This window comes from Haliotis cracherodii, unplaced genomic scaffold, assembly GCF_022045235.1.
Source record: "Haliotis cracherodii isolate W230 unplaced genomic scaffold, xgHalCrac1.p SCAF_2, whole genome shotgun sequence".
In the NCBI taxonomy this organism is placed as follows: domain Eukaryota; kingdom Metazoa; phylum Mollusca; class Gastropoda; order Lepetellida; family Haliotidae; genus Haliotis; species Haliotis cracherodii.
In genome coordinates, this window is record NW_027266275.1 from 9,645,644 (window position 1) to 9,709,006 (window position 63,363).

At 39.2% G+C, this 63,363-nt stretch overlaps 1 protein-coding gene across 4 annotated transcripts; it reads left to right on the forward strand.

Annotated features, from left to right (window-relative positions):
- The first annotated feature begins 2,991 nt into the window (after window positions 1-2,991).
- Window positions 2,992-42,910, forward strand: LOC139469748 (phosphoinositide 3-kinase adapter protein 1-like). 4 transcript variants are annotated; one of them, XM_071252018.1, is made up of 14 exons: window positions 2,992-3,259; window positions 19,695-20,236; window positions 22,489-22,621; window positions 23,463-23,723; window positions 24,087-24,302; window positions 31,140-31,280; window positions 31,741-31,791; window positions 32,652-32,717; window positions 33,206-33,828; window positions 35,624-35,746; window positions 36,280-36,385; window positions 39,771-39,868; window positions 40,095-40,151; window positions 41,328-42,910. In XM_071252018.1, exons 2-14 carry the CDS (start codon window positions 19,706-19,708, stop codon window positions 41,448-41,450), a joined length of 2,529 nt encoding a protein of 842 aa, XP_071108119.1. In that variant the 5' UTR covers window positions 2,992-3,259; window positions 19,695-19,705; the 3' UTR covers window positions 41,451-42,910. The 4 variants fall into 4 exon arrangements, with proteins under 4 accessions (XP_071108119.1, XP_071108122.1, XP_071108120.1 ...); XM_071252021.1 differs by having other exon boundaries at window positions 36,280-36,331; XM_071252019.1 differs by lacking the exon at window positions 31,741-31,791.
- Window positions 42,911-63,363: the final 20,453 nt, after the last annotated feature.

Below are 63,363 nucleotides of genomic sequence, written 5' to 3' on the forward strand. Positions count from 1 at the left end.
TTGACTCCCTTGCCTCGGGAAGATGGACTTGTCCAGGAATGTATTCATTTCAGTTTAAAGAGGATTTTGAGTATTCGGAGATTGATAATAATTATTTTGCTAATCCTCGAAACAGATTCGAATGTTGTTATAAATAATGTCGTGAATTTCGACCAGATTTTCGCAACATATTTCGATCAATTTATAACAAGAGTCAAGGCATCATACAGAATCTGATGCATTGTCTTATTGAACCCTCTTTTACTCGAACTTCGTCATCTCGATAAATCGGTCATGTCTCGAAACACGGATATCTCGACATGCAATGAATGGTTATCTTCGAGTAACGAGGTTTCATTGTTCTCCTGGCCGATAGACCTATTTCACACTACCGTAAATAGTTTAATAGACGCCTGACTTGAGTTCAAGCCGGTTCTGAGACTTGCTAAATGAATAAACCCCTGCTTCGAAAAGACGCCGGGTCAAAACATCTAGACAGATATTGCTTTAGGTACTAAGTAAAGTGATACTGAAACGAAAACCGTTATCATCAAAAAATGCAATCCACACAAGTTTTATTCAATCTAAAAAAATGAGATCTTAGTGTTTGCTTTGGCTACACAAGCTCTAGCGAGCACTAGCATCTCATTCTAAAGAGATTTTTTTTTTATTCAAACGACATGCCCCATCTTTATGAATCTTAAAAGTGTTTACCTGAATAGGATACTTGCCTTTGATAGACGCCGAATGTTAGACGTCTATGAATTAAATAGAAGCCACGACGTCTGTTCAGTGATTTACGGTAATTTGATTTATCTCAAGTCAGCATACATACGTATATCCACGTGCACACATATATTAAAATGTCTCTGCGTAATTGCCACGTGAATTCTACCCAAACAATTCATCACAGAGTCACATGGCATCAACCGAAACAATTCATCACAGGGTCGCACGACACCAACCCCAACAATTCATCACAGAATCCTCGTGACATCATCGCTAGGCATGCCATCAAGGTGATGAATTACCAATTTCAGGGTCAACCCCCCTTAACCCTCTGCTCTCTGCTGTCGCCGTAAAACGACTACATTGTACAACCTCCGTCCAGATACAAACAGAACTGCTGTACGTGACTTTGTATAAACAGACAGCAGCAGAACGCCGGACCTCGAGGACGCCGCTTGTACGTGACATCAGCGACAGTTGCGGCGTCATCAACATCATGGAACACGGCGGAGAGTGGCTCGAAGCTAATTAGTACGCAAGGAGAGTGTCTAGGAATTTCGGAACAAAAAGAGAAGAGTAGAATGTGTGAGATAGGATGAAGTAATGGATGCTTGCGATGGTTTCTGATGGATTATACCGCCCCGTGAATGATTGCGTCGATTGTACGCATAAGACCGTCATAACTTTACATGTTGCGTTTGTTTGTACGATCCCAGCCTGCAGCTAAACTGTGACTGCTGGTATCAGCGAATAAATCCGATTGCAGCGAGGCAACTATTTTTGTGGCTGCTAATTTAATACTGACTTGATGCAATTACCGATTGTAAACAGCTAATGGACTTAAGAGTGGAGTATAAGAAGGAAAACAATTTGTCGGTATGTATATTTGTAGATATGAACGTCAAGAATGAATTGTTGGTCGGCATTTCTTAGAAGTTGACGGATGACAAAGCAGACAAAAATTTATGGATAACAACTTCTTTATCATACTGTAATAGTGACCTTTCGGTATAGATCCTTCTACCGTTGTCAAGCAAGGACAACCGTACCAGAATGTATCACCGAAACGCCACTATTACTGTACAATAAAGAAGTTCTCCGTACTTTTTGTCTTTTTTTAACGTCAAGAATGTTGTATCGTGTGGTAGTTTCTAGAAATTGCTTTATGACATAGCGTCTAATATGGAAAGACAGTGACATTATTAATGATAAGCACCAGACGAATATACTAAATTTGAGAGAATAAGTTAATGGATGACGCTTATATTGTCGAGTCACGCATGTCGTTCGGTATTCCTCCATAATATAACAATTAAGATCACATCCTAAAAGGTACAGTCATATAATGGCTGCTACTGTGTCATTTTACGATCAATGTCATCTTCCCGAGGCAAGAGAGTTAACTGACTTTGAAAGTCCGACTTTTATAGTCAGTGAACTCACTTGCCTCGGGAAGATGGATCAATGTAGTCTTAATAACTATTGTATTTATATATCTAAATATTATGTTTTAAAAGCATACACGCTTGGACACTTATATTAGCTGCAGAAATATATACTGAGCTTGCTTGTGATGTATATAAACTGTATTATCATCCAAAACTGGCTCTCACAGGAGATATCGCTTGGGTGAGATCAAGCGATATCTACACTGTAGATATCGTTGCAATGAAATTGCATCACAATGCTTTGCAGACCATTGTGACGTCATTGTTACCATGACGTCACAATCAAATGACATCACTAATGGCTCTGCTGCTGAAGCTGTTAGCAGTACTTTTTACACATGAGACACTGCTTATTACTGCCTACAAACTGAAAAAGTTGGAAGAATGATGTTGGATGATAAATGAAATATCACCCTCGTTTCTTTTGATATCAAATATATCAACACTCGTTGATAAAAGTGGAAAAAATCCTCGGTAAGCCTCGGAAGTTTTCCCACTTTTATCAACTCGTGTCGATATATTTGATATCAAAAGACACGAGGGTGAGATTCTCAATATAGTCCCCATTTATCACCCTGTGACATGCGAGCTATTTATAGCCACCCTCTATCTGCGTCTAATATCTGCCAATATCAGTATTATATACAGATTAACAAAACTAGGGCTCAGTTTCACATTCATAATACTCCTTTATCCACTATCATCAGGGGATGGCTTATCAAGTCGGCTGATACCGACATCATACGATAATCGTGTCCGACAAACTTGCCCGTGTTACCGCGGCTGTGTAAACGATTGGCTCGTTGATTCCGGAAGTAAATCTGTCAAGGCGAGACACACGTGTGGAAATTTAGGGACTTCACCTTCTTGTGTTTGTTGTTGTAGTTGACAGTGGTCTCGTTCAGTCGAACAGGGTAGTGTTTTCAGTGGTGCTATTTGGCGAGGAACGTTATGACTGAGCGTCTGCTGCTGAGATGGCCATTGACAGAGTCTAACAAACTTCACTAACTGACTTCGTCAACACCTTCTAACACCCAACAAATGATAATTTGTCAGTGACAGTGCTTGTCGATCTTTGGAGTGAGGGATTACAGTTTTCTATGGTGAGTACTTTCCTGACCAACTGTTGATTACTCACAGACAGCTGTAGCGGGTTCTAGTATGATAACAATGATACCGCTTTTGTTGTTATCGTTTGTTGGGTGAGTTAGTTTTGTTTACTCTGCTTTTAAGAGTATTCCAGTTACATCACGCCGTGTCGGCATCAACACATTGTGATGTGGACCCTCACAGCTTCATCGCTGTGTGAAACCAGTTGTGGGGAGGGTGCTGACAAACCCAAAAATATAATCAGGGCCCCATTCTACAAAGTGATCTTAGGGCTAAGTCGATCGTAACTCCCATTCTTTAACATTGACTTACGACCGTCGTGGGGCTAAGATCGCGTTGTGGAACGGGTCTAGGGCGAGTCTCTGATTCGAACACAGGGTCGGACACCGCTCTGCACATCAAATTGTGGCACCTCAGACGACTGCCTGTTTTAAACATGGTTGAGTCCTACACTTTACAGAAGAAATACTTTTCCCAGTCCAAATGTTATAAGGTTTATCTTTTTTACAAAGATATGAAGATACGAAAATCGTAACAGGAAAAGTTAACATAAACTTGTGTTAACTGAAACTACGTCACATGAACGATGATGTACCCATTCAACAGTTGTGATGATGGGAATTTAATTCAGACCGTCTCAGGTGTCTAGTGGATGGAGTATATCTGCCCGGAGAGTGAAGTGTCGTACTTTGATCTCTAGCTGAATCACACGAACAGATCTTATAGGAGGGTACTTGTGGTTACGCTGTCTGGCGGTCGGCATTAAGTAGCTATAGATAAAACAAGGATTGATCAGCAAGGAGTCTCTCTCTCAGACCCACCCACACCCACACATGAAACCGGCGTTTGTCTGTACTAGTATAAACAGCCACTCACCCACTCACCCACGCGCCCACACACAGCAATGATAATCCCCATTTCACCTCACCACCAATAATAATAATCATTTTGATTATGTATACATTGTTCTTTTGAACAGTATTTTTTTATTCTGGGTGTTTAATGACAATAATACCATGTAAATGATATACATTGCAATTCAAGTCAGCCAGATATCTCCAATACCCTATTTCAGGATTTCAACAATTGCAAATTTCAAAAGCCAGGATGACTTTAGTTGCCATCCAACTCAGAAAATGTACACCATTTTGCCTGTTAAGTTTTGCAGTTGGGACTCGGGGGAACATAACGGCCTTCTTGAAGAGAATATACATTAATTGTACCAACCCAGCTCTACGTTTGAATTTCATCTTACAGCTAGTGACGTGTATTCATTTATGACACAATAAGTTTTATAGAGATTAATTTTACATTGTTAGATGAAAAGCAACAATGCCCTATATATTAATATCCTATTTTTCATGGATGAGAAAGGAAACAGGACGTGAACACAGGAAGTTGCTGTCAGCTGTACAAGGAATATGATCATGAAACATGCACTAGAGGGAATCAATGACTGTCAGTTAATACAAAACACTGACTTAAAAAATACATGTGAAACTTGTATATCACCATGCTTTGTAGGATTAGAAAAGTAGTTTTTTCTCCAGTGCGCCATGCCGAACTGAAAAATTAGTTTGATGTACTCTTTTGTTCTTGTTACAAGGAAGAAATGCCATTCAATTGAAATGAAATAGGTTATTTCTGTTTGTCCAGTTTATGTGTATGGAGTACATTTATCACTGGCTTCACATCATAAAAGTCACTTTTTTTTTTGAAAATGTGAATTCTGCGTGTGGCACAGGATGTTGTTTCAACAGTGCCATTTTCATTTTAGCCAAATCATTGGCACTTTAATACAACATGATACATGTACAGGGAATACCGAAACTTTGCTATTGCACCATGCTTTTGAGTCCTGAAGCTTGACATGTATATGAATAGCAACATGTATGCGAAACCAACTTTACTTATCACCATAGCAACACGTAATTGGGTCCAACTTTATGTATCACCATGGCAACATATATGGGTGAGCAACTTTAAGTATGTATCACTGTAGCAACACTTATGCGAAACCAACTTTACTTATCACCATAGCAACACGTAATTGGGACAACTTTATGTATCACCATGGCAACATATATGTGAGAGCAACTTTACGTATCTATCACTGTAGCAGCGTGTATGTGGCACCAACTTTACTTATCACCATAACAACACATATTTTGGTCCAACTTTACATGTCACCATGGCAGAATATATGTGAGATCAACTTTACGTATCTATCACTGCAGCAGTGTGTGTGGGGCCAACTTTACATGATTATAACCACAGCAAAATATCTGTGAGATCAACTGTACTGGGGCTGGGACGAGTCCAAATTTACTACCGGGTACCCACACCCCTATTACCCGACCCTACCCGGGTACCACTATAGCTCTCAAGAGATAGGTACAAAATGTCCGATTGGTAATAGTTTGACTGTAGCCCTGGCAAAATGTATTTAGATATACTTATGATACGATCTGATCATGCATTCACTGAAGTTGACTAAAGTTTAATCTTTATTCAAACATAAAGTCAGAGGAATGGGTACATAGTCAGAAATGTTAACATTAGTGACTTGTAGTGTAACCATAGAGTTCAAGATAATTTTTGCTATTAAACAATATATCACGTAACTAACCACAGGCCCGGGTTGTCAAGGGGGTACCCGGGTCCTCCTCAGTACCTACCCAACCTGAGTACCCGAGTTACCCGTCCCAGCCTTACACTGTACCTATTACCATAGCAACACATTATGATGTGGCTAATCATTTCAACATTGCAACATCGATGGGAGTAAATGATGTATTACCCTTTTTCATAGTTTTAAGCAGATGTTGGGGAGGAAATGAATTTAGAGGTCACAAAAAATATTATACAGGAAATAGTTCAGAATAGAATAGTTAGGTTCTGCACGACTTTGTTTGTGTAAGCCCCTTAGTGATCATAAACCATCCATCCTTCCCAAGAATGAACAGAGTTAGATAACCTTCAGATTAGGACATTTCTAAGTTGCACCTCAGTCCGAGAACAGCTATGAATGGAGAGAGAGGTGGTGGAGTTTGTTTCTTTGTTTGTTGTTTAATGCTGCACTCAGCAGTATTCCAGCTATATGACAGGGGTCTGTAAATAATCGTGTCTGGACCAGACAATCCCGTGATTGACATCATGAGCATCAATCTACGCAATTGGGATACAATGACATGCATCAACCAGGTCAGTGAGCTTGACCACCCGATTACATTAATTGCCTCTTACGACAAACATAATAAAGATTATCATTGGACTCCATATGCTTGCTGTAAAAGGCGACTATGCTTGTCGTAAGAGGCGACTAACGGGATCGGATGGTCAGGCTCGCTGACTTGGTTGATGCATGTCATCGTATCCCAATCGTCTAGGTTGATGCTCATGATGTCAACCACTGGATTTTCTAGTCCAGATCCTTTACGGACTGGAATATTGCCGAGTGTGGCTCAATCCTATTCTTATGGGTTGCTGAAGACCAATTGTAAGCCGGTTCGTAATGGTTGACTATACCTTGGCTGCAGTGGGATAGCCCTGCTGGCGATAAGGGTACTTCATACTTTCTTTGCATGTACACATTATCTCTGGGGGCGTTGGAGTAGCCTTGTGGTTAAAGTGGTCGCTCGTCACACCAAGAACTGGGTTTGCTTCCCCACATGGGTAACCTGTGTGAACCCCATTTCTGGTGTCCTCCGACATAATAATGTAGCTGGAATATTGCTAAAGCGGCGTAAAACCATACTCACTCACTCATAATATCTTGTCTAACTACAGGAAGAAAATTATTCTTAGACTGGTTTAGATTGTATGAATCAAATGTTCTGAGGCAAGTCTTATTATGGATTCAACTGACCAGAGCTTTAAGCCAGAATCAGAAAATATATGTTGATGTTTATATTTATTTTAATTCGCCCGACGTTGGATGAATTGGAACAATATGAAAATACTAAAATAATTGACAGTGTTGTTCCGTGACTGCGGCCTTGCGGGATTCCCTCAACATTTCTGTGCATGACGCAATTAAAATACAACAACGCGTCCGGCTGGGTGCATAAAGCTTTTCACCTTCACTTACCTCTATGTAATTTTAATCCGAAAGATCGTGTATTATAAGTAAACATTACAATCAAACATCAGCATGTTTTTTAAACCAAATGTGTCCGCCATGTTTGAGATTACTATAGTGATATATTTTACCAAACGTAGGCAAGCTTACAATTATCGACAGCAGGACTGCACTGAATATTATTTTCCGATCAGTCAGATTTATTGTTTCTAAATAGATACTGTCATAGCCAGCAGTGACAAACATGGTGCCTGCTAAACTGAAGAAGTGACAAATGCACATGAAAACATTTCTTTTGAATTAAAAGTTTATATTGCAGTTTATACCATGTTTTATTGAATTAAGACCATAAAATGAAAGGACAGTACATACGCATTTAAAAATCATCAATTTTGCTTTATTTGGGATGAGGCCCTCCAAAATTTTGGAAGACCCCCTTAATTGACACCAAGGGGCCCTAAGGACCCTTGGTTGATGGAGGCTAGAAACAACACTGATTGATTAAATGCATTGTAAATCTCCCTGGCTGTACACTAACGCCAGTCCTTATGAAGAGTGACAACTCTCTTCGACTGAAGTTAATACCTTCAGCCTTGAAAAGTCCTGCTTGTCAGCTGGCCGGAGACTACTAAATTGTGCTGAGGACAAGTGAAAACCAAATCATGGTAGTCCTCATAGACTGGTAGCATATGAAGGCTATTAACCTGAACCAGTTTTCAATTTTTCTTAAAATTGGAACTGAATAAAACTGACAGAAAATATAGGCAAAGTAAACATTTTTGGCAGGGTCAAGCACGACTAGCTACAAACTGTAGGGACTAGTGAAATATGTTTGCAAATAATATGTAAACTTTAAAATAGAAGGAAGTCTGTCTTTACCTCACCCTTTAAGGGAACTATCAGATTTTTAGGGAAAACAATATGTGATGTATCTATTTTTACCACTTCAACAGAAATTCTGCCAATAAGTGTTTATTTCTGTTGCCGTTCAGGATGGAAGGAAACTGCTCCAAGGCACAGAAAGTGATACTAGGAAAGTATAATTACTGGGAATTATCAGCTGACTATCACTTATAAATCTTATTGTCTTCTGGAAGTGGAATATCCTGTCACTTGTAAAGTTGAAAGAGAGACGTATGATACTATTTCAGCTATTTTTCTTATATAGTTTTTGTCAAAATTTCTTTCATTTGATTGGCTGTCACTAGTGTTATGACATTTGATTGGATGTACCTTTTGTGTTATGGTGTTTGATTGGCTGTCATTAGTGTTATGACATTTGATTGGATGTATGTTGTATTGTTGTATGTTGGATTTCATTGGTTCAACCAGTCCACCCGTAACTGTATCAAACGACAAACACATGGACAATAAGTAATATCATACTTTGGTAGCAACAACGGCTTCCACAAGGTGGAAAGAGCCAGTTGAGATGGTTTTTCTTTATTTTTCACTTAATAATTGATTTAAATATTTTTTTGCATTATAAACAGACAAAAAAGGTATGTGCTATCTGTGGATAAATGAAAATACTTGTTGATGTCAATTAAATGAATATATAAGAAACAATAAGTTTACAGACTGTCTGTAACCATTACCACAAGAACTGTAGAAAATGCTATGATATCAGTGATAATTGTTCAGTGCAATAATGCAATGTATCTTTGCAGTTGCTTTGAGATTTCTTTATTCATCTAAGCTTGTAAGTTATGACATTATTGAAAAATTGTTGAAATGCATCTTGCCAAAGTTTAGTCTTAGCTTGGAAAATAAAGATAAAAATGTAAAAATGTCTCGATTAGCCGCTGTGACAGATGCCATTGGACATTAAGGCAAAATAGATGTGAAAATTATATGAATGGATCACTGAATATCGGTGATGACACAAGGTATTTGTGAAAAGGGTAAATATGTCCTGCCCAACCTGCAGCACCCGTCACTCACACAATTTGAATAAAAAAGTAAGTGTATGTTTGTTGCCTGACACCACACAGCAGTACTCTTGTCATGCTCTTGCCATGCTCTTGGCCACTGACACGATGCATGCTGTCGTGAAATATCTGACTTTGTATTCAGTGACTCACGCTGACACCAGGACGACACATGTTTGAGACTCGGTGGTCATGACTAAAGAAGTAAATGTTCAAGTTAAAGCAAACAAACCTAGCTCCCTATTCATATCATCTATTGGAAGGTTTCAAATTCTGTGTTTTCTCTTGTCTGTTTAAACCAAAGTGTGAAATATTTATACCATTGAGCTTAACGATGCTTAAAGTCAAACCCACCCAACATTTAAGAAACTGCTGAGTAAGAAAGATAATGATATCATATCCCATTGTTAAAATGATGTCTATTCTACTACTAAGTGTTAGCGTCACAGAAACTGCAAATCAATGTTTCATGACATCTTTTTCATGTTTTGACTGACCACTGTTTTTAACTGCTCGGGTACGGAATTAAATAAAAGTGAATTTTTTTTGTGTGTTGACCTCATCGAATACAAGTGTTGTATCTCCGCCTGTCATTATGCTCACTTGTTGAGAATTTCGATTGACTCAAACTCAACAAACACTTCGCATCAATCAAAACGGTCTTTACTGCACCATCGCCATAGTACAACTGTCGCCTCAAAGGCTATCGCACTCCTAAGTCATATACTTACCAAGTTTCGAATTCTATACGTCATCAACTTACCAAGTTTTGAATACTATACGTCATCAACTTACCAAGTTTTGAATACTATACGTCATCAACTTACCAAGTTTTGAATACTTACTCTAGAATGAATGGTATCTTGCAACGAATCCATGGAAGTAGCCATGTTTACTAAAGTCTCTCTGCATGGCATGCAACTTACCACATATAACACAATTTAAGTTTAATAAGACAAGCAGTTTTCAGTGGATTTATGTTGAAATATGTGTTTCTTTCTACTGTTTTAGTATCAGGGTCATTTTGTTGTTATTGCCAACTCACATTGAGGCTGGTTTGTAACTCGCATTCTGATTGGTTTGTTAGACTGAGTAGCGTAGACAATCAAATTGGCTAATGAAAATTAAGGGCAGGTAATTTTAGATTGCGATCGAAGAAGACTCGGTATAAAAACTGATGTTGCTTATTTGCATTTGATTTATTGAATAATTTGTCAGGGATGGGCAGCCTGTGGTGTATGTGGCTGAGCATAGAGTGAGTGCGTGAGTGAGTTGGGTTTAACGCCACTTTTAACAGTATTCCAGTTCTATCACGGCGTGTCAGCTTAATGTGGGAGGAAAGCCCGAAGTGATGCAGGTCTCAGACGTTTACCACTTCGGTGAAACCCACGAGCAGAGGTATGGTGCTGACAAACATAGAAACATAATCGTGGCGAACCGGCTGAGCATAGAGGCTTCCCGATCTGACAGCGCAGTCCACGGGGGTCACATTGTTTTCTGTGCTAGATGTTTGAACACCCAGTTGCTGGGTTGAGAAGTAACCCCGGAGTGTCAGAACATGACTCCACAATTACAAGGAGGAAGATCAAACTTTCAGATTTACATAAAAAACTTGACAGCGGGTTAAGTATGTGGATTGTGCATGATCTCAGTTCGGTCACTTCATATCAGTTGTCTCAACTGTGTTCTAGTTTTTGGGTGCTCCTGTTCTAGGAAGTCACCCAGTTAAAGTGTTCATTGTCAATTGAGAAATCGTGTTAACGAAACTATATGCAAATACGAATAACAATCATGGCTCACAAATGTATCAAATAACGCAAGCATGAATTCGTTATAAGAGAATTCATACGAAATTAACATGCCATGTACTTTGGCAATGAGCTTTTCTGTACCCGGAATATCAACCTGCTTTACAACTCTGTGTGAAAGTCTTATCACGCAGTAAACTTTTGAAAGAGTGCATGCTCTGTAATAGGCATGCTTTCTACTATGACAGCCAAATTATTTTACATGGTGAAGCGCTGATATCAGAAAGAAATGCGTTTTTTTCTTCTCTCATTGACGTACTTGACGTTCAAAAATATGTTGATTTTGAAATGCAAGACGAACCAGATATGTTATCATTCTTATTTGGGTCTGAAGCAAAATTTACTCACAATCTGGATCAACACACCTGGGAAACTATTATACTACAATTCGCCTCGTATCTGTACAAACTAATCTATTGATATATATCTTCTAGTGAATATCTGTCTTCATTTAGGAATCTGAATTTGATAAACTGTGTGTAATTGTAAATATGTTATGCCTTTTTGTATTGTGTTTACTGCGTGTAATTGAATAATGTGGCTGCTCAGGTCTTACCTTTGGCATAGCAGGAGTTGTGCTAGGTGGCCTGTGGCTGCTCAGGTCTTACCTTTGGCATGGCAGGAGTTGTGCTAGGTGCTCGGGGCTGCTCAGGTCTTACCTTTGGCATGGCAGGAGTTGAGCTAGGTGCCCTGTGGCTGCTCAGGTCTTACCTTTGGCATAGCAGGAGTTGTGCTAGGTGGCCTGTGGCTGCTCAGGTCTTACCTTTGGCATGGCAGGAGTTGAGCTAGGTGCTCGGGGCTGCTCAGGTCTTACCTTTGGCATGGCAGGAGTTGTGCTAGGTGCTCGGGGCTGCTCAGGTCTTACCTTTGGCATGGCAGGAGTTGAGCTAGGTGCCCTGTGGCTGCTCAGGTCTTACCTTTGGCATAGCAGGAGTTGTGCTAGGTGGCCTGTGGCTGCTCAGGTCTTACCTTTGGCATGGCAGGAGTTGTGCTAGGTGCTCGGGGCTGCTCAGGTCTTACCTTTGGCATGGCAGGAGTTGTGCTAGGTGCTCGGGGCTGCTCAGGTCTTACCTTTGGCATGGCAGGAGTTGAGCTAGGTGCCCTGTGGCTGCTCAGGTCTTACCTTTGGCATAGCAGGAGTTGTGCTAGGTGGCCTGTGGCTGCTCAGGTCTTACCTTTGGCATGGCAGGAGTTGTGCTAGGTGCTCGGGGCTGCTCAGGTCTTACCTTTGGCATGGCAGGAGTTGAGCTAGGTGCCCTGTGGCTGCTCAGGTCTTACCTTTGGCATGGCAGGAGTTGTGCTAGGTGCCCCGGGGCTGCTCAGGTCTTACCTTTGGCATGGCAGGAGTTGTGCTAGGTGCCCTGTGGCTGCTCAGGTCTTACCTTTGGCATGGCAAGAGTTGTGCTAGGTGCCCCGGGCACCACTGTCCAGTTTTTACCTAGCCTTAGCATTGTTGTGGTTAAGTTAGGTGCCCTGGCCATTGATAAGTATTACCCTCAGCACAGTGTGTGGGGCTAGGTGCTCTGGGGCACCATCTCAATCTTCAATCTTCAATATAGTTTCTTTCTCTAGGCCTGTGAATGAAAATTGTGTCATTATCTCACTAAGTAATGAAACAATTTTGTACGTGTTGATCTGAATGGACAATTCCTTGTGTATCACTGAGATGTTTTAATCCTTTAAATTGTTATGCTGCTATGTACTTGGTGGCCCACAAGGGTCTTTTGATATCACCAAAGATTTCAATTTCTTCAGAAATTAATGTTGTGATCTTGACAAAGGGAAGGATGAGTAACAGATTGTTATGTGATTCATCATGTTCAATGTGTTCTATCTGTTCACACCCTGAATTGAGAACCTCTATGTAAATGTTCATAATATAATGCCTAAAATGCTAGCGCTGAAAAAGAAGTTTATAAATCTCTGTCCACGTGTGAATTGACATTCAGTTCCCTGATCTACCTTTTCTGATATGTTCATGAGGGCTCAAAGTGCACTATCATATTTATAGTCATCTATTTTGAGTGTACAAAGGCCACTTTAAATATTCCTGTCTCCATGCAAACAATACAAGCATACAGTCAATACTCAATGACAAGCAGACTTTCAGTAGATTGTATTTTCCCTAAAACAATTAAAACAAGAATTATTTATAGTTATATTATTTTAAAATCATGAGATGTTCTAGGTCATAAAGGTAGTTTCTTGTGTATAGTGCAAACTAAAAATTAAAAAAATACAGCTGTGTTGAGGGGGGTGAGTATGAAACATGCAAACAGTGAGTTTTGATGTTTTTTCCCAAAACGCAAAGATATTATCTTGAGCACAGGACACTGGTAATACCATGACAACTACGGTTTTAACGAACTCAAAGGGACCAGTAATTTTAGTTTGTAATAACCGTAGTTGGTTTTAAGCATATACACAGCAAATGTCCGGGACCAAAACATATGTTCATTTTATCCGTCAGTTCGTTACAAGCGTGTTCGTTATAAACGTAGTTTGCTGTCCTGTGTACTGAAATACACAATTTTGTGCTGCCATTACGCTGTCTGGTTATGAAAAGCATTCATTGTATATCTGGACTTATGGTTGTAATATATTTTATTAATTTATACAAAATTTCCTTAAAAATATTTAACATTAATTTCGGCGATTTTGTCTGAACATGGTGAACTGATCGTCTGATTGCGCCAACTCACTGTCATTTCAAGCAACTACAGTTGGATTACCGAGAATGTGTGTGCACATGATACTCGAGTTCTAACTAATAACGAGACAATATGGTAATGACATATCTATATCTAAAATTACAATTGAATCCTAAAGCCAAACTTTCCAAGATTGCCCTCCCAGTTTACTAAGAGCATTTCTCTTCAGTAGAAACTAACATTTTTAGTCCACTAGTCCTTATAATAACATATAGTAAAACCATTAAAAAGGGCACAATTTCTACTTCTCCTTATGATACCTTAACTATTGGGTAGTTTTGCATGAACTACAGGGCTTACTTGCACAAAGCCATCTTAGCGCTTAGATTATCATAAGCCTTTGTTAAAGTATGGGAGTTATGACCATCTTAGCGCTAAGATTATCATAAGCCTATGTTAAAGTATGGGAGTTATGACCATCATAGCGCTATGATTATCATAAGCCTATGTTAAAGTATGGGAGTTATGACCATCATAGCGCTAAGATTATCATAAGCCAATGTTAAAGTATGGGAGTTATGACCATCATAGCGCTAAGATAAGCCTATGTTAAAGTATGGGAGTTATGACCATCATAGCGCTAAGATTATCATAAGCCTATGTTAAAGTATGGGAGTTATGACCATCATAGCGCTAAGATTATCATAAGCCTATGTTAAAGTATGGGAGTTATGACCATCATAGCGCTAAGATTATCATAAGCCTATGTTAAAGTATGGGAGTTATGACCATCATAGCGCTAAGATTATCATAAGCCTATGTTAAAGTATGGGAGTTATGACCATCATAGCGCTAAGATTATCATAACCCTATGTTAAAGTATGGGAGTTATGACTATCATAGCACTAAGATGCTCTTTAAGATCACTTTTATCAGCATGTATTGTTTAAGATGCATTTTCCTTTTAAGTGAAGTGTTGGTGACTCCACAGAGAGTTTAGTTGTGTCAGTGTAGACTTGAATGAAGAACCCTGCTATGTAATAACCACAAAGATTACTTGTGTCGCTGAGATCATGTCCGCGTCAGGAAATGGGCGATTACCAAGTGAAACCTTTTGATGTAGGTGGTGTTGTAATGGGTTTGGAGGAAATTCCTGATTGTGGTCTCGGAGGAAGACTTAATGTAGTGTACCTTTGTCACAGGGCGTGAGAAATGGTTGTTTTCACTTCTGATAATATGATCATGTTTAATCGTGTGCACTGGCACAGACTTTGGCAGGACTTTGCCATGAATGTCGCACGAAAGCATACCAGAAAGAATCGGAATTGTAAGTACTTACCTTTTATTTGTAATTAGGGTATGGTTGAAATTATGTTTTTGGTTGGTTTGTTGTTTAACGCTGCACTCAGAAATATTCCAGCTATATGACGGCGGTCTGTAAATAATCGAGTCTGGACCAGACAGTCCAGTGATTGATATCATGAGCATCGATCCACGCAATCAGCGAACCTGACCACCCGATCCCGTTGGTCGCCTTTTACGACAAGCATAGTCACCTTTTACGGCAAGCATGGGTTGCTGAAGACCTATTCTACCCCAGATTCTTCACGGGTCTGAAATTATGTAATCAATATGGATATTTATGAAGTGATGATTTTCTGATAAGACCTTTCCACTTGACCAGTTTGTAATTATCATTGTATTATTGATAAAATACCCTATAAGTTAAGGTGTTGGCCTGTGAGTGTTTATCAATGAAAGAAAAATGCTGAATGATTGACAGACAATCATTGAAATATGAGAAGTGAATGATTGAGAAAAAATGATTTATATGGAAAGTGAAATAGATGAGAGAAAAGGTCAAATCCCCATGAAGATCCGGGTTAGAATTTCAGCAACCCATGCTGGTCATAAGAGGCGACTAATGGGATCGAGTGGTCAGACTCACTGACTTGGTTGATCCATGTCATCGTATCCCAACTGCGTAGATCGATGCTCATGATGTCAATCACTGGATTGTCTGGTCCAGACTTGATTTTACAGACCTCTGTCATACAACTGGAGTATGTGTGGCGTAAAAAACAACAAACAAAGAAACTGGAATGGGTACTAACAAAACAATTAAAAAAACAATGGATACAAGTAATGAAGTACGACAAACGATGAAAGTGACAGAAACTGTCAGGGAGGGAATGAGTTACTGGAAGCTCTGAAGTAGGGTGTGACAGGAGATGTAAATCAGTGAAATGATAGCGAAAAGTTTTCAGCAAATAATGTGAAAGAGAAAAAAAGTTGGTAGCTTGGTGAATTGTTTGTCATAGTACCCAACCTGCAGCTTGGGATGTTGCTCATGTCAATCACTGGTTTGTCTGATCCAGTCTCCATTTCTTATTGTCTGCTGTCTTATAGCTTGAATACTGATAAGTGTGGCGTTAAACAACCTGTAACTGAAAATGATACTACCTCCTGTAGATTATTTATTTGTAGAATGTTTATCACCTTGTATTTAGATCTACCACTCACCAGGGGCAAGGGTGACCCAGTCGTCTAAGGCACCGCGATTCGCTGTGCGGAGTAGCGTCCCTTGGGCACGCCAGAAACCTTACATTGTGGGTTCGAATCCCGGTTCTCCCTGATTATGTTTCTGGGTTTGTCAGCATCATACCTGTGCTCGTGGGTTTCACCGAAGTGGTAAAAGTCTGAGACCTGCTTTCCTCCCACATTAAGCTGACACGCTGATATAACTGGAATACTGTTAAAAGCGGCGTTAAACCAAACTCACTCACTCACTCCACCTCTCACCAACTACATCATTACCGATATAGAGATAGGGACATTTCAGTTTGTCTGCTTATCTGTGTATGGGGAATGAATTTTGTTTACTTTGTATTTCATAGAGATTGTCTGCATATTTATCAGTTGTGACCCTAAGTTTAATGCATTGGATTATCACATCGATAACACTTGCCATTACTATAACCGGTATACTGTATTTGAACAATGACATAATGCGTTTTGTATGTATGATAGATCCAACATAGAGATGGTTATTCACAGGGTTTGTTATTACCAGACCCGTATTAAACCCCTGGCAGAGCTGATATGGCTTGTCTATGCATTTTCAGTAGGCTAACAATATCAGCCTGGGTGGTAAGAAATTGGTGTTGTGTCTCTTAGTTAAACTGCTCGGCTAGCTTTCCCGTGACATTGTCTTCCAAACATTGAACAAGGTGAAAATGTATTGCATTCACTTGCAAATAGATACATTTCACAATTTGATGTTATGGTATATGATAAAAAGGTTATTACATGGCCGTTTTCATATCATACCTCATATCAACCCAAGACGAAATAAAGACTGGTCAGCTCGGAGTCTGAGTGGGGTATCCATGTTAAACTGCATGGTATGTCAGGGAGTGGTGATCCCTATGAAACTAGCATACGTCTGGATGGGTACATGTAGGCACACACTGGCGCTGGGATTGGTAACTCGGGTACTCGGGTATTCGGGTCAGGTGGGTACTGAGTAGGTCCCGGATACCCACAGGACTACCCGGACCCGCAGTTAGTCATGTGATATACCGGTATTGTATAATGACAAAAAGTATCTAAAAGTCTATGTTTCGCAGTTCTACTACGCCCATTCCTTCTGACTGTTATATGTTTGGATTAAAATAAAACTTCAGTCAACTTCATTGTATTCACCAGATCGTTTCATACATGTATCTAAACACATTTTACCAGAGCTACAGTCATGCTTTTCCCAATTGGACAGTTTGTACCTATCTCTTGAGACCTACAGCGGGTGTCCAGGTAGGGTCGGGTAATAGAGGGGTGGGTACCCGGGTAGGGTCGGGTAATAGGGGGTTGGGTACCCGGGTAGGGTCGGGTAATAGGGGGGTGGGTACCAGGGTAGTAAATTTGGACTCGTCCCAGCCCTAGTACACACACACTACATAGGTGGAATAATGTTGAATGAGACGTTAAGCCCAATTTCACCTCACCTGGGTCTCACCTAGATCTTACAAATTCCATGGCTTGCCCTAAGTTTGTTTAGGGTTAAGAGGAAATGTTGATGTGATGTCTGTTTAAACTCCATAGCCCATGCATGCATCACAAACTTCAACATGGTTAAAGACAACAAAAGGTACATGTTGCTTTTGCCATGTCAATTGTCATTGAGAAAAAGACTACACAAATAGGAATAAAATACTACACATTATGACAAACTTAAAAAATAATATAAAAAAACCAGTATTATCATTTGGCCCCAAGTATTTGAATAAACAATTTCATTGAGTTAAATATAAGCCTTAATCTGAAAAAATAAATTTACACAAGATTATCATATATTTGCCTTTCTGTTTATCCTAATATATAACAGCTGGTGTATCACAAGTTCTGTAAGCTGTGAAGTATAGCATTCAAGTTTTCATTTCAAAATAGTTGATCCAATTAGCAAACAGGAAGTATGGACTTGGGCAAATTCTCTCTCCCGTATCGCCCCGGCACGTGTGTATAGCAGTCTGTTGTATGAGGAAGATAGCGTCAGAAACATTTTCAGTTTGACTGTTTGTTGTTAGCTTATGTCAACTCCGCTGAGACAATCGTGGGCGGCCTTCATACTATATGTGATGGCAGACTTCCTATATCCATGGGGGGAGTGAACACCTCCTGATTTTCCTTTTTTCGCCTTTTGAAGGTAAATTGTTTTAACATTGCTGTTAATGAGAATAATGAAGTGCCCCAAGCCTGTCCCATCATGGGTGATGTTTCAGATTTACACCCTTTTCAGGGGGGTTTGGAAATGTGTTGTAGATTTGAAAGGTAAGATGGATTGCGTGTGTTTTGTCTTGAAAGGTTTTGTGTTTGTTGTCGGCAGTGTTTTATTGGTTTTAGTGTGGCAGACATGTATTTGGTTTGTTTCAGGAGAGTTGCATCGTCTATCACTGATGGAAATGTGTTATTTTTATGAATATAATTCAACTTTCTTTTGAAATTGTTTGAATATTTGTGTTTATTTACGTCCTTGGTGAAAGTATTTTAATTCCCTTGTGTATTTGAATCTACCAGCGTGTTCAGTATCCCATGTTTATTTGTTTTGCAACATATTTGTGATAATTTACAATAGAGTTCCTCATATTTGATAATTATTGAAATAATTATTAAAATTATTTAAAGAATATGTTCGTGTATTTTTTTTATGAAAACATATTAACAGAGTTTTCCTTCTTGTGATATTTGTAAATTTAAAGAAATATTTTAAATATTACTCCCTGTTCGCTTATATTAGGTAGCTCAGTTGTAATGCTGTCACTTGTTACGAATACCTGGTTTCATACCACTTGAGTATAATTTGTGACAACCATTTTTCGAGCTACCTGCTCTTTTAGTATTGCTTTATTAAAGCTTACAATTTTCCTACTTGTTTGGCGGGGTCGGGTAGCCTAGTGGTTAAAGTGTTCGCTCGTCACGCCAAAGACCCGGGTTCGATTCCCGACAAGGGTACAAATTGTGAAGCCCATTTCTGGTGTCCCCCGCCGTGATATTGTTGGAATATTGCTAAAAGCGGCGTGAAACCATACTCACTCACTTACTCTTACTTGTTTGGTGGGTGTAGCCAAGAGACATGTTTGGTTCCACACGTGGGTTGAATGTGTGGTGCCACGTCCTTGCATCCTCCACGTACATAGATGCAGTATTGCTAAATCAGCATAAAACAATACTCACTCATTTACTGCTAGTATCCCTCAATAGGATGTGGCATTTGTGTCTTGAATGGCCTGCCTCTGTGGTCTAGTGGATAGTTTTTCTGCCCAGGGTCAGGAAGGTCGGGGTTCGATCCCTGGCTACATCATACCAAAAGACCTTGAAACGAGTGCATACTGTGTCTGAGTGGGGTATTCATGTTAAAAACGAGACATTCTCTTATTAATGTCTTCTCTTTCATGTTTCAGCACGATCCACAATGGCGGCTGAGGCGCCTGACACGTTCGGTGAGATCGTCATTGTGTATGCAGATGATGGCAACGAATGGGCCGTGTTCATCCAGCGTAAACTTAGCTCCCCGGAATACAACATCAGAACACATGGTCAGGACTACAGCACTGTGAACATACCTTCTCTCAAAAACTACAAGGTGCAAGTTGTGCTTATCTCCCCTCAACTCCTAGAGGGCGCTGCAAGTAATCAGTGGGACTTCGCACAGTTCGATAAGTCCAGCACAGTCATGGTTCTACTTGGACTCGATGTTTTGGAAGTAAAAAACATGCTGCAAGCCAAAAGTGAATACATATTCCAGTGTAATCACGAGACAATCCACCAGAATGATCCGGGAATGTCACTCCGAAATGCATTGATGGAGATTATCAAAGTTTACGAGCAGGATGAATTCAGTGATGAAGAAGATCCGTTTGATACGGATAGTATATACCAGTACCCTCCATCCCCAAGACAGATCAATCAAATATACAAGATCATTCCTAAAGCGCCAAATTCGGTAAGTGGCAATATTTTATTTATTCCTTAGCAAAGCCAAGGTCAACATGGGTGGCTTTGTTTTCCAAGGCATTGGAATTCCCTGTGCAGAGTTGCTTCCCCTAGGTGTGCCAGTAACCTATGATTATGGGTTTGAATATTAGATGATGTTTCTAGATTTGACAGCACCATCGCCGTGCTTGTGGGTTTCACCAAACTGGTAAACATCTAGAACTGTATCACTTCAGGCTTTGACCACCTGCCTTGTCTGCTGGTAGAAGGTCTGGAGTTTTATCCCTGGCTGCGTCATACCAATAGACATTAAAAGATGGTACTTGTTGTTACCCTGTCTGGCGCCTGGCATTAAGGGGGGAAAACAAGGGCTGGTTGCCCGGCGTCACACATATTTGATACTGACTAGGCAAGCCTTGAAATAGACTGGTTTCTCAGCCATGACTATGGTAAAACTTGAAAGCAGCAGGAATGTTTAGAAATGTTTAGACACTGGAAGTCTCCTATTACTAGCTCTCAGAACTCTTGTCCCTTCACCCAAATTCAATTGGAATAAAAAGTTATCATAAATTAACGATATTTGGTATTTTATCATATGATTATATCTTTGGTAATGTAGTCATGCCATTTAGCTTCCAACTTGTGCTTAACACTGGCATTGGTAATGTACGATTGCATTAATAGATTGACCAATCGCCACACATTTACATAATTTCGTTAAAGATCACACTTACACGATTGAGAAGGGCAGTTGGGTTCAGAGTCAAATTACCACCAGACCAGAGACTCTGTCCTTATTGTTAAAGCACTATAGAGCATTATTCTCATTCTTTGTCCACAATATAAATTTATTCGATTACAAAATATTTAACTATACATGTTATTAATAATCCCAGAATATTTAAGTTTTTGTATTTATTAAGAAGTGAGAAATTTTGTAACTAAATCATTCCAAATGTGCATATTATATCATGAAGGAATAAAACAGATTTGACTTTGATAATTATAATACTCTTGAGCAACTTAGATGTGCTGTGGTTTGGGTGAGGGGTTGGGGATTTGAGCTAAGGAATAGTTACTGACTTACTGTGTGCAATGCTGTTTTATGTGTTCATTGTGTTTGGCCTGTGGTCTATGAAATATACTCTGACTGGTGTTTTCTTGCCATGAGATTTGCTTCAGCTGTCTTCCTGGTGCACTCGTTGTCGCACTTCGCTCATTTCACTCCAGCAACCTGTATTTGCTTAGTTGTGACAAGTCATATTCAGGTTTCATATTCATGCAATTGCTTGCAGTCGGCCGCTGTGATTCAGGGGTATGAATAGGCCCCGGTATTCCAAGCTTGTTGTCAGATCCTTGCTGGAGGCATGTCATTGTGCCCCAATAGTGTGCTTTAGTGCTTAAAATATCAGTCACCGATGAGCTGAGTCCAGACTTGATTAATTACACACTACTGTGGTGTAGCTGGAGTATTGATCATTTTGACATGTAACAGCATGCACTCATTCATGCTATCAAAACTTTAAAAAGTAAAAAGTTGTGACATGTATGACAGTTATGTAAAACATTTTGGTCAATTACTGGTTCGTGAAAGAGAAGTTTGGACTAATAAATAAATAAGGGGTTTATGTATGTATCACGAATGGCTTCTGTTACAAAGATGACAGGTTAACATTTCAGGAGAGCTACATAGGCGCACCTGGGAATTTTAAAGGGGTTGTCACAGTTTTTGTTTTAACTTTATGACTTTTCATGCTAAATGATGAAGGGGTCCAGTTGACAATATGCTCATGCATTTAAATACACACATTTAATATACGGTAGGAGATGAATGTTTCATTGAAAATTCAAGTGATTAACATGATTAAATGCCCCACTGACTGAAGCGCCATATTCCTGATTTCATTGAACATGTTGAAATCTGCACTGTTTGATTTAAGGAACTTCAGGAACTTAGCACCAGGTGCTTGTTGAAAATGACAATCTAGTTGCACCAGACAAAACCAAGTTGCACCCTTTTCCCAAAAAATGATCAAATATATAACATAGATGCATAAACTGGTCTAGATAAGTCAAGTCCCGGATCCCTGATGACTGTCACGAGTCATGAATTACACTTAACAGAGGGATTAGTGATGTAGTACGGTAAATATAGCATAGAAGTATTGATTGTGATCAAAGATTGTATAATGAGTTATGTAAAATGACTCTGGATGGAACGTTGTTGTATCGTGACTGCATGACGTTATTTCTTCCTTGTAGTCATCGCCCGAGACACTGATACTCTTGGATCGTCCATCTGATACTGATCTGACTGTGGAGCTACGAACGTCGCCACCGGTCAAGGTCACCGCACAGTTCATTGACAAGGCAGTTTATGCTGTTGATATCCCAGGTAAATAAACTGACACAACTTTGGATCAGTATCTGTTACATGTTACACGTGCATGCATCGACGACCCCTGGGAAGAGTGTTGGGTTATGCTAGTGTGTCACCAGTGGGTTTTGAATATGCACAACACGATAATCAGCAAATCAGCAGCACACACCAGAATTTAAATCCAAGCACCGTATTTTCTTGAGAATAGTGTGCACACATGTATAATGCACACCCCCTCCAGTGGATTCAGTTTTAGTTCAAACCTCCCAAAACATTTGACATTCAGTAATTGTCTTTGAAAAAGTGTTAACATCCCTTGTATGACCAATCCATCTAACAGCAATGTATTGGGACATGCTCTCTGATTAGCTGTCGTAGCCAATTGTGCAACATATTGTATGATGTCATGGCCAGTTGCAATGGCTGCTCAATAGGTCATTGTCTTTGATTAGGGCCAAGCCAGTCAATTGCTACTGTGTTGTTACAAGAGTCTTTTGACAAGTTCACAATTTAGATATTTCCACCCTTTTAATAGTATAACTGGTGGGTCACATACTTCTAAGTCTACTGAAAAAAAAGTTAGAAATCATGAATATTTTTGAAGATATTTTGTATGAAATTGTGTACACACCCTTCATTACAAAACTGTTCCTCAAAAATATTCATGATCCCTGACTCTGTTCAGGATATTATGTAAATAGATGCCCAGACACTCCCTCTACTTATGGGAATGTCTCCCGTTTTTGCATTAAATCATTCTAAGTCACTTGTATTGATTCTTCTTTGCACAGGGTGGTTTGAAAGAGTTTTATACCAAGGTCTTTATTAAATATCTCTGAGTGAATTTGTATTTCAGAGGGAACCAGAGGGACTATACCAGTCAAAGTTTCATGTCGAGATCAAGTGCTAGGTGAAGACCGTGTGAAACTACAGACTAAAATGGACCAATTGTATAGCTTGTTACATGACATTACAAACCCCATGACCCTGATGTGTCAGGCCCTGGGGTTGAACGGTGATAACAATGAGGCATTAGATTCAGCCATGTCACAGCAACTGAAGAAATGGTCCCCTCAGAATATTCAGATGCTGCAGATGTTTGAGGCTAGTGTCACTGGTCAGTATTTATTTTGAGCTGAATATCATCATAGATTCATTTTAGAAAGGAGAAAGCTGATAGCATCGTTAATTTTGTTTGGGCATGAGAAGTGTGCTTAAGCTTTTGTCAGATTGACAGAGAGATGCATGGAATTGATGTAAAAGTTCTTAGTCCAGTTCCACAGCAGGATCTCTGCACTAAGGCGATTCTAACGCCCATATTTTAGCAAAGACTTACGACAGTCTTAGCGCTAAGATTGCATGATCGAATGAGGCCTAGATCTCTATGAGACTGGAACAAACACATTTGTTAATGATTAATATTTAAAACGACCTTCTGACCTTGACATTGACCCACTGACCTTGACCTTTATTTTAACAGATGAACGGAGCAGTCATAAGTGGCCAACCATTGCTCACTTTGCAGCAGAGTTCAACTTGGTAAATATGTGCACGGAGTTGCTGCGGTTTCCACACACGTTCATGGTGATGGCTTGCTGCATGGAGAACTGTGATGGCGACTATCCATGTGACATTGCCGAGCGGAAGGGCTTCCAGCATCTTGCTCAACTTCTTACAAGTGTTGTAGAGGAACACAGTAAGTTACCCCAATACTTTCAGATGGGATACTTCACATGCATAATGCTCAATCAGGGCTGACTGGAAAGTGATTTGTATTAGTTATGGATAATGTTTGTCACAATACTCAAGTATCATGGTCATTGAAAGTTAAAATAGGTATAAAACTAGTATAACTGCCTTCCTCCTTAATTGTCTGGAAAGTTGGATGACAATCTCATTATTTAAGGACTGACATCAATGTTTTCTGTTTTTATGGAGGTATAAATGTAAATGCTAGAGTCGTTAATGTATACATCCTTGTCCACAATAATTACTTCACAGGCTGCTTATTAAATCATTAACCCACAAAAACCTGTAGATAACCATGCAAAATAAGAGACATCAATCAGTGCAATAATGAAACAAAAGACCCGCCCATTCTGTTATCAACCAATCAAGAAATAGTTATTTGTCAGTGAGCGTGACCTTATTGGTTTTTGGTTTGTAGGAACATAAGTGCAAATAAATTGATTGCTTAACTCATCAAATGCCACAGAATCAATTGCAATGTATTCATTAATTCATATCTACTTAATATTCAGAACTAGGAAGTCCACCCATCTTTACTCTTTCAATCAAACCGTAAATCCTTGCTTAAACGCCTGTCTTGAATAAACAGCAGGTCGTATTTTAGTCCACAAAAATTACTATTAATGAATGATTTACTGACTGTTGCAGATACTCTTTGTTTAACAGTTCTTGTTTAGACATGTTATTGTGAGAAAAAACACAAGGCTTTGATGTAAAAATCCCCATATGAAACAAATAAATGCTTGCCATGAATAAACGCCCGGTTTCGTGACCTTCCCAAATAAATAAACTGCAGGCGTTTCTTCAAGGATTTACAGTATCAGAATTTTACACTCAGATCAAATCGTGCTGGAGAATATAAATGTCCTTCTTATAAATAGTAGGAAATAAATGTTTTGCGTCACTTGATTGCACTAATATGAGGAAATTAATCTCATGTAATCTTATAAAAGTTATTTGATATCATGACTCCTGGAATTTCCAGTATTAAGAACTATTTCTGTCTCCATGTCAGGATTGAATAATAAATAGAGGTTATGAGGGAAAGGTATTTTATGAGGGATGAGGACAGAAAGCCTCTTACCACGCTTTCTTATCTGGTGACTTAGTGAACATGTTTGTCCTAAGATTATTCTTGATATGCCTTCAGGGAATATGCTTGTCATAAGCGGCGACCAACAGGATCTGATGGTCAGACTTGCTGACTTGGTTGATGCATGTTTGTCTGGTTGTTTGATGTTTAACGCTGCACTCGGCAATATGCCAGCAATATGACGGCGGTCTGTTAATAATCGAGTCTGGACCAGACAATCTAGTGGTTGACATCATGAGCATTGATCCACGCAATTGGGATAGATGACATGCGTCATGGAATCATGTAGGGCACAGAGAGTGTCTCCATCTTCACTTCGTCAACAAATACAACTTCAATCCTTAGGTGTGGTTTGTGACTCAGTTACTAACGTTTATATGAGGAGTCTGCGTGAGTCATCCTACATGTCATCTTCCTGAGGCAAGGGAGTTAACTGTCTATTAAAGTCCAGTTTCCACCCTTGCTGAACCAGGCTGGAATTTCTGGGCTCGATCGTAGCGCAACCAGTGGCCATTACGAGTTATGTCCCTTCTTTGTCCCTCCTATAGACCAATCAGATTCCACCTTTCACATCACTTACATTTGCTTCAAACACAATGGTGGCGCCCAAGATGATCTGATCGATAATCAAAATCTATATTGTGATAAAACGGGTCTTACTTTGCGAAGTGCATCAAATTCCTGTGAGCACCTTGGTTAAAAACATGAAAAGTTTTGGGAAATATCTGTCGATGCCGAGTTGGTATCTGTTTGTCAGGTTATAAACTGGATGTCGAATTCCATGTGCCCTTTAATTGGACTACGCATAGACTTGTTCGTCCAGCCAAAGTATAACTCAATAATGCCAGTCTAGTTCAGCAAGGTTGGAATGAGGACTTTTATAGTCATTTAACTGCCTGGCCTCAGGAAGATGCCCACATGTGTGATAAGTCCACAAGTGCTGTACAGTTCACAACAAATACAAGTATGAATAGCGAAAATGCATTCTACAGAATTCTTTGTCAACAATTTCTATAGGGTAGGATATTGTATATTGACTTGTTCGTCCAGCCAAAGTATAACTCAATAATGCCAGTCTAGTTCAGCAAGGTTGGAATGAGGACTTTTATAGTCATTTAACTGCCTGGCCTCAGGAAGATGCTCACATGTGTGATAAGTCCACAAGTGCTGTACAGTTCACAACAAATACAAGTATGAATAGCGAAAATGCATTCTACAGAATTCTTTGTCAACATCTCTATACTCAAGCTTTCAGTTGTACTGAAAGTGTTTTTGTAATGTATTTTCCTGTACTGGTATTATGCACACTCACAAAATAACTAAACAATTCTTCCCCAATGCAGTAACAATTCTTCTAGCTTGTTAATATCAGAAAAAGTATGTCTACAAAATTGAACAAATAACTAATATTTTCAATTTATTTTAATAGCACTGTATATTTATAACTTGAGAAAACTAAAACATCTATTGTCATTTCAAGTTGTGAAGTCAAATACTCCATTGAACTATGCCACGTACGTCATTGAGAAATCAAACTTTTTGTTTGAACAATAACAAATTAAAAACATAAAAAAACAAAAAATCCAATGATAGTTAAAGTTTTGAATGTCAAATACGACATTGAACTATGCCACATACGTCATTGAGAAATCCAACATTTCGTTTGAACAATAACATATTAAAAACATAAAAAAACAAAAAATCCAATGATAGTTAAAGTTGTGAATGTCAAATACGACATTGAACTATGCCAAATATGTTATTGTGATATCAAACAGTTTATTCAACAACAACAACAGAGCACATACTTCCTGGTCCGTGGACTGCTCACAACTGTTGGTGAGCAGGAAAGTTGTCAGTACTCTTATATTTCCTTATTGAATCATGACTGAAGGACGTACATAACTTTCCCACTTCCCTGACAAAGTTAAAGTCTTATTGGTTTTCAATTTACCATTCAGGGTGTCAAGACAAGTCATTAATGTATAGTCATTGTTTGGGCAGTAAAGGATATGAAAAGAAACAATTGTTCATTGAGATTAAATGTAATGTTATTCACAACTCAATGCTATTATACAGTATCTGTTGTTCAATCCTCACCACACAATGCGACATGTTAGATCTCTCTATTAGTACAAAGGGGCGGTCGGGTAGCCTAGTGGTTAAAGCGTTCGCTCGTCACGGCGAAGACCCGGGTTCGATTCCCGACATGGGTACAATGTGTGAAGCCCATTTCTGGTGTCCCCCGCCGTGATATTGCTTGAATATTGCTAAAAGCGGTGTAAAACCATACTCACTCACTCACTATTAGTACTATCTAACACACATCACACAATTTTAGATACATTTGGTGTCTGGTAACCATAGAAATAAAAGATGTCTTAATTCTTTCTTTTCACATATTAGTGATTTATGTAGGGAGAAGTTTAAATTAAACAAATTAGTTTGATGTTTTTTCAAGATTCAAGGTTGGTGATATGTTAAATTAGAAAGACTACAGCATCACTGTTATGTATTCAGGAATTGATCACTTTGTGTTTATACCTCTATGAACATGATTCTTGTAAATATGTAAGGCAACAATAAATTCATGGACTGCTTTTTTAATCATTCACAAAAAATCTAGCGGATACGAAATCACTTATATCAATAATAATAATTAACCAGTTATATGACGCTGTACTCCATGCATAAGCATCCTCTAAGCGCTTCGACATTTATTACCCCGGTCAATGAATCAGTGTGCACTCAACAATCATTCTCAGCTCCTTGGGGAGTATACAATATTCCAGGCAAAAATACAACACAAAGGACTAGACACAGTTTAAAGTAGTCCACAAGTAGGGGTGTCCTAATTTTTTTTCGGTTTATGGAAGCATATCATGGTTAGCCAAGGAAATGTCTTGTGCATTGTTTGTGCAAAAGATGAAGACAAGTCCTGGTAACATTAGCTCTACTTGAAGTGGCCCAGTTGTTGCTGCGTTTCCTTCTCTACTGAGTTCAAGTCTGCATGTGTCAACCACTTGTGGAACCTACAGCATCCCTGTTGAGGTGTTGCTGCTGTAGGCTTGTATACTTGGTTTTGGTTGCCTTGTTGTTTAACGACGCACTCAGCAATATTCCAGCTATATGATGGCGGTCTGTAAATAATCCAGTCTGGACCAGACAATCCAGTGATTGATATCATGAGCATCGATCCACGCAATTGGGATCGATGACATGTATCAACCAAGTCAGCGAGCCTGACCTCCTGATCCCGTTAGTCGCATTTTACGGCAAGCATGGGTTGCTGAAGAAAAAAAAGTAGCAAACAAAACTGATTTGGTGGCAAAGTAAATAACCTGTGAAAGATGCTGGTGATATTTTTTGACAACATGATATTTTTCACTTTATCATATTGGCAGAATTTATGAAATGCGACTATGCTTGTGGTAAAAGGCGACTAACGGGATCGGGTGGTCAGGCTCGCTGACTTGATGGATGTCATTGTATCCCAGTTGCTTGGATCAATGCTCATCTGGACCAGACAATCCAGTGATAGAGATCATGAGCATCGATCCACGCAATTAAGATACGATGACATGCATCAACCAAGTCAGCGTTAGTCGCCTCTTCAGACAAGCATAGTCGCCTTTTTACGGCAGTTTCTAAAAGACTGATCATATAATAATAATAATAATAGTACAAAAAAAACCCATTGTGCTAATACCCCAAAATATGTAGAAATATGAAACAAAGTACTGATTAATCCTACTATTTATTGATTTTCAGAATCTGCTCAACCCAAAAAGCTTCCAAGATACTGATATGTCGATTCTGAACGTTTCTGCCATGTTGGCAACTACTCTGTGTAGATATCTTTGTTGTAAATAACAGTTGATTATTCTCAGACCACACTTTCTGTGTTTTATGTTGATTTTTTGTTGTTTTATTTTTGTTTTGTTTCATGGTTTCACTGTTTTTCATGTTCACCAATTAACTTGGGTGGTCGAAATAACAATAAGTTTCTGCAGCTCAGTAACATATAATGTTGTTTAGGTTGATTTTGTATATTGGGGGAAGTGAATGCCAATTCTCTTTACAGTGCTGTATGTCCTATCTTTAAGTAACGTATTGGGGCTGTGTGTATTTCCATCTGTTAGTAGAGGACTTGGGTTCTATATCATGTGTTATGGCCAGGGAATATTTGCAGTGCATTTGATGAATTATCATATTAATTATTCTGTTACTTTTGTTTGGTGTCTTTAATAGTGTAATTAATAGTTTAATCCATAAATAATTGAGAGGATGTTTAATTAGAAATGAATTTTTGATATTTCTATTTTCTCTTCTGACTGTGACTTATGGCTCTAGTCTCAAATCTGTATGTATACGACAAATATAAAAGGGTTGCCTCACTCAAAACAATGGTATTTTTATTAGGACTCACTATAGGAACCTTGTATAATGACAATATAATGGTGTTGGTTAAACTTACTACAAGACATTGTGAACATCCAGGTGACTATTTGTGATGTATCAATGCCCATTGTAAAGGTATATGCAGCGGTACAGCAATGATGGGACCAAAGGCTCCCATCTGCCCCTCCCGCACCAAACAAGGGACTCAAATCTTCAAGAATATTACACCTTTCATTTCCCATAAAGATTTGGTTAATGTCTGTTCCTTCTCTTGAGATCTAGATATTCTCACTTGAGATCATTCTCACTTGGGATCTAGACATTCTCACTTGGGATCTAGACATTCTCACTTGAGATCTAGACATTCTCACTTGAGATCATTCTCACTTGGGACCTAGACATTCTCACTTGAGATCTAGACATTCTCACTTGAGATCTAGACATTCTCACTTGAGATCTAGACATTCCCACTTGAGATCTAGACATTCTCGCTTGAGACCAAGACATTCTCACTTGAGATCTAGACATTCTCACTTGAGACCTAGACATTCTCACTTGAGATCTAGACATTCTCAATTGAGAAGTAGACATTCTCACTTGAGATCTAGACATTTTGGCTGACCAATCCCAGAATCAAGCATCCTAGCTTGAATGATGGGAATGTGGTCAAAATTAGGCTACCATAATCTCCCTTTATTTCTCACACTGGTAAGGTCGAATCTTAAATTATTTATGTCAGTTTTTGTTAACTACAAGCTTGAAAATGAATACATCTGAGTAGAAAGTATGCAGACTGGGATACCTATAGCCTTGCTACATCACTGCATGTAAATATGTTTACCTTTGCATCTGTTTTGTACAGCTTTCCTAAAAACATTTTCTGCATGAAATGAGTCTTCATTGATATTCAACATGCATGATTTATTATCATCTAAATATTCAGCTCAAGTTCATAATGGTTTAATGATTCATACATTTGCATTGTATATAGTTGTTAGTGAAACAGTACCATCTTCAGAAAGTTTGGACACTGAAATGGGAGAAGAAAATGTGTTTGTGTTCGTGACTCATACAGGTCACATATACTGCTTTGTGAAAAATGAAGACAGATTTTGGATTGTGTGGTTTAGAAGAAATCTGATTCACAACATCCTGTGAAAAAACACCATCCCTAGCTTAATTGGAACAGATGTTTGGACTAAAACCTCAAGGACATTGTGACTATTATCGTATTCCCATCATCATCATCACCGTCATCATCCCATCCTTATTACCCATCATGCATTGCAGACGTGGACAGTGGGATCATGGAACCAGAGTTACCTCCCCCTGCCCCTCATATGAAGGCATTTCACTATATCAACCAAACTCCAGTGGAGGGAGTGTTGGACTTGGAATCGCCATATATGGACATGACTGGTTTACAGAAAGGTGAATACCTGCCATGGATATAGTACAACGAAATGTGAAGTTGAAAGACTTTACTACTTTTTAGAAATAGTTAGTTGTTAGGAAATGGCTAGTGTGGCTTCAGTTTTGGATTAGAGCTGATATTATTAACACAATACTTGCTTAAGGGACTGGTCATTTATTATGGAGGGTGGGAGGGGACGAGAGGGGTGGGGTAAAATTGCTCTTAGGCCTGGGTCATGTTTTGCGGACTGCCCCCCTCCCATTTTATGTAACATTTTATGTGATATGTGACCAGTCCCTAAACATGCTAAATAATGTTCAAATTTATAACTTTTATATTTGAAAAATTAGAACTGTGTCACCCTCTTATCAGCCCCACTTCCTTATAATAAATGACCAGTCCCTAACTATCACAAAATTATTTGTAAAGAATACATTTACCTATTTCAATTTTTATTTAAAAAAATATATCTTTCAGTCTTCCCAGGAGATAAGCCCTTTCCATGTAAGAAGAGAACAAAATCCAAAGGTAGTTTTCTCTGCACATTTCAAATGTTTTGAACTGTTTAGATCCTATGTCATCACTGTAAATGTACCATACTTCAGATCGGTATAGTTGTGGTAACCAAATTACTGTGCTGTTCCTTATAAACAATTTTGATTTTCACTTAGTGCTACACAGAGCTACGGTCTGTCCTATAATGATTTGCTCCTAGATTCTAAATCTAAATCTGCACCGCACTTAATATGCTTCAGTAAAATGCATGCGTCATTATCTAACACCAAATGAAAAACGAGTCACTCCCTTAGACACTGCCTTGAAATATGAGTACTTACAGTTTATTTTTGCAACTGTATGTTTTCTGACTGAGTTAGAAACCAGACAGTTTGAAATTTTCATGCATACTTCCTTGATTTCAGCCCAACAAGTACGTAGAAAGTTGCATGATCGAAAATATAAGTACATATATTTGAAGTGTTTTTGGAAGCAAATCATGTTTCACTTTCAACCATCACTTTAAGTAATAGGGTCCCTAATATTTTGTTTCCTGAAACAGAAGTCCTGTTTCACAAAGCACTCTTAGTGTTCCGACTCTTCTAACTCCTATGCTTTAGGGCCGTAGGGGTAGCCTTGTGGTTAAAGCTGTTGCTCGACGCACCTGGGTTCGATTCCCCCCAAGGATGCAATGTGTAAAGCCGACTGTGATATTGATGGATTATTGTTGAAAGCGGGGTAAAACCATAATCAGTCACTTCTACTGCGTTAGCATAGACCTATGATAGTCATAGTGCTAATATTGCTTTGTGAAACTGACCTGAGCCCCCATGGATTGGTTTACAGATAAGATGTATATTTTGAGCTACAGCTTGATCTATTCTGTGTTCAAGGCAAACAGGAAGTTAAGAGGTCAGTGTCAGAAGGAGGGAAAAGGCTGTCCTTCATGAACATAGAATGTAAGTCGGTCGTGTTTTTATTGTGTTGTTTTGTTATTTTGGCTCGATGAACTAGATAAGACAAAGTAGACACAATGTATTGATAACATCTTCAACGACATTATGGTATATGTCCTTATACCGTTGTCAAGCAAGACTGTCTTGTTTGACAACAGTATAAGGATCGATACCGTAAATGTTGCCTTTTAAGTAATGAAAGAACATGTTATCAATGAATTGTGTCTACTTTGTCATCTGTCAACTTCTAAGTAATGCCAATCAAACAATTTAGTGATAAGACTTTTGTTATTTGTGGGAATGTTTGAAAAATGCAGATCCGGACTTGATTATTTACAGACCGCAGTCATATTGCTGGAATATTAATAAGTCAAACAACAATCTTGACCAACAATAGCATTCATTCATATTCAGAAATTTCCTTATTTTCTCAAAACTTCCAAGAGGTTATTCATTCGTTACTACAAATTAATGTATGATTCTTACTACAGCCTCTTCCAATGGTGAAGACCAAACATCAGATGCCCCCAAGCCACGTATTCTACGTCCAGCCAGTGAGGGATCAGCAGAAGAGGTGTCCAGTTCTCCTGAAGCCTTGAACGACTTCCTCAGCAGCTTCAAACCTCCTCCATCTCTTCCGCCCAAGAAAGGCCCTACACCACCCGCTAAACCACAGGTAGCTGCCAAACCTCAACCCTCCCGATCAGCATCTCCGTCACAGTCCTTGTCCTCATCAACGTCCTCATCAACGTCATCTCGCCCTAGCTCTTACGTAAAGCCCCCTCTACCAAAGGGTCTCAAACCCAAGAGTTCATCCAGTCCTAAGGCTTCAGATGTTGAGTCAAGTCCATCTGAGTCTCCGCAAGCAAGTCCAAGAGAATCTTTCGTGAAAGGTGAAAAGTCGCTCGAGTCCACACCAGATGTATGTGTAGAAGACTCCCAGCTGGTGTCGCAGTTGTATGGGGACATCCTAGCATCATCTGCCAAATCAGGAAGTGGTATGCAGGGTATCACACATGATCCCAAGGATCATGTGTTCTCTGATGATGAAGCATCAGATATCAGGCTGGAAGGATATGAACATCCTAGTGCTCTCATGGGGGATATGCACACAGTAAGTCTTATAGTAATTTTTTTTAGATGTTCTTTGATTTGTTGCTGCTATTCTGTGTATCAGTGTTGCTATTCCGTGACTTGTTTCTGCTATTCTGTGTATCAGTGTTGCTATTCCAAGGTTTGTTGCTGCTATTCTGTGTATCAGTGTTGCTATTCCAAGGTTTGTTGCTGCTATTCTGTGTATCAGTGTTGCTATTCCAAGGTTTGTTGCTGCTATTCTGTGTATCAGTGTTGCTATTCCAAGGTTTGTTGCTGCTATTCTGTGTATCAGTGTTGCTATTCCAAGGTTTGTTGCTGCTATTCTGTGTATCAGTGTTGCTATTCCAAGGTTTGTTGCTGCTATTCTGTGTATCAGTGTTGCTATTCCAAGGTTTGTTGCTGCTATTCTGTGTATCAGTGTTGCTATTCCAAGGTTTGTTGCTGCTATTCTGTGTATCAGTGTTGCTATTCCAAGGTTTGTTGCTGCTATTCTGTGTATCAGTGTTGCTATTCCGTGACTTGTCTCTGCTATTCTGGGACTTGTTTCTGCTATTCTGGGACTTGTTTCTGCTATTCTGTGACTTGTTTCTGCTATTCTGGGACTTGTTTCTGCTATTTTGGGACTTGTTTCTGCTATTCTGGGATTTGTCTCTGCTATTCTGGGACTTGTTTCTGCTATTCTGTGACTTGTTTCTGCTATTCTGGGACTTGTTTCTGCTATTCTGGGACTTGTTTCTGCTATTCTGGGACTTGTTTCTGCTATTCTGGGACTTGTTTCTGCTATTCTGTGACTTGTTTCTGCTATTCTGTGACTTATTTCTGCTATTTTGGGACTTGTTTCTGCTATTCTAGGACTTGATTCTGCTATTTTGGGACTTGTTTCTGCTATTCTAGGACTTGATTCTGCTATTTTGGGACTTGTTTCTGCTATTCTAGGACTTGATTCTGCTATTTTGGGACTTGTTTCTGCTATTCTGGGGCTTGATTCTGCTATTCTGGGACTTGTTTCTGCTATTCAGGGACTTGTTTCTGCTATTCTGGGACTTGTTTCTGCTATTCAGGGTGTTGTTTCTGCTATTCTGGGACTTGTTTCTGCTATTCAGGGACTTGTTTCTGCTATTCTGGGACTTGTTTCTGCTATTCAGGGACTTGTTTCTGCTATTCAGGGACTTGTTTCTGCTATTCTGGGACTTGTTTCTGCTATTCAGGGACTTGTTTCTGCTATTCAGGGACTTGTTTCTGCTATTCTGGGACTTGTTTCTGCTATTCAGGGACTTGTTTCTGCTATTCAGGGACTTGTTTCTGCTATTCAGGGACTTGTTTCTGCTATTCAGGGACTTGTTTCTGCTATTCTGGGACTTGTTTCTGCTATTCAGGGTGTTGTTTCTGCTATTCTGGGACTTGTTTCTGCTATTCAGGGACTTGTTTCTGCTATTCTGGGACTTGTTTCTGCTATTCAGGGACTTGTTTCTGCTATTCAGGGACTTGTTTCTGCTATTCTGGGACTTGTTTCTGCTATTCAGGGACTTGTTTCTGCTATTCTGGGACTTGTTTCTGCTATTCAGGGACTTGTTTCTGCTATTCAGGGACTTGTTTCTGCTATTCTGGGACTTGTTTCTGCTATTCAGGGACTTGTTTCTGCTATTCAGGGACTTGTTTCTGCTATTCTGGGACTTGTTTCTGCTATTCAGGGACTTGTTTCTGCTATTCAGGGACTTGTTTCTGCTATTCAGGGACTTGTTTCTGCTATTCAGGGACTTGTTTCCACTATTCTGGGTGTTGTTATTCACCTGACTTGTTGCTGCTGATTGCAGACAACTGAGCCAGCCATGAGAGGAAGGACTACCCGAAGTAAGATCTCATCCTTCCTGAAACGTATCGGTATGAAAAAACAGTCCAGTTTGCAAGACCCTCATAGGACTGACAAACAAAATAAGGTAACCATGGAAACATCTCTCCCCATTTTCAGTGTAAATTTGTGTATAAAATTTTCAGGTGCTAAAAAACCAGTGAGGTTCCAGGTTAGAATAGGTCTTCAGCCACCCATGCTTGTTGTAAGAAGCGTCTAACAGGATTGGGAGGTCATGCTTGCTGACTTGGTTGATGCATGTCGTCGTATCCAAATTGGATTGATGCTGATGATATCCATCACTGGATTGTCTGGTCCAGACTTGATTATTTACAGAAGCCATCATATAGATATAATATTGCTGAGTAAGCCGTTAAAAAACAAAAAAACAAAAACATCAGTGCGGAAAACTATAATTCTTTTTTCCATTTGGGTTATTATTTATAAAGATGCCTTTGAAAAATATGCTTTGTCAAAGTCATGGAGTTTGACCATATTTTGTTGAAATATGCATCAATATAAAAGATATAGATACAGAATAAGGAAAAAAGAATGTTCACTTCAATCTTTTCTAAGCATGTCCTTGTTTGAGGTATTTATTTCCTTTTATTTCATTTTTAGAAAACACGGTTTTACGTGCGTCAGGCTCGTGGCAGCGACCCCGGTTTATCAGGTATTCATTTTGACAAACTTCAGCTCGGAGCCCCAAAGAACTACACTGTCCCACGTAACTATGTCAATTTTGTTTTTCTTGTGTGGCAATACAAGCTTTCTGCACCTCTTTGCTCTAATATACGCACACAAGAAATAACCAATTGACGTGTTCTGTGTCTCAGTGGGTCTAAGGCATATATTCTAACGAAGAACATGTTTTTTTGTAGACTTTGTTAATTCTGTCCATGTTGTTGTTTGTGTCATTTTTTTCTTTTGAATTTTATGTTAACTGTTAATTATGTTGTTTTAAAAAACTAACAAAATTGAAATTTCATTTAAATCTACTATTTTGTGAAAAACATGACTAATGAACTAATGTTTTAGTATGATTGTTCTGGTACTAAAATCATCCTCTCTCTGTGATTTGAAATTTTGAAAGAAATCATAAAAGACCAAATGAGATCCTACAGGTTTTGCTTTCATGGGACATTCTAAGATTATTTGATGCTGTTGAAATCAATATGGTATCTTAGTGTACTTCTGGTTGGGCGTGGAATGAGATCAGAACTTGACCAAAGCTGGAACTGCTGTCAACTCAAGCGCCTGTAGAAAGTTTTCACTACATCTCTGTCTTGCACTCAATATTCTTAGCATTAACAATAACACTTAGCAAACCCTTCCCCCTTTCACACCTGTAGTTTATATAGTCTCATACATGAAGGTAGTATTATGCTGATGTAGCGGCCATAAAATTTCCAAGTCACGTGATGGAATTCGAACCACGGACCATCTGATCTGAGGTTGGACGCCGTGTCCACATGCCCAAAGAGGTTAACCCCGTCAGCAAGCTGACAAGGTAAGGATGTCATCTGTGGGATGACTCCACGCCCTGCTACATACTTCCCCGTCAACAGAAGGCACGTCCCGAGCCGCATAGTAGGGTACTGAGGCTTATTTTGTTCAAATTTAATATGAGCGTGCTCAGGCCCACGTTGGGCGCCAGTGTAGCGGCCATAAAATATCCGAGTCACATGATGGGATTAGAACCACAGACCATCTGATTAGAGGTCGGAGGCCTTGTCCACATGACCAAAGAGGTTAATCCCGTCAGCAAGCTGACAAGGTAAGGATGTCATCTGTGGGATGACTCCACGCCCTGCTACACGCAGAATTTGTTGTTTGGCAGCGCCCAGTGTTTTGGGTAATTAACACGCTACTCAACCTGTGATAATTATATACCACTCAAAAGAAGTTAAAGACCATCTGATTTCTTCATATTACTATAATTAATTTCATGGCACAATAGATTAACTATAGCTAATACAATAATCAGGTCTTCTTTCACTTCTTTTAAGTAGTATGCTCAACACTCATGAATCTCTATCACCATCAGATAGGGGCGGTCGGGTAGCCTAGTGGTTAAAGCGTTCACTCATCGCGCCGAAGACCCGGGCTTGATTCCCGACATGGGTACGACGTGTGAAGCTCGTTTTTGGTGTTCCTTGACAATATTTTGCTGGAATAATGCTAAAAGTGGCGTAAAAATGTACTCTCACTCACTCACTCACTCACTCACTCACATATCATAGAAACAGAAATGTCTATCCTAATTCATAGTTGAGTAGTATGTTTAAATTGGTTTGACAAATTGGTTATCAGCAGAAACAGGCTCAAAGTACCAACTATGCAACTATGATCGGTCTCCATCTCCCATGATTCATTACCTTGAGATTTGGTATTCTCATAGTTTCCATGCCTTAATTTCAAATAAAACAAAACTGGAGTGTTAGAATTGGTTTTTCTCACAAAACAAATTTAAAATACTTTATGGAAGGTGCGCCACCAGGGTATGAAGACGATAAAAAATTAAAGGCCCCACATTTTCTACCTTTAAGATGACCTCATGCTATTGGTGTTGTAGTTTTTTTCTGATCCAGGAAGTCACTGGTCATTCAGAACATGCATTTTAACGAATGAAACTGATGCAACTATAACTCAAAATGCCAGATTTTAAAAAGTTATATATCAACCCAAACATGATTTAATTGCGAGTAATCACTCAAATCTCTTGATTGCAGAAAAGGCAGGGACAGTTAGGCAAGGTTGTTGTATTAATGGGGTCTCAGATTTATATACCTTCAGTGGTGTTAGCAGAGTACAGTAGAAGTCAAGGAAGTGAACCATGATTAAGATATTTCGTGCGGATTTTACGTTTGTCCTGATCATCCGATGTTTAATGGTCTGGGAAACAATAATATTTTGACACCAGATTAATTTGAGCAATGTGAACCAATATATTATATTATTATTCAGACACTGACACATATTTATTAAGGATAGTGCTTTCATAATCACAGTAATCCTGCTTTTAGTTTTTTAATTTTGATTGAGCAATAGATAAGCTTCTTTTTTGATGGGGCGGTCGGGTAGCCTGGTGGTTAAAGCAATCGCTCATCATGCTGAAGACCCAGGTTCGATTCCCCTCATGGGTACAATGTGTGAAGCCCATTTCTGGTGTCTCCAGCCATGATATTACTGGAATATTGCTAAAAGCGGTGTATAACCATACTCACTCACTCACTCATGTTATTTCTTGCTACATTTTGCTCTTGTATACACATCAAATCATGTTTTCCGATACATTGTGATATTAAACCTTGATCAATGGTACATACAAGATATGTAATGCTATGGTAAAGTATAGATATGTGTCTTTAATAACTATCTGGTATTGTTTGTTACATGACATCAGATGATCTACCAGCATTGCTAAGATGTATTTTCCTTTTATGATATGAAACCCTTGTTAAATGTGCTCATGTATTGATGTCATCCTAATATTACTCATAAATAATAATTTGGAAGGATTCCAAATATTCTTTTGGTTCTTTAGTAACATCACAGATAAATTCTACTCAGAAATAAGAATATGTTTTACACTGAAATATATGTTTGGCCATACATTTTTTATGTTGGTTTACGATAACGACCAACAAAAACACCAGAAGAAAATGACTTTTGACTATTTGGGGGAGCCAACTCTGTTTCACAATTAGGTGAAATGAAAAAAACACATGAAAAACACTGCTATTCGTAAGAAATAGTGAATACTATGTATAAAAACTTTATTCTAATAAAATAAAAACCAATCAAGTATATTTCAGTATTTTGCCATATTAAGACATGTTTGTTATTTTCATGCATCAGTAGCATTTGTAATCGGGAAGTAGAAAATTATGTGTATTTTTTTCTGACCAGTTACACTGCATTTAAGGCAAAAAAAACCAAACAACTGATAAAAAATAAAAGGCCTCAGGGTGAAAATATAGTGTCATTACTAATGGGATTTTGGTGTCTAGGACAGACAGCCTTACTAAAGTGTAGAATATTTCTCATGATGTCGTCATGCAGCAGTTTCCTTGTTTGTGACGTCAGTAAATGTAGATGTTGATTTTCAGGTAAGATGTCACTGCCAGCGGTGTTAGAACCCCCAGAGGCCCGGGACAGTGGAAGCTACAGCGAAGAAGAGGATGGCTCCACTGATGCTGAGAAAATAGTTAGTGCATCCTCTTGGTTCAGGGGTTTATTATGAAATACTTGATTAAGGTGGTTGCAAATTTTAGTTTTTGATTTGATATTAGTTCACTTATCTGATTTTGTTTGCACAGACACTAAGTGGATGGATTTGATGAGAAATTTGAGTTATATTATTAGAGGCACTAGGTTATAGTTAATGTCTTTGAATATTGCAGTGCTAATTATATGTAATGTCCCTTTTGCAGTCGTACAGGAGGAAATCGGGTAAACAACCCTTGTCTCACAAGTCTAGGCAGTCACTGGTAAGTAAACAATCCTTGTCTCACAAGTCTAGGCAGTCACTGGTAGGGGGCACAGGTCGCCCTGTCGTCTCTGCTCTGCAGAGTTGCATCCCTTAAGCACGACAGAAACCTATGATTGTGGGTTTGAATCCTGATTTACCACGATGATGTTTCTAGGTTTGTCGGCACCATCCCCGTGCTCGTGGGTTTCACCAAAGTGATAAACGTCTTGAGACCTGCATCACTTCAGGCTTTCCTCTCACATTAAGCTGACATGCCGTGATTTAACTGGAATACTATTACAAATGGCGTTAAACCCAACACAATTACGAACTCTCTCATGACCTTGCCCTGTGGTTTGTGGGTTCAAAGAAGGTCACCTTGAAAGGTGTGGTTTGTGGGTCAAGGTCGGTCACCTTCTGAGGTCACCTTTCTTCTTTTGGAATTGTTATTCATTTTCTTGGACTTTCGTTATGGAATCACCTCGTATATTTCATTTTACATAAACTCAGAAATAATGTCTTATTTATTCTCATTATATGACAATGCTTGTAGTTTGTATGGTGGTGTACATCTTCCTGAGGCAAGGGAGTGAACAATCAGTCTATGCATAGTCCAGTCAAAATCGTGGAACGAAATCCGGTTCGTAAACTGTCATGCAGATTTTAGTTGATTGCAGAATTTGCATAGCATGTGCACTGCCAACTCGTTGTCATCAGATATTTTCCTTATCTTTTCATATTTTTTAATGAAGGTTCTCATGTGATTTGATGCACTTGGCGATGTAAGACCCGTTTTATCACAATTTAGATATTGATTGTCGATCAGATCGTCTTGACTGGGTGCCAATATTTTGTTTGAAGCAAATGCAAGTGATGCGAGAGGTAGAATCTGATTGGTCCATAGGAGAGGTATAGAAGGGACATAACTCATAATAGCCACTGGTGGCGCTACGGTCGAGCTCAGGAATTACAGCCTAGTTCGGCAAGGGAGGAAACTAGACTTTTTGAAGTCAGTTAACTCTCTTGCTTCGGGAAGATGGGTGGTGTAGTGTTTTTTCTGGATCAGCGTCACTTCAACACAGTCTGGCTATGATGTCACATCATTTTACGTTAACAATGTTGTAATCACAAAAGGTCATAACTACACAGAGGCTTCACATTGATTCTTATTTATAAAAATATTTTTACTTTGTAGGAGAGGAGAAAGTCAGTCCGTCTTTCACGTGCAATGAACGAAAACATCAGTGATGCTCCCAGCATGCCTCAGCAGCAAAAGGCAGGGAGATTTCGTAACATCCTGTCCTCGGCCCCTTCATAGATACACCACATTTCCTGCCATGCGAAAGAAAACAACTTGCTTTATTCTCACACAGTAGAAGACCCTCCATGTTGACAGCACTCTACATATATACTGCATATATCCTCACCGTGCTCACCGAAGACAATCTGGTTAGTTTTATACACAGCTTTAGATCTCATAACATAGATGTGAATGCATATTTTGTAGCATGTAAAAAGTCGTATATTTCTTTGAAAGCAAAGCTTGGATACACAAATTAGGGAGTCGTTTTACAAAGAGATCTTAGCACTAGGGTTATCGTAACTCCCATACTTTAACATAGACTTATGACAGTCGTAGCGCTAAGTTTGTTTTGTACAATAGTGGCACCCAGATCTTAGTGCTGTTGCTACGCTTTGTCCATGCTAAAGTACTGAAGTTACGGAAGTCGTTGGGCTAAGTTTGCTTTATGGAACGAGACTCGTGGAGCTTAACACGTCGGAACAGGTTTGAGAGGCATCTAATGCAAAGTTTTCTAGTTGGAACGAAAGTTTGTTTTGGTTTGTTAGTTGCTATGGAGATCTTAGTGCTCTCTCCACGCTAAGTCCATGTTAAAGTTACGAGTTACGATGTTGTTGGGCTAAGATCGCTTTGTGTACCATGAATAACAAGCTCAACATGTTGGGACATGTTTGAGAAGCATCTGATGCATATTTTTAAAAATAAAAGGGAAGTTGTTTTGGTTTCTTAGTTGCTATGGTGATGCAGATTGAACAACATGTTTTGTTGTTTTTGTTGTTGTTTATTGTGCGTTGTGTCCATATTTGGGTATGCTCATATTACACATCAAGCATCAGGCTGGTAACAATGCAATATCATATTTATGAATCATATTTATCTCAAGTGTGTATACATGATTGTACATAAAGAATGACAAGGTTGAATCCGTGTTGAATGAGGAACAAGTCCTTTTAATATTGAATGCATTGAATATTATTAATCATGAATTGTCACACTGTGATGAATTATGAAAAAGAAAACGCTTTTGTGCAGTATTTTAAGATTTGAAATCTTTTGTACATATACCATTATTTTCATATACCATTTTCACGATATGTGTTTTTCGTCTCCTTGTACGTGTCTAATGTGCTGTAGTTAGCTTACAGAGTCCCTTAGGCGCAACAGTCACCAATTGTCATGGGTTCGAATCCCAGATTCGTTGATCTATGCATCTGTGTCTGTCAGCCCTGTATCCACTTGTTCCCCAAAGTGTAACACCTGCAACGTTTTTTACTTTCCTCCCAGAAACAAGCTGACACGAAGTGATATATCTGAAGTACTGTTCAAAGTGACATCAAACCAAACTCATTCACTGTCCACATACAGTTGGGTAGTCAGAATGTTTCATGTCCTGTTGACATGTATTTCAGTTACATGAGGGGCCCAGGTGGCCCTGTCGTCTAAGATGCCGCAGTGCAGAGTTGTGACCCTTAGCAGTGACAGGAGCAGCAGCAGAGTGGATAGTGGGCTAATACTTCAGTCAAAGACTGGGTTTAAGTCTCACATGGGTACTCAAAACAAGTTGTTTGTGAAGCTATATATAGACGACCTGAGAGCTCATATTGATTACCATCAATCAAAATGTGTGCAATTATTTTTGTTACAATTTATTTGTATTCAGTTCGTGTCAAACACCATGATGTAAATATGTACATACTGCTCTCTGTGGCGTAGTGTTGATATCGTTGGAAGATATCTTGTTCCTGCTTCAGCGTTGTGTACTATTGATATTGCATAACAAAACCTTGTTATAAAGCTTGTCTTTGCTGCAGTCAGATAGACTCACAAAAGCTCAATAAACATATCATTGTATGTAGTTTTGTTATGTGGTTGAAAAGAAAATGATAAAACCATTCTATCTGGTATTATATTCCAATTGATATTATATTTTGATAAAACACAAAGGATTCATTTGGCAACATGTTTATGCTCATTATGAAGTAAGTGTTTTGGGGTAGGGTGGATGTATTTAGAAAGGGCCTTAATTTACTTTTATCTGTAACATTTCACTAATTGAAGTGCCTTTGCATGTGTTTGTAAGGGGAGCTACAGGTGGGGCAGTATACTCTCACATTTTTGCTAACACCTGTATCATCACTAATTGATATTGATTCGTAAACACATGCTTTTTATATAGTTAGCGTCATAGAATAGACTCTGCTTTTATACGAAATTGTTAAACCATAAGTTTTGTTGCTTATATTTTCAAGAAATTGTTTCAAAGTCAGCTCAGAGCCGAAGTGATGCTTGTGCCCTTTTAATTCACCATAACTTTTGCTGCTGCTATGCAAAGAAACTGAAACAATATGTTTTCAATAAAATGTAAAGTACTGGTAAATGTCTGTAGTTGCACGCCCAACAACCCACACCTATTGTTGGTACCATTGTCTACTTAGAATATTTTTATTCCATTATTTTGGCTGTTTCCATGGTAACCAGTTAGTAAATGTCAAATATACAAGATAATAATTGACTCCGTGTTATTCTATATATCGTCCGATAGTAATTTTATATTTCACCATAATTTCATTTTGAATTGGTAAAGTACCAGCATCTGAAGACACCATCGTTTTCTTTTAGCCATCAACTAATTTAATTAATTTTACAATAAAATTTCTCCTTTTACAAATCATTATAAATTAACACCATGCAGTGATCACTGTTTTCGATGGTAGATCTTTAGCTGGGACTAGTGCCATGAATCGTTGAGCAAATACAAAGATTTGGTCAACTTCATCACAATTGTTACTCATCCTGTCACCAATGGCTCTTTATTACTAGAGGGGGCACGTGTGGCCCAGTCGTCTAAGGCGCTGCGATTCGCTGTGCAGAGTTGCATCCCTTGGGCACGCCAGAAACCTATGATTGTGGGTTCGAATCCAGGTTCGCCCCGATTAGGTTTCTAGGTTTGTCAGCATCAAGCCCGTGCTCGTGGGTTTCACCGAAGTGGTAAACGTCTGAGACCTGCATCACTTCAAGCTTTCTTCCCACATTAAGCTGACACGCCGCGATATAACTGGAATACTGTTAAAAGCGGTGTTAAACCCAACTCATTCACTCACTCACTCACTTTATTACTAGAGCAAAAGTTCAAGGAAAGTAGGATATTTATTACAGTAAGGAAAGACTAATGCCCCACTCAGCTCCTTCCTTCACTGATGCGTGAGTCACGTATGCTGGGTTTCAATTGAATGGAAACAACAATAGCAGTCGTGGGACTGGTGCTGTATGAACTTATTATTAGCGTTAACCTATTTCCCTTCCTTGAAGTCCATAGTTAGACAGGTAGTATAAACATTGACTATAGCTTTTATTTAATTCCTTGTGCCATTTTGAAAGTATTCTAATTTTATAGGATAGTTTTTAGGAATTTCCTTTCAATGAGGATAAATTGACTTCCACTGTTCAATATTTCCTCATTTAATGAATCAGGATCTTGTATTGGGGAAGTGGGAATTTATCAAATCCAAGATGATGCAAGATGATGTGTTGCAGTTCAGACATGGTTCATAAAAGGATGGGAATTCAGATGTTTTATGATTAAACAACTCCTTGTGTGAAGATCTGACAAATCCTGAGGAATGAAGTGACACTGTGGTAACAATGTTGGCCCCACTGGAGCCTATGAGGTGACACTGTGGTAACATTGTTGGCTCCACTGTGGTAACAATTTTTGGTTAACTGTTACATTGTTGGTTAACTGTTACATTGTTAACTGTTACATTGGTGGTTAACTGTTACATTGGTGGTTAACTGTTACATTGGTGGTTAACTTTTACATTGTTGGTTAACTGTTACATTGTTGGTTAACTGTTACATTGTTAACTGTTACATTGGTGGTTAACTGTTACATTGGTGGTTAACTGTTACATTGGTGGTTAACTGTTACATTGGTGGTTAACTGTTACATTGGTGGTTAACTTTTACATTGGTGGTTAACTGTTACATTGTTGGTTAACTGTTACATTGTTAACTGTTACATTGGTGGTTAACTGTTACATTGGTGGTTAACTGTTACATTGGTGGTTAACTGTTACATTGGTGGTTAACTGTTACATTGGTGGTTAACTTTTACATTGTTGGAATGTATTTTGTTCGTCTGTGATAGTGAGTAAACGTCTTTTTGATGAAATGCCAGATCTCTTTCATTCTTTTTGGGTGTTCTTTGTGAAAAAGAGATTAAAATATGTTGACCGAGTTGTCATGAAGTAGAAGGCAGACCCTTTCTTTCTTATGTTGCATTTTGTAATGGTTATATAATGAAGGTGTCACTATTGACCAACTTCATAAACCAGTTATTACAAGTTCTTGCAGTTTTCTTGCAGCAAAAGCATCTAAAGGGATTTATCATATTGTTTCATGCACAGTAAGATATTGATATGTTCATGTTAATAAAGGCGCTGTGCAGAGTTGCGTCCTATAAGCGAGCCGGACACCTGTGATCATGGTTCAAATCCCACACTCCTCCCGATTAAGTTTCTAGGTATGTCAGCATCGTTACCGTGCTCCTAGGTTTCCCCAAAGTGATAAACATCTGAGACACTGAGGCATCACTTCAGGCTTTCCTCCCACGTCAAGCTGACATATATTGATATAACTGGAATAATGTTCAAAGTGGCATTAAGCCAAACTTACATACTCCGAATACAGAGAATTTGTCAAAATACTGTCATTTCATGGGCTGCTTGTTTGAGAAAGAATTGTAATATCACTTACCATGAACGGTTGCTTCTAATGATAGTTAAGTACAACACAAAGATTGAGTTATATTGAGTCTCACTATTGTACTGTATAGATAATCACTGATATTACAAATCATCCCATCCCAGACCATCATTTGTCTGCTTGTCAACATGGTTCAATGTCTTCACAAGACCATCCCAAACAGGCTGTGCAGTTTTAAGCAGTAAATAGTTTGTGTTGCTTTTATTTCTTGATGTGATTTATTAACTATATGGGACGCTTGCAATTTGAGAAGCTAAGGTTTCATGAGTTGGACCGTGGATGTTAAATCGGGGCTGGGAATGTGATGTAACTTTTTTTAGACTTGACCTATTTTATTTCTTGTTTTGTGCAAGTTCTTTGTCAGGGGGAGTGTTTTTTCAGAATCATTGCCTTCATTCAACGATAGATCACCAAATCTTGAATTTATTTCTGTAACTGTGATATCTGTTATTTGTTTTCGTTAAATGAAGTGTATTGTGTTGATCAGATGAAACTGAAGCTGCACAGTGGCTAGAATGAATACTTAATCCTACTTAAATAAAATGTTTAATCATCTCGCATGAAATCATGCAACCAATTTTTCCCGCTTACTGGCAAAAAAATTTATCCTTACTCAGACTTTTATCAGAATGATTTAAAACAGTAAAAATTCAGTGCATTAGGCCAGACTTTTAAGAAAATTTGTTTGTGAATATGTTAACTCAAAAAGAAAAATGTTAAATAACCACCTCATATACTGTTGCTATCAATATGAATACATTTTTATAAATACTATTATAAAATATAAAGTAACAGACATTTATATTTTCCTACATTGTTTTCTTGACATTCTGAAGAAATAAAAAAATAAAAATTTGATTTTTAAATAATTATTTTTTTCATACCAACCTATTTGTAAACCCTACCCCACAAAAAGTCCGGCCTCAGCTTGCCCGGGGTCTGGTCATTGAACCCTGACAAAGTACAAGTGACCCTCACTAACTGTAGTGTATATGGACTTATATATTCACCATGAACAAGGTTATCTTTTACATGTAGCTTCCAGTGCAATGGAGGGTAGCCTAGTGGCTTAAGCGTTCGCTTGTCACGCCTAAGACCCGTGTTCGATTCTCAACATGGGTACAATGTGTGAAGCCCATTTCTGGTGTTCCCTGCCATGATATTACTAGAATATTGCTAAAAGCGGTGTAAAACCATACTTTCTCGCTCAATCCAGTGCAATGGTTTAGTTATTTGATATTGTTTGTATGCTTCTCAGCTGTGTATTCCAAACAGTAGCCGATGAAAGGCTGGGAGATAAGTGCCTTGTTGATATCAGCTTTAGTTGAGCTGAATGTTTGCCCTATCATTTTAGATCATTCCATGCAAGCTGTATAGTTTATATTAAATCAAAGCATTTTTATTAAATTTATACAGAAGTATTTAAAGGAATCATAATTCAGCGTTGTAACGATATTTAGAGAGACAAGAGTCATTAAATACAAGATATTTTCCATGAATTAAGATTTTATGCATGTCTGTAAATAGTTGTTGTGTTGACTGTAACTTGTATGTAAGATATATAGGTATACCTACAGCTGTGTGTTGGAGACACAAGGGCTGTCAAATGACAGTTGTGGCAGATCTGAGGGTGGCTCAGTGGTTAAAGCGTTTGCTTGTGACACCTGTTCTGGTGTGATACCCTAGAATCATAGTACATAGTTCTTTCTTGTGGTCAGATGCCACGATTCTGCTTCAATATTGCTCAAAGCATTAACTCACTCAATGATGGTAGTGGTCTGGCAGTGCTGGGGTAGCTTCAGACCCGACTCTGGTCTAATGCTGCTGATGGTCAATCTGTTTGGTCTGCCCTTTCTTTTGTCATAAAGGAGCTTATCACAATAATGGAAATGCCTAGTGGGGAACATAGTGATGAGTCTAGTGAATCTAATTCCTCCTGTCAAGTGACATGATACTGCTTCTTTATAACTGACTGACAAAAATATGGCAGTTTTACCCAGTTTTATTATCATTAATCCTTTGGGGATTCCAGGTAAGAAAAGGTCCCTGTGCTTGTAGTAAAAGGCAACTTAATGGAACGAGTGGTCAGGCTCGGTGACTTGGCTGGTAACATGTCATCGTATCCTGTCCATGTGGATGGTTGGTCATAATATCAATCACTGGATTGTATGGTTCAGACATGATTATTTACAGGCTGCCTTCATGTTCAACATGCATAGAGTACTAGGGACCTATTCTTTCAGGCTTTATACATTTAAAGCTGCTGTCATATCACACAGAAAACTGGAATAGTTTGAGAAATGTTTACAAATTATTTAGAGGTAATGTTTTAATTTCGTCTCTGAAAACTCAATTTTATATACATTGACGGTTTTTGGCTGTATGCAGAATTTTAAAGTATATTAATGTGCTGATGAAATGTGTGTTTGATATATGTATGATAATTCCTTGCTTTTTGTGTGTGCTGTCCTGTTTTGTTGTAATATATACTGTTTCAACCTCCACATGTGAATAGTGCTTGAGAAATTATGAAATAATATTCCTTGTTTTACTGAGATGAACTATTATTTTTATGAAATAAACTCATGAAATATTACTTTGGTTGTTGATCGTTTTGCATTGTCCTGACAGTTTGTTTTCTACTAACATCTGTTTTCAACATGGTTTTGTTCTGTAGCCAACAGTTATATGAATTACAAGTAAAAACTCTCTTTGGGGGAATATATGGCAGTCATCAATGGTGCCACAATTCACTGTGCAGACTTGCATGCCCAACTCACTCACTCACTCACTCACTCACTCACTCATAAGCATTTACTATGGTGGTCAAGGGAGTTTATGGGCATAACTGTGTCCTCCAACACATGAGATGGGCATCACAATGTCCTCCATCAACACATGTGATGGGCATCACAATGTCCTCCATCAACACATGTGATGGGCATCACAATGTCCTCCATCAACACATGTGATGGGCAACACAATGTCCTCCATCAACACATGTGATGGGCATCACAATGTCCTCCATCAACACATGAGATGGCTTCACAATGTCCTCAATCAACACATGAGATGGCATCACAATGTCCCCCATCAACACATGTGATGGGCATCACAATGTCCTCCATCAACAAAAGAGATGGCTTCACAATGTCCTCCATCAACACATGAGATGGGCATCACAATGTACACCATCAACACATGAGATGGGCATCACAATGTTATCCATCAACACATGAGATGGCTTCACAATGTCCTCCATCAACACATGAGATGGGCATCACAGTGTCCTCCATCAACACATGAGATGGGCATCACAATGTCCTCCATCAACAAAAGAGATGGCTTCACAATGTCCCCCATCAACACATGAGATGGACATCACAATGTCCTCCATTAACATATGAGATGGGCATCACAATGTCCTACATCAACACATGAGATGGCATCACAATGTCCTTCCAACACATGAGATGGGCATCACAATGTCCTCCATTAACATATGAGATGGGCATCACAATGTCCTCAAACACACGAGATGGGCATCACAATGTCCTCCAACACATGAGATGGGCATCACAATGTCCTCCCAACTCATGAGATGGGCATCACAATGTCCTCCATCAACACACGAGATGGGCATCACAATGCCCTCCATCAACACACGAGATGGGCATCACAATGTCCTCCTTCAACACATGAGATGGACATCGTCCTCCAACACATGAGATGGCATCACAATGTCCTCCAACACACGGGATGGGCATCACAATGTCTTCCAACACACGGGATGGGCATCACAATGTCCTCCATCAACACATGAGATGGGCATCGTCCTCCAACACATGAGATGGGCATCGTCCTCCAACACATGAGATGCGCATCAGAATGTCCTCCCAACACACGAGATGGGCATCACAATGTCCTCAAACACACGAGATGGGCATCACAATGTCCTCAAACACTAGGGATGGGCATCTTAATGTCCTCCATCAACACATGAGATGGGCATCGTCCTCCAACACATGAGATGGGCATCGTCCTCCAACACATAAGATGGGCACCGTCCTCCAACACATGAGATGGGCATCACAATGTCCTCCAACACATGAGATGGGCATCACAATGTCCTCCCAACACACGAGATGGGCATCACAATGTCCTCCATCATATGAGATGGGCATCACAATGTCCTCCATCACATGAGATGGGCATCACAATGTCCTCCATCACATGAGATGGGCATCACAATGTCCTCCAACACACGAGATGGGCATCACAATATCCTCCATTAACACATGAGATGGGCATTACAATGTCCTCCATTAACACATGAGATGGGCATTACAATGTCCTCCATTAACACATGAGATGGGCATTACAATGTCCTCCATTAACACATGAGATGGGCATCACATAATCTGCGAGAAAGCTCAACATTTCAAATATCACCAAATATGTTCAGTCTGCAAATGAATAGAGCTTAAAGTACAGAACAGAGCAGAACAGAACAGAATTTATTTCGTATAGTCTGGCCATGAGGTCAATAGTACAGATCATTGGATAATATTGACATATTGTGACAGAGCGCTTCAGTTTATATTGGCTTTGGAATTTCGAAGTTTAAACATTTTTCAATATAAAAAGTTAGCTGAAATAAAATGTTGTCGTTTGTTGTGAGTAACAATGCAAACAAGTGCACGTGGGATATTGATAATAATACGGTGGGATATTGATAATAATACGAGGGCAAATACCTTATCCTTAAGTTTGGACATATAAATATTGCATGGTATTCATCATCTAAGTCTTCTTTACAGAAATTGCATTGACTGTCAGCAAAGTCAGGGTCACTAGACATTCAATATCCATGTATTTTAAAATCATATGAGCAACATCTGAATTTTGTTAAAGATCTTAAATTTACAGTCTTAATCGATGACATATATTTTTCAAGTTGTAATAAGGATTTGTAAGTGCAATATAAATCTAGCCTTGGTGAATAAGATATACAATCTTACCATTCTTGCATAAACAAATATCTTGTTCTTCCTTAAATGTATAATTGTAAACACCAGAGTCTACGACATCTTGCATCAACCATACATTACCAAGCCATAACTAAACAATGTATATCTTACAAATGAAACCCAATTTTTATAACCTAATTCATAATATTTACATAGCATGAAATAGCAATGCTTTGGATATTACCCAGGGGCATCCTTAATAGTTTAATCCAATACTTAACTATTCACACAACACCGTCTTCATACATTCTCGTTCTTCCAAGTTCACCTAATACAGCAGCATTTTCAAAGTTTATTTACAAAATTTAGTATAATTTCAATGCTTTTTCTTACTTCTGTACACCATATTTCCGTGCCATATGGCAAAATAGGTAACATTTTAAATCAAATATTTTAAAGTATGTATGTAACGTTTACGTCTGGAAATTTTACCATCATTCTTTTAATTGGTACTAGAGGCTTGTTTGCCTGTTTAGCTAAAGAAACATGCTTGAGTAAACGTATTTCTACATGAAATTAGAATACCAAGATATTTATAGTATGACATCACTTCAAACTGTTCACCATTAATAAACCATTTTTCATGTTGTGATAGAGGCCCTCCATTTTTAAACATCATAACTTTACTCTTATGAATGTTTAATGTTAGTCCCCATTTATAGCAGTATGTTTCTAAACTAGTTATTTTGTTTTGCAGATTTATAATAGAATCAGCAAGTATGGACACATCATGTGCAAATAAATGCAAAAATATTTCATCAATATCACAAACAATGAAGATACCACGAGTGTCATCACGTTTCATTACATTTACTAGTTCGTCTATGTACATCAAAAACAGCAGCTGTGAAGTCAAGAGCCTACATTACATGTGTATTGACAGTTCAACTTAAATACAAAAACACGTTTAGCATGTTTAAAGTAAACAACACTTTTTTACTGAAGATCGTGTCGGTAGTGTTATTCAATCGGATTGGCTTTATGTAAATACCGGTATCTTTTCTAGATCTACTTGAGCGATCTTGAAACCAGGTCAACAGTTAGGGAACCAGGAAGGTCATTGATTACACAAAGGTGTCTTTCTCCGATATCACAACTGGGACGCTGCGTACAAGAATGTGTACTGTTATAGGCAATGTGAGCAGTTACAAGACGTGTACTGTTACCTGGCGTTGCCCAGTCAACCACTGGTGATGTCAACACAGTGCATCAAGTTGCACACTAGACATACAGCTGACAATGCCAGACAGGTGAAAGTAGATGCAAATCTAATTAAGTTGTTATGTCGCGTAAGGAAAGTTGTTCCGAGTGAGTTGGGTTTAACGCCGTTTTGAACAGTATTCCAGTTATATCACAGCGTGTCAGCTTAATGTGGGAGGAAAGTCCGAATTGATACAGGTCTTATACGTTTACCACTTCGGTGAAACCCGGGAGCACGGGTATGGTGCTGACAAACCTAGAAACCTAATCGGGGCGAACCGGGATTGGAACCCACAATCATAGGTTTCTGGCGTGCCCAAGGGACGCAACTCTGCACAGCTAGTCGCGGCGCCCGTGCCCCCTTCCGAGAACGTGTCTCGTATGAAATATATGTGTAATGACTTCAGTTGAAAGGTGGGCCAAGGCACCGCAAAGCGCGTCAGTAATGTGTGCCAGAAACCTAGAATCGTGGGTTCGAATCCCCGAGTTGCACCGATTAAGACAGTTGGTTTGTCAGCACCGCACTAGTGCTCAGAGGTTTCACCAGAGTCCATATTGTCCATATTAAACTGACATACTGTCCATAGTGGCATTAAAACCAACTCACTCTCACTCAACTGAAAGCAATGGGGCTGTTATAGAGAGAGCTCAATACGTGTTAATAATAGATGGCAGTCATTTTCAACGTTTAACAAGAATCTACTATTAAAGAACCGCGTTCTCCAGCAGAGTTGAAGAATGGTGATATTGTACGTCCTTGCTTTTGTACTTCAGTTCCATAATTAACAAAATATTTTCAATTTAGTTAACAGGAGTTATGGCAGCGTTGACATGTTTAACGATACTCACTGCCAATAGATTGTCACAGAAAGAGGACCACGAATCAACTTCAATTCAACTTTAATAATTTCACCATTGCATAAGACCCATGGAGATCCGGGGCGGAATAGGTCTTCAGCAGCCCATGCTTGAAGTAAAAGTGGACTATACTTGTCGTATGAGGAGATTGAAGGGATCAGACCGAGTTTTCATACTCGCTGAATCGCTGACTTGGTTGATGCATGTCATCGTATCCCAATTGCGTGGATTGATGCTCATGATGTCAATCAGTGGATTGTCTGGTCCAGACTTGTTTATTACAAACCGAAGTCATATAGCTGGAATATTGCTTAGTACAACAAACAAACAAAAACAACAACATGTAAAATTAACCATAGCGTCAAAAACTTTGTCTCTATTCGATTTTTAAAAATCCCTTCAAGCCTTGACTCGTCCAGAAGTAAATTTAAACATAAAAGAGTATTTGCCTGCATCATATCAAAAATACCATCCGAGAAAAGGGATATTAATTAATGTTTCTACCTGAGTGAGAGCTGTCATCAGGATGTTGAATTGCCGTCGTTGTTTTGATGTTATTTCCCAAATTATTTGTGTAAAAAAGTCATTTGTAAAGGACACTGCTTTCATTGTTCCTGACTTAAAATATATGCCTGTGTAATGGTTTATACAATAAACAATTCATCAGCGAGGTAATTTGGTTGGTGGAAAACTTGGTGTGTGACGTCTGTGACGTCTGTGACGTCATGAAGGCTCTTCAGTACCTACGACTCGTAGTCATCACCTTGACATGAGTGGCCCAGTCGTGTAACGTGCCGTAATTCGCTGTGCGGAGCCGTGTTCAGTGAAGCGTGCCAGAAACCTATGATAATGAGTTTGTATCCAAGAGCAGCGTTGACTATGTTGTCAGCACCATACCATGAATCACTGGTGCTACTGCCATCAGGCCGACACGCTGTAATATATCAAAGATACTGTTCAAAGCGGCGTCAAACCAAAACTGTCACTCACTTAGTCATCGCACGGTACAGCTCCAAACGCCATAACACACAAACACACCATCACACACAAACACACAAACACACCATCACACATACACACATCATCACACACAAACACATAATCACACACAGACACATCATCACACACAAACACACCATCACACATACACACACCACCACACACACACCATCACACATACACACAATCACACATACACACACTATCATACATAAACACACCATCACACACACACACCATCATACACACAGACACCATCACACATACACACACCATCATACACATACAGACACCATCACACACACAGACACCTTCACACATACACACATCATCACACACACAGACACCATCACACACACAGACACCATCACACACACAGACACATCACACATACACAAACCATCACACATACACACATCATCACACACACAGACACCATCACACACACAGACACCATCACACATACACACACCATCACACATACACACATCATCACACACACACAGACACCATCACACACACAGACACCATCACACATACACACATCATCACACACACAGACACCATCACACACACAGACACCATCACACATACACACATCATCACACAAACATTCACCATCACACACACAGACACCATCACACACACAGACACCATCACACATACACACACCATCACACATACACACATCATCACACACACAGACACACAATCACACACAGACACCATCACACACACACAGACACCATCACACACACAGACACCATCACAAACACAGACACCATCACACATACACACATCATCACACACACAGAGACCATCACACACACAGACACAATCACACACACAGACACCATCACACATACACACACACACACACCATCACACACACAGACACCATCACACACACAAACACCATCACACATATACAGACACACAGACACCATCACACACACAGACACCATCACATAAACACACCATCACACACACGAACACACCAACACACTCGCACACACCCATCACACATACACACACCATCACACATACACACACCATCACACATACACACACACAATCTAGACACCAACACAAACACCATCACACACACACAAACATACATACATACACACACACAAACACGAACACACACACACACACCATCACACAAACACACACCATCACACGCACAAACACACAACAACATCCACACGCGCACACACACAGACACACACATACTAAAACTTGATTGTGTAATTTATGACATGCTGAAAGGGATTTTCAGAAAGGAAAGACACAGCAATCATATTATCATTACATAAGGTTTATGGAAACATATAAACGCTAATAATATTGAAGTAATTGTTTAAATAAACATTCTGCGTGCACTGCAGAGTTAAGACACGTGTATTACGTGTTGTCCAGGCAAGTAATGTATTTGGTTGTGCGAAATAGATGCAAGATCCAGATATTAGCCTTGTACTTCAAATGATAAACAGTGATATACACTTTTCAGATCGCGCTTCGGCCATATCACACTGTCAAGCGCTTAGGACGTCACCTTCTGTGATTTCTTAACTGTTTAATGTGCGTATGGACACTTAAACACCTTCCCCGGTTACATTACATGGTAAAAGATATACGGCTGAACAACTTCTTTATAAGATTCCTTTTGAGTAAGCTATCCTTCCTTAAATGCCATTGATAAATGACTTCATCAAAGTAGTGTCTATAACGCATCAGTTAAAATTATAAATTGAAAGGACTAAGGAGGCTATAAACTTACCCTTAAAGAGGAAGGAGGCTATAAAACTTACCCTTAAAGACGAAGAAGGCTTTAATTAAACTTAAACTTCTGGACGAAGGAGGCTATAAACTTAACCTTCTGGACGAGGGAGGCTATAAACTTAATCTTCTGGACGAGGGAGGCTATAAACTTAACCTTCTGGAAAAAGGAAGCTATAAACTTAACCTTCTGGAAGAAGGAGGCTATAAACTTAACCTTCTGGAAAAAGGAGGCTATAAACTTAACCTTCTGTACGAAGAAGGCTATAAACTTAACCTTCTGGACGAAGCAGGCTATAAACTTAACCTTCTGGACGAAGGAGGCTATAAACTTAACCTTCTGGAGGAAGGAGGCTATAAACTTAACCTTCTGGACGAAGGAGGCCATAAACTTAACCTTCTGGACGAAGGAGGCTATAAACTTAACCTTCTGGACGAAGGAGGCTATAAACTTAACCTTCTGGACGAAGGAGGCTATAAACTTAACCTTAAGGATACAGGAGGCTATAAACTTAACCTTAAGGATACAGGAGGCTATAAACTTAACCTTCTGGACGAAGGGGGCTATAAACTTAACCTTCTTGACTAAGGAGGCTTTAATTAAACTTAACCTAAAGGACAAGTGAGGCTATAAACTTACCCTTTAGGAGGAAGAGTGCTATAAACTTAACCTTAAGGACGAAGAGTGCTATAAACTTAACCTTAAGGACGAAGGGGGCTGTTAACTTAACCTTAAGGATGCAGGGGGCTATAAACTTAACTTTACGGACGAATGAGGCCATAAACTTAACTTTAAGGATGAAGGAAGCTTAAAACTTAACCTTAAGGACGGAGGGGGCTATAAACTTAACCTTAAGGACGAAGTAGACTGTAAACTTAACTTTTTAGTGAACGCGGGTTTTCCATTGCTCGAAGTTACCACGATTGACCGTGTTAAGTTCTAACAAGATCCGTTGTTTGAGGTTTGAAGACCACTTTCGCCTTGTTAATGATTCTTGGTCTGTCACAATGCCATCCATGCGTGTGTGTTGTGAACATGATACATACCAATGAACGCCTTCATTTCGGCTTTTGGGGGGAGGTGGGGTAGCCTAGTGGCTACGCCGAAGGCCCGGGTTCGAATCTAACAATGGTACAGTTTGTGAAGTCCCATTTGCGAGTTACCCGTATTGATATTGCTGGAATATTTGAATATGGCTAAAAGCGGTTTAAGACCCAACTCACTCATTTTGACTTTTCACATGGTGACAAATTGTACAAGGCGTATTATGTCCGTATTATGTCCTCTCCATCCCGCGGAAAATGGTAGAGGGGCACCAGAAATAAATTGTACTTGTCGATATTGTGTAATGATGTATGGAATAAAAATTGACTGTCACTGTGTGTGAGTTCCTTGGAGTATGAACCTTCATAGAGCAAGGGCTAAACTGAATGAACGTCGGAGCTCACACAAATTCAAGTCTTGTCATGGTAACATCCCAATTTCTTTCCTTGAACGATGCATACACTCTTTTATTTAGTACGTGTGACTTCATGTTTACACTAACAGTCGTGCAACAACCAGCGGCATAGCAAAAAAGTAGTTCCTCAAAACGAGATATGACATGAGCGTATGTATGCTCAAATTACTCTACAGTTACATCTTTTGGAGTTGGATTTCAACATTAAATACAAAAATATGTTAAGAGCTATCTCACTAAGTCAGTGACAAGGGGCGGTCGGGTAGCCTAATGGTTAAAGCGTTCGCTCGTCACGCCGAAGACTGGGGTTCGATTCCCGACATGGGTACAATGTGTAAAGCCCATTTCTGGTGTCCCCTGCCGTGATATTTCTGGAAAATTGCTAAAAGCGGCGTAAAACCATACTCACTCACTCAGTGACGGACAGTGCGTCGTAATACATATATATAATCTCCGGAGTACAAGGATCCTGCGTTGTTTAGGTGTTTGTCATCAGTGATCAGGTGGACAAAGGTTCGACCATGACCATAACGATTTGACGAATAGAAACTGAAGTAAATAAAAGCGATAATCTGAATAAATCTCTGCTAAAATTCATATTTCGTTGTAGAATGTTGACTGAAGGTTCTGTAACTGTCTTGGCCATGATCGAGTCGAGGTTTGTTTTGGTGCAATTCTTTGTTTTGTGTCTAGGGTGGGTCGTAGCTAGGATAATCGATCACTGGCAAGCGGTCAAATAATCTTGCTTCTTCCAGTAAATGCAAAAACGCTGAGTTCAAGACCGGAGTGTCTAAGTGACCAGAAACAATGGTACTGTGGCTAATCGTGCAAGAGAATTCCCAGGGGTTTCCCCGTGCTATGTGAGTGAGTGAGCGTGCTATGTGAGTGACTGAGTGAGTGAGTATGGTTTAACACACACACACACACACACCCACACCCACCACCATCACCATCAGAAATACAGTCTCGTGGTATGGACGTCACAATTGGGCGTTCCAGCTTCTGTCATTCGTCACCTCTCGCCCCTTTCCGCAATCTTACCCTCCTTTCGGAATCATTACGCAACGAGTTGACAATTCGTTTAGCTATGCCCGTTTGCGCTTAGACGGAACCCAGCTTTAAAAATGGCCACGAGCACGAGAGGGGCACGAGCCGCCATTCGTCTTGACCCGGAATAACACGAGATGGTCACGATTGAGCTCCTGGATGAGGACAGGGAAAATAGCATGAGTGATTACGGATGTGTCTGGTCGTCTATTGGTAGCTATCGGGACATGATTGGTACGGAGAGGCGTGGGTTGGTATTGTGATTACTCTAATACAAGACGTGGAGGGAGGAGAGTTGTGCTTAACCGGAAGTAAAAGTGTCGAAGTGAAGAAAGTGGGTTAATAGTCAGGAAAATCTTATGCACATACCAACTACAGATAGGGCACAAGGGCTTATCGCGAAAAAAAAAATAAGAGTGAGTGAGTAACTTTCGCTTTGGACAGTATTCCAGTAATATCAGGGCGGGTCTGCTTAATGTGGGAGGAAAGCCTTACATGATGCAGGTCTTAGACATATAATTGAGCGACCATGGTTTTACGCCGCTTTTAGCAATATTCAAGCAATATCACGACGGGGGACGCCAGAAATGGGCTTCACACATTGTACCCATGTGGGGAATCGAACCCGTGTCTTCGGCGTGACGAGCGAATGCTTTAACCACTAGGCTACCCGACTGCCAATCAGATGTAAGACAAAGAACAAGGAGAAGAAGATGATGATATTTATTGAATTAAAGTGTCACATATTGTATACAATGATAGAACACAGTATTACAGTATATTGCAGCCATAAGGACGCCAGTGTTCATGGCTGTATCTCAAACAGATATCTAAGGTATGACTGAAGAAAACAACCACCGAGTAACCTTAAACTTCAATTTGTCGGAAACAGCTTGTGATAACAATGTATGTCACCAAGGACGGGAATGAAATAACAGATGGAATATGTTTAATTGTAGTTACCTATCCGTTTATGAGCTATGCAACAAACGTGTCTGTTGTCAAAGGTAAGACTTCCTAGCAAACTCTATATTCTATTATTATTACAACACGCCATGACCCCGGAAGACAAGGAAGAGTCTAATAGATATGTTCTGACATATGACAAGGGGTGTTGGGTGTTTGTGTGTGTGTGACTCATAGATCTTTATGTAAACGCCAAAAGGCAAAGGTTAATGAATAATGAGTCTCCAAAACTTATTCCATTGGGTATTAAAGGCAAAATCATGGATAAAATTATACGGATAGGTCCATGAAAATCACTGATGACAACAGATGTTCGCCAAACGGGTAAACATGTCCTGTTCTTCCTGTAGCGTGGGCACGGTTGGACCAGTCGTCTAAGGCGCCGCGATTCGCTGTGCAGAGTTGCGTCCCTTGGCCACGCCAGAAACCTATGATTGTGGGTTCGAATCCCGGTTCGCCCCGATTACGTTTCTAGGTTTGTCAGCACCATACCCGTGCTCGTGGGTTTCACTGAAGTGGTAAACGTCTGAGATCTGCATCACTTCGGGCTTTCCTCCCACATTAAGCTGACTCGCCGTGATATAACTGGCCATGGAATACTGTTAAAAGCGGCGTTAAACCCAACACACTCACTCTTCCTGTAGCAATTCCTCACACAATTTTGAAAAAAGTAAATGTTTGTTGTCTGACTCCGGACAGCAGAACTCCTCCCATGCAACGACAACCTGTAAACAAACAAGCCAATCGAGTGATCGATGGACCAGATAATCTAGTGACACATAGCATTTTTACTGATTTTATTGAAACTAAAAAATCTTTATTAATTTTGAATCACGTCTTCTGTGTATATGTGCAGTGATGATGTTCCTTATAAGTAAAGGAAAACGTTTAAGAAATATGGTCTCAGTGGAGAGCAGTTGTTAATGTCTCGGCCGAAACATTTCTTTTGTACAGTTGACTTTGTTATACAACAAACAGCGCCTTTAATATTAAATTGCTATTAAATGTTATGAAGTATGGGTGACTGAGATTTGACTGACAATTATATAAAAGGGCTTAACGAAACCACAATACATTAAACTACGGTTATAACGAACTCAAAGGGACCACTAATTTTAATTCGTTATAACCGTAGTTCGTTATAAGCATATATACAGCATATATACATCAGATGGCCAGGACTAAAAATAAGTTCGCTATGCCCGTCAGTTCGTTATAAGCATGTTCGTTATAAACGTAGTCTACAGTAGATTAATTATGTCAGGATTAGAAGAGGGTAAAGGTGATCATTGATGAGCTATTAATGGGATTCGCGGTACTCACACATTGTGTTGATCATTAACTGTAAGCCAAGTGAAGGTTCACTAATGCTTGTAAGCTTTTCTCACATAGATTACATGTTTGATATCATTAAACGTGCGCATGTTTCAGCTGGACAGGCTGTCGAGATGATAAAATCCTTAAATAAGCATGAAAACATCACCCTTGACTCCACTGAACTCCACAAACCCCTGTGTGTTGAGTGTCAGTTCTATCTAATGATGACTGAAATGAATAATGACTGCAATATTTCGGCATTTTGTGAATTGTCTAATAGTATCTGAAAACTAACTGCATGCAACTTGACTGATACTAAACACTGACTGTAGCATTGACTCTGACTGTACAAACCGGTGACGTATAGGAGACGATGTCAAGCTCTCATCGTCATTCCATGGAAGAACGTAGTATATACACAGTCGTAAAGTATTGACGTCCTCACCTATAGTAACCTTGTGTATACACAGCCTTAAAGTATCGACGTCCTCACCTATAGTATCAATGTGTTTACACAGTCGTAAAGTATTGACGACCTCACTTATAGTATCACTGTGTATACATAGCCGTAATGTATTGATGTCCTCACCTATAGTAACATTGTGTTTACACAGCCGTAAAGTATTGACGTCCTCACCTATAGTATCATTGTGTATACACAGCCGTAAAGTATTGACGTCCTCACCTATAGTAACATTGTGTATACACAGCCGTAAAGTATTGAGTCCTCACCTATAGTAACATTGTGTATATACAGCCGTAAAGTATTGACGTCCTCACCTATAGTAACATTGTGTATATACAGCCGTAAAGTATTGACGACCTCACTTATAGTAACATTGTGTATACACAGCCGTAATGTATTGACGTCCTCACCTATAGTAACATTGTGTTTACACAGCCGTAAAGTATTGACGTCCTAACCTATAGTATCATTGTGTATACACAGCCGTAAAGTATTGACGTCCTCACCTATAGTAACATTGTGTATACACAGCCGTAAAGTATTGAGTCCTCACCTATAGTAACATTGTGTATATACAGCCGTAAAGTATTGACGACCTCACTTATAGTAACATTGTGTATACACAGCCGTAATGTATTGACGTCCTCACCTATAGTAACATTGTGTATACACAGCCGTAAAGTGATGACGTCCTCACCTATAGTAACATTGTGTTTACACAGTCGTAAAGTATTGACGTCCTCACCTATAGTATCATTGTGTATACACAGCCGTAAAGTATTGACGTCCTCACCTATTGTAACATTGTGTATACACAGCCGTAAAGTATTGACGTCCTCACCTATAGTAACATTGTGTATACAGTGCCGTAAAGTAATAACGTCCTCACCTATAGTAACCTTGTGTATACACAGCCGTAAAGTAATAACGTCCTCACCTATAGTAACATTGTGTATACACAGTCGTAAAGTATTGACGACCTCGCCTATAGTAACATTGTGTATACACAGTCGTAAAGTATTGACGTCCTCACCTATAGTAACATTGTGTATACACAGTCGTAAAGTATTGACGTCCTCACCTATAGTAACATTGTGTATACACAGTCGTAAAGTATTGACGTCCTCACCTATAGTAACATTGTGTATACACAGCCGTAAAGTATTGAGTCCTCACCTATAGTAACATTGTGTATACACAGCCGTAAAGTAATAACGTCCTCACCTATAGTAACATTGTGTATACACAGCCGTAAAGTAATAACGTCCTCACCTATAGTAACATTGTGTATACACAGTCGTAAAGTATTGACGACCTCACCTATAGTAACATTGTGTATACACAGTCGTAAAGTATTGACGTCCTCACCTATAGTAACATTGTGTATACACAGTCGTAAAGTATTGACGTCCTCACCTATAGTAACAGTTTGTATACACAGCCGTAAAGTATTGAGTCCTCACCTATAGTAACATTGTGTATACACAGCCGTAAAGTAATAACGTCCTCACCTATAGTAACATTGTGTATACACAGCCGTAAAGTATTGACGTCCTCACCTATAGTAACATTGTGTATACACAGTCGTAAAGTATTGACGTCCTCACCTATAGTAACAGTTTGTATACACAGCCGTAAAGTATTGACGTCCTCACCTATAGTAAAGTTGTGTATACACAGTCGTAAAATATTGACGTCCTCACCTATAGTAACATTGTGTTTACACAGTCGTAAAGTATTGACGTCCTCACCTATAGTAACAGTTTGTATACACAGCCGTAAAGTATTGAGTCCTCACCTATAGTAACATTGTGTATACACAGCCGTAAAGTAATAACGTCCTCACCTATAGTAACATTGTGTATACACAGCCGTAAAGTATTGACGTCCTCACCTATAGTAACATTGTGTATACACAGTCGTAAAGTATTGACGTCCTCACCTATAGTAACAGTTTGTATACACAGCCGTAAAGTATTGACGTCCTCACCTATAGTAAAGTTGTGTATACACAGTCGTAAAATATTGACGTCCTCACCTAT

Bases quoted from the DNA above. Each gene is read 5' to 3' on its own strand.
- LOC139469748 (XM_071252018.1), top strand. From the start codon at position 19,706: ATGGCGGCTGAGGCGCCTGACACGTTCGGTGAGATCGTCATTGTGTAT. The intron at 24,303-31,139 runs GTAAGTTACCCC...CATGCATTGCAG, and splicing joins AAGTGTTGTAGAGGAACACA to ACGTGGACAGTGGGATCATG. The intron at 31,281-31,740 runs GTGAATACCTGC...TATATCTTTCAG, and splicing joins CATGACTGGTTTACAGAAAG to TCTTCCCAGGAGATAAGCCC.